Below are 72,089 nucleotides of genomic sequence, written 5' to 3'. Positions count from 1 at the left end.
TACCTATGAGTAGAGGCGGATCTTTCCAAAAGCATTGTGATAGAATTACCATATTTACATTCAAACAAATAGATATGCATTAAACTACTAAATTACCGGCATGCTTAAAGATAAAACAACACAGAGAATAGCAACGTACCAGTTGAAGACTCTCTTCTTGGCAAATCTCGCTCTCTCCACAAACGAGTGCTCTTGCTCTCGCTGGAATAACAAGCTATCGTTTAGCAACACTTCATCGTCTACCACGAATGGACTCCACATGAACAGATGAAGAATAGAGACGACACCACCACTTGGAACCCTTATTATTCTCGGAGTGAGAATCCAAAGAGTGGGCTCTGTTCGGATTTGGTAGAGGGGAGGAGGAAAACAGATCGTATACAACGATCAAGCAAGTGGGAGAAAAAAACATCTATCGTATAGACAAGGTGCTTGATCGTTTAGGTGAGATACACGATTGTGTAGGAAAAGGTAGATGATCGTCTATATGATTGTTTAGTAAAGCTCGGGTGCTAAGCGATCGTTTAGTAGATGCGCGCACGCGTGTAAGCGATTGTCTAGTAAAAATGAGCTATCATATAGGCTCTCAATTCACTAAGCAATGGGCAGCAAACAAACCGTGAGCTATCTATTCGTGTTCTTTGCAAACTGAAAAAAAAATTCATTTTATTCTTCAGTTACGAAAATCGAATAGAACTTCCCACTAATGCATGGTTATGGAGAAAACGACGACCAATTATCCCAAAACTGTCCAATTAATAAATAATAAATATAATCATATCATATTATTAACTTATAATTTAATATCATATATCAACCATAGTGTTTTCTCCTCCACTAGATATAAATCATATTTATATCCAATTTCCTCCAAATTAATGTATCTCATACATAAAGTCAATCATATCAAATATAATTAACTTCCTCTCGTCAATTTGAACATTTCAATCTAACCAAAAAATTGATTCTCAACTTGAATCAAGCTACCAAGGGGACCTTATGGACCTATTGCTCGAAACTCCAACGGTACGTGAATAGCTGACTAAACTCTTTAGCCATGAGATCCACCATCCGTTAATTGCTAGACATTCCAGTAAAGACCAACAGTTGAACTCTTCTTACCAAATATATATTTATGTGTCCATCAGATATAGCCAATCATCAGTACGAAAACTCTTTATAGATGCTCGTAAGTACAGCTGGGCCAATTTACGTTTTGCCTCTATAGTTACATCTTATTCCTTAAGTACCACTGATCCCTCTAATGAACAATGCAACATAGTCCTACTATATGTGAACACCTCTCAGGCTATGAGAAGGTGCGTGGCGCCACATCGTTGAAGCCTCGGGATTAGCTCTTAAGGGAGCAATCTATCTACTTACCCTTGCTTCAGGGAAGGAGTGAATTCCATCTTGTGTAGTTGAGTTCCCAGCTCCCAAATCAGATGAATCCTCAAAGTGGTAGATTTGAATCGATGACCTGGCCACTCGCACCCATGTAAATCAAAGGATCGCCCTTAAAGGCAGAAGTTCCCAACTCACTCAGGATTGAAGTCATGTTACCTATGGTCATCCTAATGAAGTGAAGTCGCTGTCATAAATGGCGTCATATAATGAGACGTTAACACTTCATTGTGGGGTCTTATACAAACTCTTTGTATAGGACACTCTCGCTCGCATGTCCCCACACGAATGATTAAGATCAGACCATCTGTGGCAAGTTACAACACTTGTAACCATTCCACAAAGCGGGCCGCATCCGCAGCATTACCAAGATAAGATTTCCCTCTTATATCCATATACTACAGACCATTTTGGTTATCACTTAAGACATGATCCACTTGTATGTCACCACATACATACTTAAGTTACATAATGACAATGAGGGATTTTAGTTTATCGGTTTATGGTAAAGCAAATAAAACATCTAATGTGCAAAGTCAAGAAGTGAAGTAAATATTATATATTATACATCACAAGTATTTATACAAAATGTGTTTACAAACTACAGGACACAAGACTTTAGGGCATCATCCCCATCACGATAACCTAAGATTTTTCCTTACGGAGGATTGTCTTCCTGTGACAGCGTAAATGCCATTCGAAATGTTCAGAAGTCATATGAGCATTGGGTATAGACAAATGAAAAGGCCGAGCGTACATCTTGACAAGTTTTTCTGAAGTCTTGGCCAAGAAGCATGAGCCCATGCTCACTGCTCATGAGATCATGGAGTCATGGGGGAAATATTCGATAATCGTTTGCTCAGCTCAGGCATGACTGTCACATACCCTCCTAAATTACTCTCTTAATCTAGAAGAGACTGTGATAGCAGCAATTACCAACCCACTTATGCCATCCACTGCCCATCTAGACTTTGATGACCTATTTAAATAACCCTTGCCATACAAACACAACATATAACAAACCAATATTATGTCCATATTAAACTTAGAACATTAAGGGTTCAACACACAAGCATGCATCACATATTTACAATACAAAACTTAGTGGATCCCAACACTTCCTTACTAGTCCCTAACCATGTACATGACATTAACATAGACTTAACCAAGGTAGACACCTAAAACTTCTCTTTTGTCTTTTGAATGGCAGAGCAGCAACACAACTATCCTCTGGGGAGGTGACCACTACCTAGGGAAAAGGAAAACATTTGAAAAGAATGAGCTACTAGCCCAGTGAGTGACTATCTAAAAACACGTCTATAAGAAAAGCCAAGCAAACTCACACTTAAAACTTTTAAACATAAAACTACCGAAAATCATTAAACATTATAATCCTTAGTTGAGAGAGAACCTTTTTGCTCAATCCCTCAACGTCAATCTTTAGTTGATGCGAAGTAATCTCAACATAACTAATGTCAACTCTACCTACGTGCACGTGGTAATAACTGAGTATCGTCATATCTTAGGTACTAGGGCATGGATACCTTCTCAAAGTCCTTTAGTATCACGTTTATCATCAAATCATCATAAAGCTCATTCATGGATTAAAAGCATACTTTCAAAACATAAGTAAGTTATCATAAAATAAGAGATGTTCAACACATGCCTCATAAAACATAAGAATGGAAAAACTTAAGTCATGCTTTCATAGAATCATCATAGTACTTAAGCATGCGTTAAAAAGAACTTTTAAAACTAGTTTGATTGGAAACCTTCCTCTTTATACTAGAAATAAAAACAAGTGTCAAACTAGCATAAAGGAAATCATGCGTTCATCAAAGCATTTGGAAAACACTTGAATTTGTCACTCACTGTCTTAGGCGTTCTTTTTATGGTTGGTAGGCTTGCCCTATTGGCATTTGTCCTGTGGAAAAGACAAATACATTTGGTCAATGCCACTAGCTCCCTAATGGGCCTAACTTATAAGAACAAGCTTAACATCTAACTTAGGGTACCAATCTCTCTTCTCAACGCATACTAACCAACGCATGCCACTATTGGTACCTTAGGTAGAGTTGCTAGGCTTTGCGGTCATATGCACTTATCCCTTACGCTATGCCACACTTGCCATGCCTATGCGGTGTGCGCCTCACCTATGCGCCAATGCTCGCTACACCCGTACAACCGTGCGCTCACTGCCTCGCACACCACAACATGCTTCGTACCTTCACAGCACAACACTTGTGCACAAGCTTGACAAAACGCCTGACGCCCAGTCTTGCCCTTGTGTGGATGTGCACTAGTGCCTCCACCTGGTCGATCGAGGTACTTGCTTACTTAATCGTTGCAGTTGCTTGCTTGTTTAACCAAATTTCTAGATTCAGCTTTAAACTCAAATAACACTTTTTCCAGACATTGTTTTGAAAATTTTCCTTCTACAAACTTGTTTATAAATGTCGTAACTTTCTTACATTAAAATTTGAGCTCCCAATTCTTTCTCATCTACCCAGAAAACTTCAAATTTCACACCTTACTCACGATAATCTGAAAGCTTGAACTACTTGGAAAAAACTTTAGATTTCAACTCGAATTTGTGGGAGATTTCTTCCGAAAGACCAAGGTCTTCATCTACACTCTTCAATCTTCAAATCAACTCAAGAACTTCCATTTTTGCACTAGTGAATTGGGCAAACCGAAGACTCCTTTTAGCCTCAACCTTTTTATAGCTGAAGATGCATGTTTCAATACAAGCTCAAGATGTTAACTAGCCCACAAAGTGGGATTAAATCTCCTAATCACGATAGCTGGCCCACTAAGGTCGGTGCTTAAGTTGAAAACCTTTATTTTTTCACTAACGCAAGTCCCTTACTCATCGCTTGCACGCATGCATAACCTCTACTTGGCTAGCGCATGCTCATTCGTCAGCCTTCGCTCACGACTCATACCTCGCAAGCCTTATATTGCTGCATATGGCCTACTAGCTTCTCCTTCTTAATGCCTTAATATATACTCAAGCTATCGCATAAGCCAACGCTCATCGCATAGCATCCTCCCGACCATTGCTTAGTCATCCCACACCTAAGCCTTACCTTTCGTTAGCGCATGACTAGTGCATCACTTAACCTCCTTGGACGCATACGAATGTTGCATACCTAGGCTTCAACCTTCAACGCATCTTGCCACCAAACTTGGTTTCTAACACTTAGCCAAATTTCTTTCTTTTAACCAAGCACAAATATACTTTATACCTGAGATCTTTAGGTTTCAACACTTAGATTATTTTCTTCTTCCTTTAGCATTCTCAAGCCTCTTCCCTACAATTAAATACAGTCATGGGTTACTTAACACTTTAATTAATCATATTTAAGTAAGGAAAACAAGGCTTGGAATTTACAAAGACGCTCTTAAATACATCTTCAATGCCATATGCAAGAAGGGGCATCTGTTCAAGAGCATATTCTCAACATGATGATCCACTTTAACGTGACAACGATGAATAGGTCTGTCATCGATGAGGCCAGTTAGTTTAGCTTCATCCTGGAAATTGTACCTGAAAGTTTCCTGCAGTACCATAATAATATTGTTATAAACAGAAATGACCACAACCCAACGAACTATAGACTTTCCAGTCCTTGATGAAAGTCAAGGAATAGAAAGGAGAGGAAAATGTTGCCTCATCCTCTAAAAATTTCTTTACAGGTTTGACCTCAAGAACTAAGTTTGTGCCTTCTTCTTTCAGCATCAAAAAGTGGAAGAAGAAGAAAGGTGGAAAGGGGAAAGCTAACCCACCAACTGCTGTGCAGAAGGGCAAGAAGGCCAAGGTTGCAAAGAGATCTATTTCCATTGTAACCAGAAGGGACACTGGATGAGTTAGAATTGTCACTTATTGTTTATGATTCTCATTCTTTTGGCCTCCTCGATTTGTAAATAATTAGCAGAAAAGAAGAAGGCCAAGCAAGGTAAATGTGATTTACTTGTTTTGGAGACATGTTTAGTGGATAATGATGATTCAGCCTGGATAATAGATTCAAGCGTCACTAACCATGTTTGTTCTTCATTCGAGGGAATTAATTCTCGACGGCAACTAGAGATTGGGGAAATGAAGATACATGTTGGAACTGGGCACGTTATCTTAGCTACGGTAGTGGGAGGGATTCAACTCTACTTACAGAAATCTTATATTTTATTAGATAATGTATATGTGGTTTCAGGCTTAAAAAAGAACTTGATTTTTGTAACATGTCTTTTAACACAACAATACTCTTTAAATTTTTATGTAAATAAAGTGTTTGTTTACAAGAATGGAGTACATATTTGTTCTGCTAATCTCGAAGATAATTTATATGTGCTAAGGCTGTTAGCAACTAAAGCTCTTCTAAATACCGAATTGTTTAAAACTGAGATAACTCAAAATAAAAGAAAAAAAAATTCTCCTAAGGAAAATGTCCATCTTTGGCACCTAAGATTATGACACATAAATCTCAATAGGATTGCGAGATTGGTCAATAATGGGCTTCTAAGTGAGTTAGAAGAAAATTCTTTACCTATATATGAGTCATGCCTTGAAGGAAAAATGACTAAAAGATCTTTTACTATAAAAGATCACAGAGCCACAGAACCCTTAGAACTTGTACGTTCAGACCTCTATAGTTCGATGAATGTTAAGGTAAGAGAAATGTTTGAATATTTCATCACTTTTACATGATTATTCTAGATATGAGTATTTTTATTTAATGCAACATAAGTCTGAAGCCCTTGAAAAGTTCAAAAAGTACAATACTATGGTTGAAAATTCATTAAATAAAACGATTAAAACATTTCAATCTGATCAAGGTAGAGAGTATTTGGATCTAAAATTCAAAGACTATTTGATAGAACATGGAATTGTATTCCAACTCTCAGCATCTCGTACATCTCAACAAATAGTGTATCAGAAAGGAGAAATTGAACCTTATTAGACATGATTCGGTCTACGATGAGTTATGCTTCCTTACCTGACTCATTTTAAGGCCTTTTATGTTGAAACTCCATATAATCACCATTTTGAAGAGCAGACTGACCCATGGGTCAGTCCATCAGGACCATATTTGAATTTCCTTGTCGAGTTGGCTTAATAATTTTTTCATTGGGCCAACCGAAATATGATTGAATATATTAAATTTTTTTACTCTATATTTTATATGTTTAGAAATAAATTTTTTATTTAGTTAAAACATAATTTTATAATTTAAATCTCTTAGTTTCTGGTTATTGAAAAATTTGAAAAAGCTACAAATTAATAATATTTTCTTTTTTTTTAAAAAAAAAAAAAATAGTAAATGAAACTTTATAATACTAATAATTAGCTTCTCATGCATCCCCTCCTAACTTATTGTAACATCTCAGACCCATGATTCAAATCAATATTCAGAAATTTGGTATCTGATTGTCTTGACATTCTCCTGCATTCCTTGCAACCTGAAAACGGCATTCTTATTTGTCATTTTAGCATGTTTTGTCCTCACTCACATGCATCCAAGAAAAATTTCCAGGAGGTCGCTCAACCTAAAACTACTCCAAGCTAAGCACGCTTAATTGTGAAGTTCTTTGTTGGTAGGTAGTAACGTTCAATACTTTTAAGTATTTCTTAACCGTGCTTTCATATCCCTAAGATACCTCTCATTTGGATGTGATGTCGGTTCATCCATGTCGTCCTCCTAAATTCGAGACATTACATATACTTTCATATTTTTAGGATTCCTCTCATTTAGATGTGATCTAATTATATTCATGTACCTATTCTGTACTCGTAGGCGTTACAAGGGTACAAAATACATAATAAAATTGATGAATGCATGGATCCATCTCTCTAGATCAATTGAAAGTTTAAAAAAAATGAATTTCATACATTTGACTTTTTTAATTTCTTCAATTAAAATAATAAAATTTAATCCTTTACATTAAATCGTACACATAACAGACTTTACACAGAAAAGAAAAAAGAAACAATTTCTTTTTTTTTTTTTTGATAAGTCAATGACATAAACATTGGTTATACTATTTCCATAATAGCAATCCAACAAAGGATCGAAGTGCAAATGATCAGGAATTTTGAATAAACTAGAAATGAGATATTGTGTGGTGTACGTTTATTAGTGAAGTTGATTTGAAAGAACACAAATGAAGAATAATTATATTGCTCAATTTTATCACTTGGTGACATTAAGGGCATAATTTATTAGGAAAAACCTCCCATTTCTATTGTAAGAATAAGTAGAAAAAAATAACAAAAAAATTAAAGAAAAGCAATAAAACACGAGTATTTACATAGAAAACTCCCTACTCGGAGAAAAACACGGCCCACCAGAAAGAAATCCACTATGTGAAAAATTGTTCCAATCATGTAAAATAATTCTCTCCCCCGATCTCAATTACAAGAGCACTCTCTTAAAATTTTTTATACTAGTTACACATTTTTCCCACTCTCAAACTAGAGAATACATAAAGGAAATTTAACTAGAGTTAGCACACTCAAGCTTAAGGTGTTTCTAATTGGGATGACTTGAAACTAGAGACATAAACTCCTTTTATAGGCTTGGAGCCCATCCCTATTCTTCAATTTAACTGATGTGGGATAAATTATACTTCTAACATTTTGCCAAAACCCCAACAAATTCCACCTTGGCAAGATATTTAAAGAATACACAGCTTCTGCAGCATCCATTATCTTGGCCGACAAGTATAATTCTCATCTCATAGAATTACTTACTACACCATAAAAAGTAGACCACTTGGAATACCACCTCCCAAGATTTTCCTTTCTTATCACATGCTAATAAACCATGCTGATATTTATGATGCAACTTCCACCTATTTTACTCACTTGGGAAGTCCTTCAACCATCAACACAACTTCCACCACACACCTTGCATAACAGCCAAGTTAATACCCATGTGCAAACTTGTGGAATCGCTAACATCACATCCTCTATCATGGTAAAGTGGACATACCACGAGAATGATCTCTGTCTTCTTCAAAGGAATTCACTGTCTCCCCTGACGTAAAAGGCATCGCCAACATCTGATCCAGAGCCTTTTGATGAACCTACTCTATTTTTCATGTGCCCAGACTGTTTGCATGCCCAACAACCTATCTTCTACTTGAAGACTTTCCTTTTATATCGTTGCTGGAATCGCTCCAAAACTGCATCGGAACACCATCACTGCTTAAGTTTCACTTGTGTAACCCATTTTGTATCAACACATTCTTGACTTGCACCTGCCATAAGCCAAAGTTGATTCTTCAATCAAATTGCTCTACATCAAATTTTATTGGACTCATAAAACTTGATACACATCTGCTTCACTCTTAGCAAATCAACAAATAGTGAACAACCCGCATTATTCACAATACTACAGCCTGTTTCAAGAATTCTTTTCTGATGTGGAAGATCGTATAATGCTACAACCACAGAGCATACTTAGAAATTTAAGAAACCATGAACCTGATCCTCTAATACCACTTGTTGGGAAAAACCTCCTATTTCTACCGTAGGAATAAGTAGAAAATATAAAAAAGAAACTAAAGAAAATTAATAAAATTGGAAACATGAGAATTTATGTGGAAAACTCCCAACTCAGGGAAAAATCACGACCCACCAGAAAGAAATCTATGTGAAAAATTGTTACAATGACAGAACAATCATTTCCCCGATCCTAATTACAAGAGCATTCTTTCAAGCTTTTATACTACTCATACCCTTTTCTCACTCTCAAACTAGAGAATACATAAAGTGAATTTAACTAAAGTTAGCACACCCATACTTAAAGTGTTTCTAACTTGGACGACTTGAAACTAAAGACATGTACTCCTTTTATAGGCGTGGAGCTCATCTCTCCATTCTTCAATTTAATTAATGTGGGACAAACTACACTTCTAATATTTTGCCAAAAATTCAGCATAATTGAGTAACCATTGTGCATGTTTTTCAATGTCCCTTGTGAAGTAGGAACTTCTAACATATATTCAAAATTGACAATACCACTCCTTAACGTTAAGATTATAGCATATTTATAACAATTTAGAGCCCGTTTGGATTGACTCGAGGAAAAAAAAATGTTTTTTCAAAAAATTCATTTTTATTTAAACACTTTTGATAAAAACTGATTAAAAATACACTTGGAAAAACTATTTTGAGTGGTTGTCAATCCGTCTAATTTTATTCAAAATAATTTTATTTTTTAAATTAAACACTTGAAAATATATTTTAAATACATCCTTAATCGTGGACAATGTGTTATTCCAACGTGTCTCTTTTAAATCATAAATTTTAAATTATGATGACTATTTATCATAAAAGTATTGAATATTGTACCGAAGTTTAATGATGTCACATATGTATGTGTTTTAAGATTGAATGGTTGCTTTGTTGAGTAAAACTATTAAAATTAATTTGAATATGAAATTATGGGGACAGTGGAATATGACAGTCTAGTTATGAGTTGGGTGTATGTTTTGGTTTTTTCCTAGAAAATGCTGAGGAAGGTTGATTGTGGCTTGAAAACAAAGCATGGGTATGAGAAAACAAAGTATTGTGGAGAATAGACAATGCACAAATGCTTTGAAATGCCATAATGCCTTAATAATGCTAGTGATTTCCATGTAGACTAACCATATATCTCCAAAGTTGAGAATAGGTGATGTAATGAAATAATTATAATCCTTTACTTTGCAACTTGTAATCTTTTTTTTTTTTTTTTTTTTTTTTTTTTTTTTTTTTTTTTTAATGGAGGCATGTGGTTGTCACACTTCCATTTTGGGCATATGGATAATGTTTATGATGGGAGAAAAAAAAATACTTTTTGAATCCATATATATTTTGATTTTTCATACTTCATTTTTTTCTCAAAACAATACCCAAAATATGGAAGAAATTTTGAATTGGAAAAGAAAATTAGAAGTGTATATATATAGAAGAATAGATTTTCTCATGTATATTAAACAAAGGAAATTTTTTATGGATAGAAAAAATGTCAAACTATTTATAGAAAGAGTAGAAAAAAACACTGATAGATACTGATAGACTTCCATCAACATCTATCAGTGATAGTCTTCTATCAGTTTCTATTACTAATAGACGTTGATAAACTTCTAATAGTTTATATCAAAGAAGATTAAAATTTTGTTATTGTATAAATTGTTTTTCTTATTTTTCTATTTTTGAAAATCTTTCTTAAACAAACAACCACATCAATTTAGACATAACTCAACTAATTACATTTTATAAATCTTTCGCTCCACACATGTTCTGAAACTAAAGGAATATAAAGAATAAGAACAATATTATCGAAACAATTTAGTATACTATACTTCTATCGAAACAATTTAGTATACTATACTTTTAAGTACTTTTATTGATTTGATAGATTGATGGTACACAATTGACTTGCTTTTATACTTATGTTTTCTTGAAACGTGTAGAAGTATGTTGATTGATGAGTATGGATGTCTTCTCTTTAGTAGAGATGTGTTATTTTTTACGATGTCTTTGTAAAGTCTTTTCCACATAAAACTTTATGCTTTGATATATTCCTTTCATAACTCATTATCGTTTTAAAGTAGTAAACAAATTGTCGTTTCTAATATATAATAAACACGTTTTAAAGAAACTTAGATGCAATCAAGAGAAAAACAAATTATAAATAGCTATCTTTCAATTATGATACAGAAGTTCAAACTTCTATACCCTAAATTTTAAAATTTAAATCCTAAATTATGTAATTCGAAAATCACAATAACTAAACTTAATCAATTAAACTTTGACTATTAAAAAAAAAAAAAAAAGAAAGAAAGAAACTGGTTGATGATAGTTTTAACAAATTACTTTATTTTATGGCTAAATTATATATATATATATAAAAAATTGAACTTTCCATTTCATATGAAAAATACCATCATATTTTTAAAAGAGTTCAAACATTTTCTTATGGTTAGTTTTGGATGGAAATCATTAGTGTTTTATTAAAAAAATATCCCTAAATTATGAAAATTTTAAAAAAATATCCTTAAACTTTTTTCTTAAAAAATGTTTCGAAAATAACCTCACTGTTAGTATATGAACAAAGAATGCTAATACTTTGTTAACAAAATAACTCTAGAATTTCAACAACAAACAATTTTTTTTAAAAAAAATGCTCCTACATTAGCATTGTGTTCCGTTTGTTTCAAGTTTTCTTTGAGTTAAAAAAAGAACCAATTTAAAAATAAATTATATAGATATTTTAATCATTTTTTTTCGTATAGATACTTTTATTTTTCTCCTATATTTTTTAAGTTCTTACACCAATTTTCTCAACAACTAAAATAAAAGTCAAAACTTTAAGTTTAATGCATAAAACCTCACAAAATCTCATCAAATTCCAAATTTAAAGTCTTCCCTTAAAACATACCAAAACAATAAATAGCTAAATAAAATAAAATGTATTTGGCTACTAATGCATTCTCAACTGCTAAGGTACAATCTTATTAGAACTATGTCCTAAAACTTTGGTACTTTCATTATTCTCTTTTTTTCTTGTTATAGTATATGTACCTTAACTGAACTGGACAATTTTATTTATTTATTAAGATAAACAAATGCCAAACAATTAACAAAAAGGAGAGTACAAGGATATTGAAGAAGAGAGGAGAAAAATGAAAGGTAAAGAAGTAAAAGGATATTAGTTCGGTTTAATTATGTTCATATATTAACCATGTCAATAAAAGCATTTTTTTATTTTTTTTTAGTTTAAGGGTATTTTTAAAATTTTTTAAATTTATAGATATTTTAGATACAAAATACTATCGTTTCCACTAAAAAATAGTGAAACTCATTTTAAAAATTTTAAAGAGATTTTTAAAACTTTTGAAAGTTTAAGGATATTTTTTTTTATACAAATAACATATAAATTAGCCTTATTTTATTATATTGTATATCATTTATGACGGAAGTTTTATAAATCTTCAATATTGATATTTATCAAATAATAAGAGTCAGAAAAAAAGGCATAGATTTTTTTTTTTCAATTTCAATTGATTCATATAGGACACTGATTTTATTTTTCTATTTTTCTTTTATTAACATCAAATAACTCTAACATCAGATTTTATTAGTTTTTTTTTTTTTTTCTAAAAGGCAACATCAGATATTATTAATTAATTGACAAAAATCAAATGTTTTTTAAAAAATATTTCTCGTCCCTAAACCTTCATTTACTAACGTTTATATTTACTACTATTTAAAAACTAGAAATATAATATGTTTGATAATTATTATTACTTTTCGTTTCTTAAAAAATAAAAAAAATAATAAATAAACTGAAACTAAAACCTTTTTTTATAACTTATTTCTGGTTTTTTTTTTCTTTTCTTTTTCTTTATTTTTTTTTATATTATATATTTTTTTTTTGATAATATGTGAATGAGAGAATTAAACCTCTAAAAAGTATTATTCCAATTTGAATCAAACATCCATTTTCCAACGGAATGTCATAATTTGTTATCACATCAGTCTAAATATATTGAAGGTCTCCCATTTGAATACGGCCAACGCACATAATTTTATTACAAAAAAAAAAAAAAAAAACTTAGAAAATTAATCATAAAAGAATAAAAATGAAAGATTAAAGTGTAACCGTCTGTATTCATGCATGAACTAAACTGTTTCTTTTACACAAATTTAGAGGCAACAAAAGATGTTATTTATACCGAACACCGAACAAAATAAAGCAAAATGATACATCATACCTAATTAGGATTTAGAAGGGGAACGTATAAAAAAGTATTGAAATTATGAAATAACAAAACAGTCTGAGATTTACAGACTATATGGTTAATTTGATTCACATATAATCAAAATCTACAACCCTATTATTTGTCCAAAAGAGAGAGAGAAAAAAACAAAAGATAAAGATAAAAGATTAGATGGAAAAAAAAAAAAAAAAAGTAAAAAATCCTTCCTTTCCCTCCCACTCTTCAAAGGTCATTTCCAACTTTTTATTTCTCTCTTTTTCTTTCTTTTCAAAAGATTTTTAATTTTTTCTAATTTTTTTTAAAAAATGAAATCAAACTTTTGGTGGTGCTTCAACCATAGGTATAACAACAATAATGGGTAGTGGAGGAGGACAAAGCAAATTTGTAACATTATTATTATTATTGTCGACATTTGATGTTGTGTCGTTCCTTTGCGTTTCAATGTCGTTTGATGATGTTGATGTCGTTTCTTCTTCTTGTTGTTCTTCAATGATTGTTGCTAATTTCTTCTTCTTCTTCTGCTCAACTAATTTGCCTTCACTTATTAAAAGCTTCACTGGTTCAACAATGGTGCTGATCTCTTCTATTATTGCTTCTTTTTCTTTGTAATCTTTGTATTTTCCCCATAACACTGAGTACAGCCCCACCACCATTACAACTCCTCCAACAACACTGAAAAAGAAAACAAATGTTTAGTTAGGACTATAGTTGAAAGGATATGGATAAAAGATTAAATTTACGGTAAATTACGAGTTTAAACTTTTGAATTGGATGTTGGATTTAACCTGGTAAGAGAGTAAAAGATTCTGTGTTTGAACTTTAATAATGAATCTCGTAAAAATTTGGTGATATGTACACATTGCAATTTGATAATTTAGTCATTTATTAGACCTTGTGTTACTTTCCAAATTCAAAAGGATAGACGGAGTGGAAAAAGAAACAAGATCATCTTTGATGAAAAATGAGAATCACATATCTAAAAGTTAAGATTTCTTTTTTTTTTTAAAAAAAAAAAAAAAAAAATCTACACTTCACCCATCTTAAATCTTTGATTTATATCTTATATTATTCTTGTACTCTCATAGTTACTCTATTTTGGTCCTTGAATTTTTAACTGTTTCATTTTGATCTCTAAATTTATTATAAAATATATATTTTAGTCTTCAAACTTTTAAAAAACAAATATCTCTCTATTCATACTTTTAGTTTAATTTTCATAAATTAATGATGTAGTTTTAAGGATGTGTGCTAGCATGTTAATAAAGAGGGCAAGGTGTAAATAAAACTTCAAAATTTCAAAGAAGATAGACATGTATATTCAAAACTTTAGAGTGTCAAATAGATACAATTAATAGAAAAAAATTGTGAATTTTCCACAATTTTATAAACTTGAATGTTTTGTTTGTTCAATAATTGAATTTAAACCTAATGAGGTTGTATGTTCAAAACTCCTCGTAATAACAACATTCCCATCTCAATTGGCGTTTTAGCAATCAATTTGTTGTATATGGCATTAAATTCTAAATTGGTCACAAATAAGGAAGTATGTTAAGAATATATAATTAAAAAAATTATCGTAACTAATCAGCTTAAGCATTTAGGTTAAGTGTTCACACTAACCGTCCGATATAGATCTTCTCAGCAAGCATGAAAGAGCCCATTATAGCAACAATGATCATGATCATAGGGGTAAAGGCTGTGACAAATACAGGTCCTCTCTTTTGCATAATCATCCCTTGGACATAATAAGCTATGCTTGATGAAACTATTCCCTGAAATTTTATTATTCATATTAAATTATTATAACTCTTTTTTTTATATATTAATATATAGAAAATAAAGAGAGGTAGAAAGTCTTACAGCATAAACAGAAGCAAGAAGATTCATGTCCCATCCAATGTTCCAAACAGAAGCTTTGTTTTCCATTACAAAGGTGACAGCCATGGATTGCAAAGTCCCAAAGAAACAAACAAGGGTTGTAAGTGAGAGATGAGCTGTGTAATTCCTCAATGTCATTGCCTGAAAATGTAGTAAACATCCCAAATTAATTTACAACTTTTTTTTTTCCTTGAAACCACATACATATTATAATATGACCTAATTCCATCCGATCCCGACCAACTTACTGTTTATGTTATCACGGTCAAATTATAAGTCACTTCCTTGAACTTTCAAAATTATATATATATACGTTGTTCAAAACTTTTAGTATTATGTCTAATAGGTCCCTAAATTTTAAAAATGTCTCAGTGTTATGTTTCATAATCTTTCAATTTTGTATATAATCTATCAGTAACATAAATTACATGATGAAAATTTTAAAAACTTAAATGACCACTATTTTATATAAAATTGAATTTTATATCATATAAGACTCTAAACTTTTTATTTTGTTTCTAGTAACTCAGTGAATTTAAAAGAGAGTATTAAATAATAGATTAATGACCTATTAAATTTAAAATTTAAAGGTTTACTAGAGATAAAAATCGAAAGTTTAAGGACTAATCTAACTTTTTTTTTCTAGTTTAGAAATCAGATAGATATAAGTCTGAAAGTTTGGAAGTCTATTAAACATTTTTTTCTAAAGTTCAAAAACCATATAAAAACAAACTCAAAAACATTTTGTTTTTCAGTTCGTTAAGCTATGATTGAAATTACAATTTCATATTATTATTGGACAAAAATATCTTGATGTGACATTACACATATTTGTGTATAACCAAACTCTTATGTCTTCTACACTATGCTATAAAAATGAGTTTATATAATTTAATTAGTATAAAATTTGTATAATCAACTTCGAGATCAGAAATACGATTCTTCCACTGTGAAAAATACTTTTTTACCCCAGATTTGAAAAAAAAGGAGAAAGGGTTAAAATAGAACAAATATGAAGGTTCAAGTACTTAACCCTAGAATAACGTGAGTATATATTTGTACCTGAATGATGAAGAACAAAGCCCAAGCAAGATTGGCAAAAAGGAGAAGAATGGAACCCTTGACCCAATCTTGATAAGTGCTTTCAAAAGAGTAGTAATTGGAAGAAGTAGAAGAGTGAAGATAATTATGGTGAGACCAAAAGAAGCTTATGACATTCCCTTTGTATAAAGTCATCAAAATGGCTCCACCCACTGTCACCAATGTTCCCACCACCTTGGCTTGGCACCTCACTTTCTTCATCTCCAATTTCTCCATCCTTTTTATTTTATTTTCCATATAAACAAACAAATTTTATCAATCAACTCCAAATAATTTTACTTTATATATATATATATATTTTTTTTCTCTCTCTCTCTCATTCCTAAGTATTTCATTATTAGCAACAAGAAAGTTTTGCTTTTTATCTTCAGCTTTTTAAAAGGGTTTGATGAGGTATGTATATAATTTATTAACTCGAATTTGTAAAAGTCGATTAACAGTGCAAATACGTATACAACAAGTTTGATTTCTTATACGGAACTTTAAGTAGAGTTCAAAAGCAATTTTATAATGGATCTTAGAGTGTATTTGGAAGTGATTTGAAAGAGATATAAAATCACTTTTGTAGACCAAGTTCAAAGTAAAATTTAAACAGGTTTTAGTACGCAAATTTAAAAATAACCTTTTACGAGTTTCATTTCAAAGTGGATAATATCATACCTACAAAGAAGAGCCAAGATGAATGTCATTGCAGGAAGCATATTACTCATGGCACATGAAAAGGTAGGAGAAGTGAGCTTCAACCCAGCATAATAAAAGTTTTGATCAATCACTGGCCTGACCAAAAAGAAAAAAGAAAACAATTTCAACCAAAAAACTCAAAAAATGAATTGATAAAAAAACTGAACATTTCTTTTTTTTCCAAAAAAAAAAAAAAAAACCAAAAATTTGCACTAACCCTAATAAACCCAGAAGGAAAATCTGCATCAACATAGGGAAACTAATCTTGGGTCTCACTTTCCTGGCAAAAAAACATCTATATTAGTATTAAAGAGTACTTAAAAAAAACTAAGATAAAACAGCGAGTACTTAAAAAAGACTAAGATAACTTATTTCAAAAGCACTTCCAAACATACGAAAAGAGGTCTTAGAAAGAACAACCTTTCAAGGAAGAACGCAAACGGAGCGAGGGCAATAGTGGCAAAGGCTTGTCGATAGGTGACGAGAACGTAATGGCTCATTCCACGGTTGAGAGCTACCTTGGTGATGATGTTCATCCCAGCATAGCCAAATTGGAGAGAGATCATAGCAATGTAAGGCTGTGCTCCCTCAACAAAATTGGCAATTCCATTTCCCTTTCCTTCCATTTTTATTATTATTTATTTAATATTATTATTATTTGAAGAGGCTTGGGGAAGAAAAGGAAGAAAAAATAAAAAGAAAAATAAAAAGAAAGAAAGAAATGTTTATGGAGGAGGAAGAAGAACACTTCAAGAAGCTAAGGCTAATTTGTTGTCTCTCCTAAATTGAAAAATTGGAACTTGGTTTCATATTTATAGCCTGTTTTTATGATGAAATAATTGGTCTTTTGGCTATGTTTTTTTTTTGAAAATGATGATGATATGATCTGCTGTGTGGTTATCCATTCAAGGCTTGATGTGGGTTCCACGTGGCAACATCATGGAGGTGCTTTATATTATTTTAGATTATTATCCTGTGGTAGTTCCCATTTTTTTTCTTTTTCCCTTTCCCAATATCATATATTATTGTGTAAAAAGCTTTCATGATATTGTTTTAGTGCTTCAAGCTGCCATATGGATCCATGGTCAAAAGGTTTCAATTTTCTAAAATGATTAAAAGCTCATAAATTGTATTTGAATTGATGAATAAAAACTCTTTTTTTTTTTCATTTTATTGTTGCAACTTTTTTTTCACAACAATAAAGTAGTAGATCAAACCTTCAACCTTTAGAAACGAATGTTATGCCAATATCACTAAATCAAGCATGTTTTAACCATTTTATTGTTGCAAAACTACCTTTATATATTTGTTATTAGAAAACTTCAGCTGGTTAAATTATATTGAAATTAAATTAAGCACACTCATGTTTTTAAAAGTTAAATGACAAGTGAGAAGGACGATTTTAGCCAAAATTATAATGTGTGCTTAAATTTATTTCTATTTTAATATTAACATTTTCAATGTTAATGAATAACATTTTTACAATATTTGTCAAAATAATATCATCCACTTCGTTATGAATATTAAATTATTGAAATATCGACATATGTACGTATGTGTGTATATATATATACATATAGTCGGGACTCGCCTCTAGTCAATATATTTTTTTGAATACAACTAGGAAATGTACTCTACAATTCGCAACACAGAAAAGAGAGAGTCTCAATGAAACCTTCACTTGTTGGGCATACTTCTTCTATATGTATCTTCTTGCATGGGAGCCAGAACAACTAAAAAATATTTGGCCAAGTTACCTTGATTTTTAAAAACGAACTCAAGTGTGAGCTATATATTTAAGAGAGAATGGAAAGAGAACTGACTTCATCAACGTTCATGATTTGGTTTGAGTTTTTCGATCTTCCTTTTTAACACACACGAGAATGATAATAGTAATATTCAAAATTTAACAATTTCTTTCTCCTCTCCTTCAACCAGAAATCAACCAGATGTATAGACAATATGCATACAATCAATTAGTCGCTTTAATCGGATCTTTTATTCTAGTCGGAGGAGAAATTATCAAATTTCTGATATTCCCTCAATCTTTCTTCTTAGCACACATACAAGAATGATAATAGTAATATGTTTTAATCTAAAATTTAAATACAATAGTCATGATATTTCTTTTTCAAGCAAACCATTCGAGTAAATAATAGATTCTCATCGTAATAAACCTAATATCAAATTTTTTTATTTTTTGTACTATAACAAATGTGGGCTACTAGTTAATTTTCAATTTATTACATCTTTTAAACAATCTAAATTTAAAAGTTGACATCATGAAGAATAATGTAACTATGACCATTCATTGCCATCTAACTATGACCATTCCTTGCCATCTAGTATAGTTTATAAATTCATGCATGAAGAGAAGAGACATATTACACAAAAAAAAATGTTGCATTTTCCAATCAAAGCAATTTTTCCATTAGGCGTTATCTAGTTTGTTGAAAAGTTTGTCATTATTAAACTTTATTTGTCATATTTAGTGTGACTTTTGGATTTTGTAACTTTTTATTTTTTTTGTAATCAATAGTGATTTTTAAGTTATAGGAGTTATGTGAGTTATGAGCATTTGATGACATTTTTAAGTTATAGGAGTTATGTGAGTTATGAGATTTTTGTAACCATTGGCATTCCTATGGTTATGTTTGTAAGCCTATATAAAGACATGCATAGTTGAATGGAATATATATCTCTCATTTTTCATATTTGTCCTCCACTTTTTTTTCTAACATAGTGGTATCAGAGCTAGTAGAAAATATTGAGAGAAAAATGGCCAACGGTGGGATAGGTTCACTTCAACTACCAATACTTACCAAGCTTAACTATGAAAATTGGAGCATCAAGATAAAAGCGTTACTAGGAGCACAAGACGTGTGAGAGATCGTAGAGAACGGTTTTCAAGAGGTAGAAGCTGGAGCCAATCAAGCGCAAAGAGATACATTAAAGGAGACAAGAAAGAAGGACAAGAAGGCCCTTTATATTTTGTATCAATTGGTGGACGAAGATACATTTGAGACCATCGCCAATGCGTAGACGTCAAAGGCGGCATGGGACAAGCTCCAATCGACTCTTAGAGGAGCCGATCGTGTGAAAAAGGTCTGGGTGCAAACCTTACATGGTGAGTTTGAATCTTTACAAATGAAGGAAACGGAGGTGATAGAGGAATATCACACAAAAGTAATGGCTGTCATCAACCAATTGAGATGGAATGGTGAAGAAATCACCGATGTTCGTGTCATTGAGAAGGTTCTACAAAGCCTAAATACAAAGTTCCAGATTATCGCCACGACGATCGAAGAGACACAGGATTTCGAGAACATGACAATTGAACAATTTATAGGCTCGTTACAAGCCTATGAGGAGAAAAAGAAAAGGAGGATGGAGCAAACAGAGACCATTGAATAACTTCTCCAACTCAAAATCAAGGAGGAGAATAGTCATGAACGTGGAAGAGGTCGTGGTGGTTGAGGCCATGGTGGAAGAGGTGAAGCCAACACTGATTTTTCTCAAAACTCGTATGAATCCTCAAGTGGAAGAGGAGGTCGAGGTCATGGAAGATGTGGTGGAAGGTCCGGGAGAGATAAATCTCAGGTAAAATGTTATAATTGTAACAAATATGGACATTATGCAAATGAGTGTTACTCATCTCAAACAGAGTCGATTGATCAAAATCATCAGGACCGATCAACCGCTAGCACATCAAAAGCCCATCAAAGGCAATCTAATTATGCAGAGGAGAATGGAACCTTATTTATGGTTTCAAAGGGAGAAGAAGAGAGTCAAGATAGTATGTGGTATCTTGACATAAGAGCCTCGAATCACATGTGTGGAAAACGCGAGATGTTTGTGGAGTTGAACGAGATGGAGAAAGTTAATATTGCATTTGGAGACAATTCTTTGGCTACCATCAAAGGAATAGGTAAAATTCTCATTCGATTAAAAAATGGAGAAAATCAATATATCACAAATATTTATTACATTCCCAATGTCAAAAATAATATATTGAGTGTGGACAATTATTAGAAAAAGATTTTGAAGTTCAAATGAAAAATAATTGTTTGTATTTGAGGGATAATCATGAGAGACTTATTGCTAATGTCTCCATGACTAAAAACCAAATGTTTCCTTTGAATATATGTAATGATGTTCCAAAATGCTTGAAGACGTGTTATGAAGATCTCTCTTGGCTATGGCATCTATGGTTGGGGTACCTCAATTTTGAAAGTCTACAAGATTTGTCGAAGAAGAAGATGGTGCGAGGTTTACCACACATTCACAAGCTAAACCAAGTATGTGTGTGAAGGGCGTTTGCTTGGCAAACATCATCGAAGTAGTTTTCCAAAGGAATCTATCACAAGAGCAAAGAAGCCTGTAGAACTCATCCATGCCGATGTGTATGGAATGATCAAACTAGAGTCTCATGGTAAAAGTAAATATTTCCTTCTCTTTATTGATGATTTTTCTAAAAAAACATGGGTGTACTTTTTGAAGGAAAAATCATAAGTATTTGAAATCTTCAAGAGATTTAAAGCACGTGTGGAGACTGAAAGCAACCTTACAATCAAGGCCACGAGAACCGGTTGAGGTGGTGAATTTACATCAAATGAGTTCATACAATTTTGTGATGAAAAAGGCATCCGACGCCTGTTAACAGTCCCAAGGACACTGCAACAAAATGGCGTGATGGAGAGGAAGAATTGGACAATCTTGAATATGACAAGAAACATGCTAAAGACAAAGAAGATGCCGAGGGAATTTTGGGCGGAGGTCGTAGCTTGTGCGGTTTATTTGACAAATCGAGCACCAACCAAAAGTTTGCTTGACAAGACGCCTCAAGAAGCATGGAACGGAAGAAAGCCTGAACTTTGTCACTTCAAGGTGTTTGGGAGTATTCATATGCTCATGTGTCGGAAGAAAAAAGGACCAAGCTCGATGATTGAAGCGAGAAACTCATCTTCATCGGCTATGATGCAAGTTCAAAGGGTTATCATCTTTACAATCCTTTGAATGGGAAGGTAATGATTAGTCGTGATGTTGTTTTTTATGAGGAAGCCTATTGGGATTGGAATATACAAGAGGAGGAGTATGATTTCCTTCCATATTTTGAAGAAGACGATGAAAATGAGCTGACCAAGGATGAAATGGGTGAAGGTTTGCCCATTCCAGTGCCATCTCATTCGACCGATCGACCATTATCTGAAGGTTCATCTAGTGATTCGGAGAACGAAATTGGCCCAAGAGGAACTCGAAGTCTTCGGAAACTTAATGAGGTAAATGAAAATCAAAATGACATAATTCTCTATTGTCTTTTTGGTGATTGTGAGCCTATTAGTTTCCAATAAGCCATTGCAAGCAAGAAATAGAAGGATGTAATGGATGAAGAAATTCGAGCGATAGAGAAAAATGACATATGGGAGTTGACCAAGCTTCCAAAAGGGCACAAACCGATTGAAGTGAAATGGGTATACAAGACAGAGAAAAATCAATGGCGATGTTGAGAAACACAAGGCGAGACTAGTGGTGAAAGGGTATAGCCAACGACATGGCATCGACTATGATGAGGTATTTGCCTCTGTTGTTCGTCTTGAAACTATTCATTTGATTATTGCTTTGGCAGCCCATACTCATTGGAAGATACAACAAATGGATGTCAAATCGGAATTCTTGAACATAATTCTTGAGGAAGAGGTCTATGTGGAACAACTATTGGGTTATGAAGTCAAGGGTGAAGAAGATAAAGTGCTTCGATTGAAGAAGGCACTTCATGGTTTAAAGCAAGCACCAAGAGTATGGAATTCGAAGATTGACAAGTACTTTCAAGAGAAGAAGTATATGAAGTGTCCTTATGAGCATGCCCTCTACATCAAAATGCAAGGTGAAAGCATACTAATCATTTATTTATATGTTGATGATTTAGTATTTACCGGAAACATTCCTAGCATGTTTGATGAGTTCAAAAGAGAGATGGAAAAGGAGTTTGAAATGACGGACATTGGTCTCATGAGTTACTATCTTAGGATCGAGGTCAAACAAGGTGAAGATGAGATTTTTATATCCTAAGAGGGCTATGCTAAAGAAGTGTTCAAGAAGTTCAATATGAATGATGTTAATCCAGCTGGAACATCGATGGAATGTGGAGTCAAAATCACAAAGCAAGATAGAGGAGAGAAGGTAAATTCTACATATTTCAAAAGCTTGGTTGGAAGTTTGAGATTGTTGACATGTACAAGACCGAATATTCTTTATTCAATTGGAATTATTAGTCGATTTATGGAGGAACCGATAGCAACACATTGCAAAATGGCAAAAAGGATACTTCGCTACATCAAAGGGACGATTGGGTATGGTCTTTCCTATGTCTCTTCTAGAAATTTTGATATTGTTGGTTATTGTGATAGTGATTGGAGTAGTGATTTGGATGATCGAAAGAGCACTCCGAGGTTTGTGTTTTTTATTGTTGAAACGACGTTCACATGGATGTCAAAAAAGCAACCCATAGTCACATTATCAACATGCGAGGCAGAGTACGTCGCAACAACTTCATGTGTATGTCATGCAATCTGGCTAAGAAACTTAGTGAAGGAGTTGAAGTTTCAAAAGGAAGGTCCAATGGAGATTTTTGTTGACAACAAATCGGCCATTGCCTTAGCCAAAAATCCGGTATTTTATGGGAGGAGCAAGCACATTGATACCCGATTTCACTACATTCGGGATTGCATTACGAAGAAAGAAGTGGAACTCAAATATATCAAGTTACAAGACCAAGTGGCAGACATTTTCACAAAGCCCCTCAAGTTAGAGACTTTTATCAAAATGAGGAGTTTACTTGGTGTAACAAATCAAGTTTAAGGGAGGTGTTGAAAAGTTTGTCATTATTAAACTTTATTTGTGACATTTAGTGTGACTTTTGGGTTTTGTAACTTTTAATTTTTTGTAACTAATAGTGATTTTTAAGTTATAGGAGTTATGTGAGTTATGAGCATTTGATGACATTTTTAAGTTGTAGGAGTTATGTGAGTTATGAGATTTTTGTAACCATTGGCATTCCTATGGTTATGTTTGTATATATAAAGGCATGCTTAGTTGAATGGAATATACATCTCTCATTTTTCATATTTGTCATCCACCTTTTTTTTTCTAACATAGTTGTAGAGCAAACATTTGTTTTTATGAGTACAAAATTAATTAAATAAAGGAGTGAGACAACATGCTAGATAATGAGTAGGGTACCCTTTCACAAAAGGTACTTATATCGGTGATTGTCCTACAATTTGAAATGGTGCAAGTAACTTTGTTTTCTTTATTTATTTATTTATTTTTATTATTTTTTTTTCTTTGAGAGGATGGTGCAAGGAACTTTGATTTTGATTTTAGGCTACCAAACAAAAATAACATATTCATATTTAATAAAGAGAATCTTTTTTAATCACATCGAATCCTTCCTACTTTACTGCTGTATTAGAATTTTTGTTTTCTTTTTTAAAAAATAGACGTGGAATCTTAAATGGATGAAATTGAAAAAGAATTAAAAGTCAAAATCTAAAGTTGTGGGTCAAACGAAAAATATTAAAAAAATATATTTTTTAAAGTACCAAAATTGTAAACATGTTTTCTGTTTGTTTTCCTTTTATTATTCATTGCAATAAAGTCATATAAAAGTTTGAGTTGGCAAAGTTTTTGGAAATTGAATCTAAGATCTTCAAGCTAATTATGGTTAACAACTCATTGTTTTAAAAGTATTGGTAATTATATTGATGAGAAGTTTTGAATGAATTATTTAGTTTAAATCTCACCTTATTATTATTTTGTAAGAAGAGGGGAAATACAATTTTATATGAAGAAAGCTATCTAAACCAATGATTAAAATATTCATGTTGATGGAATATTTGATTTAACAATATTGAAAATATTGTGCCAAAATTTGGACAAGAAAAATGTATCACTGACCGTCACACGTGACATCAACAATACACTTGTTTGAGGGGAAAAATGTGGTGTTGAAATTTTTGCCATAAAGCTTCATAATTAATGTGTTATTTAATAAATATTTAACATTTTATTCGAGATATTATATTATGCATTATATTTAAAATTCAAAGTTATTATTGTAGTCTTGAACAATATATAGTTGACATACTTAACTTGATCTTTTTCAATTAGTTTGTATATCGATAAAGTTGGATGTCTCATCTTGTAATGCGTTTGTATAAGATTGTTGTGCCAAAATACTTAACTTGATCTCTTTGTAAACCTGTTAATTTGTGAAGATTAATATTTCACAAGATGTTCATATGCGACTCGATCTTAATCTTAAGTGAGTTATGAAATCCTACCTATGAAGACTCATTCTGTGATTTGTATGAGTAAGAATGGTCATAGTAGAGCCAATTCAACAAGACTACTATATTAAGGACTTGATCAAATCGGGAGTAGGGAACATAATGATTAGTTTCCTTAAATATTGATTTTGAAACTTGAACAATGGGACCCTACCCTCTCATTGATCTCTTTACAAAAGACGGCAAAATAAATACTAAATAGGAAAAATGGGTCGTAGCACCGCGGTGCCACATGAAAGTTGCACAATGTATTGGGATTTATGTCCTAAATCTCATAGTCTGTAAATTGTAAACAAATTATTTAATAAATAAAGTATTTTTTATTTTCAAATAACTAAAGTGTCATTTTTTATTTGCATAACTCAAATCCAATAAACTAAGATCGAAGATATTTGCTGGAACTTGAATAGTATGTGGATACAAGTCAATTATGTTCAAGTAATAACCTAAAAAGTCTATTGTATATGGATAAGGTTGGGTATTTTATCCTGATAACACTATGGATATGGTCCACTTTGTAAGTGTTACAAATGATTTGATTCGTGTATCTCGCTTTTTAGGCCCTGGACAAAGCTTTCAGTCCTCTTAACCATTGTGGCAACCAATTCCAAGGCAAAACCAGACAACCTGTCAAACTCCTGATCATAATCTTTGATCGACATCCGCCCCTATTTCAAATCCAAAAACTCCTACTCTTTCACATTCCTCAGGCTGGCGGAGAATTACTTTAGATAAAACCATTCTCCGAAATGCTCCCAGGTTATCAATCCAACTTCGACTTTCTGCAGGCTGCCACCAAATCGTGACATTATCGGTTAGTAGACAATAGCACACTGCACCTTTTGCTCGTCCAAGCACTTCATGTATGAAAAATCGTCTCAATGGAAGACAACCACAACTCTACCTTGGTAGAGTCCTTCAGTCACCCATTAAACGTGTGAGGATTATACTTCTGAAAATCCCTCAAATGCTTAGCCTCAATGGACAGATCCTACAAATTCTATTGTAGAGTAGGGTCTTGAGGAGCATGAACCTCCTGAGGCATTTCTCGTTGAGCTAATGCCTCATCCACTATCTTATTAAATCTTTCCTCTAGTTGAACCGACATTAGAGCAAGGTCCGCTTGGGTAATGGGTGCATCAGAAGGTGGGTGTACCGATATTTGTTCCTCATTATCTGTAACATTTTCAATGGGTGGGTTATATCCACCCCTCCTACCACTCGTCCTTCCTCCTTAACCGCCCCTACGTGCACTTCGACGTGGCGGCATTTCCTATCATTCAGAGTCAATCTTCAGTTAACTTCCCAGTCAAAGTAAATAGTCTAGTACCAACCTCAAAGAAAAAAGGCAATGTCATGCATATACAAGTTCTAGAACACCATAACTAGAAACAGACCTAGCGAGGACGAGAGATCTATAGTTAGCCATAAGGAACACAAAATCAAGACTTACATCGTAAGTCAGTCTACAGAACCTAAAACATAACTCCAATGCCAACTGTAATGATCTGACCTTTCGAGCACTCTGACAAGGGCCATTACTCATAATACACATTTAAAACCCAAATCTTTTGACCATAAAATTCATTAAAACAATAAAGACAATTTTCTAAATTAAACTAGAAAATAAATAAATAACAAATAAGTAATCCTTTAATTGAGGTCCCCTAAAAAAATTAAAAAATATTCTGTCTAACAATAAATTTTAAATTTTCAAAACATTTAAATGACTAAAGACATGGACTGAGCGGAAGTGATTTCCTTTGACCCCATATGGCTCTTTCACGAGCCCCGTCCATCACTCGTCGACCTGTTTCTATCATTACCTGAGAAACATAAAGTAAAAAGGTTAGTATAAAAATACTCAGTAAGTAACCCCACTATTGGGGTCAAGTTACGCATTTATATCCTATAAATACAAACATGTAGGTGGAACACACACGTAATGATGAACCACCTACATGTGGTCATCTAGTGTACGATTTAACCTGGCCTAACACGGAGCTATAGCTTGGTTGTGAACCTATCGAACCACGGAGCTATAACATAGTTGTGAACTCATTAGTTCATGGAGCTGTTATATAGTTGTGAATTTTTCAGTTCATGGAACTGTCATATAGTTGTGAACTCGTTAGTTCACGGAGCTTCATGTGGTTGTGAACTCAATAGTTCATGAAGCTTCATGTGGTTGTGAACTTGTTAGTTCACGAAGCTATCATGTGGTTGTGAACCATTGGCTCATGAAGCTATGATATCATAGTGTTAGGAAAGCAGCCGACACTATCATCACATGATATCTATCACAACATCAATAACTTCTCAATATAACTCATGGTACAAGTCGTAGGGTCCCACACATAAAATATAGCAATAAGCTCATACATTCTCATACATGTCAATTAAGATTTAGATCATGCTCATACATTCCTATAAACTATCTTATAAAATAAGATCATGCTCCAACTTACAACATACTTAAAATTATACAACCACATGCTCATATACCCTCACTAATCATGCATTACGTTCCATATATACTTAGATCTGACAAATTATCCTTAAATTTTATGCTCGACACAAAGGCAGTTCTAGTAGTATGATTACTTACCTCAAATTCAGTCCCAATAATATGTTCAAGCAAAAATAATCTTCTTTATCCAAAGATTTCTGAATTCTCCCCTAAACATAAATTAAAATTAACTTAGATACTTTGAGCTTAGGTCAAACACGAAGCTCATCCTAAAATTCTCCAAAATTTACCCAATTAGTAGCTTGCTCCAAAATTGCTTCCAAACTTAGCACGGTGATACCAATCTACATATAATCCATAATTATTAAGTGTTTAAAATAAATCTTCAACATTAATACTCACCAACTCTATACCAAAAATTCCCAAAATCAATCTTTAATCATGCTTGTAGACCTTAAGAAAGATATCACAATCGGCGCTTTTAGAGTAGGGTTTCAGTTGACCAAATTTGTTCTGTTACATATCTTCAGATGATGCATTATAATATGACCAGTTTCTCCACCGCATGTATGAAGATTTCTCTGTGACAATATGGTAGGCTCAAATATATGTTTTTAGTAGATAAGACTTTCTTAAGCTCACGATAGTTTTCACAGTTCTCAATGTGAATATGTTAAGGTGTTGTTGATTTTTAGCATCTTAAGTTTCATAGTTATATATGGAAGGGGTTGTCACACCTCTTTTGGTACTAGTTTCAGTTATGTCAAACAACGAGTCACATTTTACATCCATTTTTGGAAGAGTCTCCCAGAAGGTGTTAGATACCCAGTCAAAATTTATTACAGCTTTTCACCCACAGACTGATGGTCAAACAGAGCATTTGAATCAAAAATTGGATAATATGTCATGGGCTTGTGGGTGGGAGTTTTCGAGGAGTTGGGACTCTCATTGCATCTCATAAAGTTTACTTATATTAACAGTCACTAGACTAGTATTGGCATGTCGCCATTTGAGGCCCTATATGGGAAGAGTTATAGGTCTTCTGTATATTGGGATAAGGTTGGTGAACGAAAGTTGCTAGGACTTGAGTTAGTGTAGATGACAAATAAGGCAATACAGAATATTTGAGCATGTATGCAAACAGTTTAGAGTAGACAGAAAAGTTACACCAATGTTAGGCGTAAAGACCAAGACTGTTGATAAGGTATTTTTGAAGTAGCACATATGAAAGGCGTTTTGAGGTTTGATAGAAAGGGAAAAATAAATCCACAATTTATTGGGTCGTTCGAGGTATTGAAGCATATTGGTCCTGTAGTTTATTGGTTGGCGTTGCCACCATCTCTCTCCACAATTAACAATGTTCTTCATGTCTCGATATTGAGGAAGTATTTTTGGGATTGGTCTCCTAATTCTCCTGGATTCTTGTAGTTTGTAAACATTGTACACGTTTTTATTAATAAAATAAGAATTATTTTATTTGCATTTACTCATGTCCAATAAACAAATATCAGTGGTTATTGTATGTAAACTTAAACATGTATATGAGATATACAAGTGCATCATGCATTAAGTAATAACCTAAAAGGTCTGTAGTATAAGGATAAATGAGGGATACCTTATCCTGGTGACGCTATGGATACGACCCGCTTTGTAGAGGTTTACAAGTGTTGTGAACTACTACAGATGGTCTGATCCTTACGATTTATGTGGAGACATGCGAGCGGGGGTGTCCTATACAAAGAGTTTGTATAAGACCGGACCACAAGATGATTAGTCTCTTTATATAACGTCGTTGATAATTGAGATTTACATCTCACTTAAATGACCATAGGTGACATGACCTTAATCCTAAGTGATTTGGGAACTTGTACCTTTGAAGGCGGTTCTTTGATTAGTATGGGTGAGAGTGGCCAGATTGCCAATTCAACAAGCCTATCTTTTTGCAGATTTGTCTGATTGGGGAGTTAAAAACTCAGTTACACAAGATGGAATTCACTCCTTCCCCGAAGTAGGGGAAAGTAGATAGATTGCTCCTTTAAGGACTGATTCCATGTCTTGAACATAGTGGCCACATCCTCTCTTTGGAAGAGAGGACCCAGTCATAGTAGGACTATGACTTATTGTTCATTAGAGGAATCAGTGGTACTAAAGAAGTTAGATGTAACTATAGGGGCAAAACGGTAAACTGACCCAACTATACTTATGAGCGATCTGTGAAGGGTTATCGCGCTGTTGATTGGTTGATATGGACATAGAAATATATCTGTAGTGAGAAGAGTGCAGTTGTCAGTCTTTAGTAGAATGCCCGAAAATTAACGGATGGTAGATCTCGTGACTAAAGAGTTTAGTCAGGTATTCACGTGCCGTTGGAGCTTCAAGCTACAGGTCCATAAGGTTCACTTGGTAGCTCAATGGGTTCAAGTTGAGAATCAGTTCTTGGGGTTAGTTTGAAGTGTTCAAATTAACAAGAGGAAATTCAATTATATATGATATAATTGGTGTGATGTATGAGATACATCAAGTGAAGAAATTAATGTAAATATGATTTACATTAAATACCATAAAATAGAAAAAGAACTATGGTTTATATGTTTCATGAGATGAAATATTAAAACTATAGGCAACTTATCATATTATATTTAGAATATATTAGTTATATGATAGTTACTTCTTTTTCTCTAATAACCGATTGAGTGGGAGGTTATTGGTGGTTTTATGGTAATCGTGAGATAAAAAGAAAATTGTTTTCCTAAATTTAGAGTTTACTCAATTCAGAAAGACTTACAGATAAGCTATCAAGTGAAAGAGTTTCATTAAGCGATAGTTGACATAGACTAAAGGATCGTGCAGCTTTGACTATACGATAGCCATTCAGCTGATCGTAGCTATACAATCGAGTGGCATAGTCTATATGATAGGTTGCCCTTCACTACACGATCGAGCATATCGTATATACGATAGATAGCTTCCTATCTCTTACTTGCTCGATCGTCTACTCGATCGTAGTCCTCCAGTCTCTTCCTCAAGCCAAGACCATACAAAGCCCACAACTCCTGGATTCTAATACCAAGAATACCAAGATAACCATTGTGGTGGTGTCCTCACTTAGTTCGTGAATCGAGTGTGACTCGATTGGTTTAGAGGAGCTGTTGGTCGTTGATAACGAGCAGAAATGCACGTTATAAAACAATGAAGGATTGTGATGGTAAAAATATATAAAATTACGTCAAAAGCATTAAGTTTATAACATTACGTTCGCATGCGTCCATCGTATTAAAAACAATTAACTTATGTATTTTGTGTAGAAAATGCGTTGGCGTAAGGCGGAATTGCGATCCAAAGAAATTAACGTCTGAGCGCATTAAGAGATTGCGACCGCAAGGCCATGCGATCGTTTGCGTTCGTGAAAATCTGCTCAAGAAGGTGGCCGTATAGAGCCGACACATCTAGGCGAAAGCTATTAAATCACGATGGGACAAAAAATTGATGACGGTAGATTTCGAATTAAGTTGACAAACCGTTAACGACACATTGTAGCAAGTACACTTAACTTTTTGGTCACAATTATTCGGTGCATCAAACAGAGAATTAATGACATCTCATCAGTGCAATCATGTTAGAGAAAAAACTCTTCACCTTGAAGCTCTATAAATACTGAAGGCCACCTTCATTGAAGGAGTTTGGTTTTTCATTCCAGCTGAGCCATATAGAAGATAGTTAGCCTTTATTCATAGTTTTCTTATACTTAGAAGGCGGAAGCGAGAAAAGGGAGAAGGGCGGAAGATCGTCCTGGTCAGCTCAAGAGAGTGCCAGGGAGCGTGGAAAACAGAAAGAAAGGGCCGACTCTTGCGAGAGCAAGAATATCTTTTGAGCAGAGTAGAGAAGAACAGTGTAAAAGCCTTGGGAAGCAAGAAATTGCTACCAGGCTCTTTATCTTTACTTCACATTGGCATTCTGTACTTCAATTTCATATATAGAATGGAACTTGCATTTCTACATCTGTTCACTCTCTTTATAATACGCATGAGTAACTAAACTTTCGAATGGGTTGAGAAGTACTTAGCTAACATGACCTAGGATCTTCATTGCATGCGATCATTGATGACGGAAAATTAGATGTCAATTACTTAATAACTAAAATTTTGTGGACGTAATATGCGATGCATGTTCTTGAAGTATGCGTTGATTGTCATGCATCGATGGTCATACGTTAGAATGACTATGCATTAACAAATGTATGTGATGACCATGCATTCTGTCACAAGTTTTTTTACGCTCATGCCAAGTATAACGCGAACGCAAGTTTCTTGGGTGATCCAAGGTCGAACTCAGAGACTTGTAGCTAGGCGAATGCGGTAATGTGCATGCGATAGTGGAATAAAAGAATAGATGGGAAGTTTCTATGCTAACACTACTCCTACTCCTAAGTAACAGACAATGCAATGAGAATATGAAAGAGAGGTAGATACACGACAACTCTTGACATGAAACAAATGAATGGAAAAATAGATAAAATGTGGAGATGTCTTCATTGCAAAACTTAAGAGTGACTGCAAGGGCAACCTTAGTCAACGCAAGCCATGCAATCATGCTACACACACTTAAGCCTAACTCTAGGACGTATGCGGTGTATCTGCGATATTGTCGGGAAGCCTATGCCTGCCTAAACCTCCATAACCCACTCACGTGCTCTCGCCGCATGAGCGTGCTAGCCGCATACCACCGTATCCTACTTCTTGGATGGATGCAATTTCCTATCCTAGGGTGCATACGCTATGTGAAAGCAAATGGAGCTTATCTCTAAGTTCCCCATTCTTGCCTATATGTTCCAATCCACTCTCTCGAGTCTTAGATTTGGGTTTTAAATTACTCTCTCAAGTATGCCTATATGATGAATGATGCACTCATAAGACAAGGAAACCGCAAGTACTTTGCTGACATAAGATTATTCCTATCTCTAGTGAACAATAACTTACATTGCTTAATGCGACCAACCACTTACCCTCTTGGGCAGTTAGTTGTTGCTGATTTTACTCATAGACAAGCGTTGTGTCCGCCTATAGATAGGCATTGCTATAGCTTTACACTAAGAAAATAAGATTTTCTCACACACTCACGCAACGCACACCTCTCGGTGGTTTGCTAAATGCTTCATCCCTAATCCACATGACTAAGTATGCGATACTCTAGCAATCTCACTAAGTGATGCAATGAAAGTTAAAGATGCTAAGTAAGAAGATGGAGATGGAGTCGAAGGAAACACAGAAATGCATTGAACACATCATGTATTAATTCCTTAATCACAAAATGTAATACAATACAATATAAGAAAAGAAGAGAAAATGAAATGACCGGCTGGAAGCAATGACTTGCTTCCAGTGGATGTGCGTCAAGGTTGCCAGTGGTGCCATGGATGGGCGGTGGAGCTGACTCTCTCGAGATCTAGCTCCGGTCGAAGGCTCCGATCGTCACTCAGAATGGATGAAGAAGGTGAAGAACTCTCAAGCTTCTTCTCACGCATTTGTCTGGATCACAGGGATAAACCCTGGGTTGCAGGGATAATCTCCAGACAAGTTGAAATTCTGCTCATCGGCTTCTTTATATAGAGCTTGGATTGTTGACAACATTAATGGACTACTCTGATTCTGACATTCGCGACACGTTAGTCCTTTCTGAATCTTTGTTGCTAACGGCGTGGTAGGTGAAATATCAACATCAGCTTTTGATTCTCCTGAGATGTATGTTGATGCGTTCATTTCACCAACCTTGCGTTGATCCCTCTATTATGCGTTATCATGTAGCTGCAATCGTTCAGTGACCGCATTCGCTTAATACCGCAACTTCAACACGATGACCGCAATCACTTGACGAGCGCAACTCCCATGCGATGGACGCATGCGGCTTATTACCGCAACACCCATGCGTTGATCGAACACGTTCGCCTTTGCAATGCAGAGTTTTCTCTGCATGCGGTCGTCTATGCAGTAGTCCAGTTTCCATGTTTGCATTCACTTCCTGTGTTAGCTACAAAAATAGACAATTGAATGCATAATAACGCATAATAATGGGTTAGCCGAGATTCTTAATACTGAACGCCGTAAGCTCAATTTCTCATGAATTCCTAACATAATTGCCGCATATTATGCTTAACAGCCCTTATAATTCTAAATAAAAGGCCTAAGATGACATGCATTTCTGCATGTCATCAATCATCTTGTCTTATGTTGAGTCCATCACCCCTTTAGAGCTACTCGAGAGAGAGTCTAAAGAAAGAACCTAAGACTTGAGAGAGCTAGGTTAGAATCTAGACTTGAGAAAGCAAGATTATATCTGTATAAGCAAGAGATAGAGACTTAAAGATAAGCTCTGTTTGTCAACATGCCTCGCATGCACCCTAGAGATAGGTTATGGTAGTATGCGGTCATCTTGTGTATGTGTGTGTCATTCATGATCGCATAGACAAGAATAAAGGCTTAGATGTAAGTCCTATAGACATCACCGCATACACCACATGCCTTCTAAAACTAGAAGCTATAGCATTTGCATTGAGAGATGACTTGTTGTTGTATGTATGTAGCATTATCACATAACATGAACGCATTCTTAGGAAGTGTTAGCTAAATCCCTTCTCAACCCATTCCTCTGCATACTCATCGCATTTTTCGTATTATTAACTCTTTTCTCAACTCCACCGCATAAACTTTATACTTCAAACAACATACCAACCAATGCATTGATTTATTTGTTACTACAAAGTAATAAAAAAAATTACCATTGCATACTATTTCCTTAGTCCCTGTGTTCGACCCTGGGCTTACCAGGCAACTTAATAGGATTTATACTTGGATCTCGCTGAGAAAACTTGCATGCACAACGCATATTCCACCATCGCATTCTACATCATTATTTCATCGCATTAGCAATAAGCATCAGTCGTTCTTTGTGTTCGTGTTGTGTTCTGTTCATTGCGTTCGATTGTTGTCTTGGACGGAGATTTATTGATGGATTTGTGAAGAATGTTTCTTCAAATGTATGCATCTTTTATCCCTTGTATCATCTTATAGCATGCTGTAATTTCTAGTTATGCATGACCTCTTAGTTTCTGTTTTAAGACTGTGATTATTTAAGTTCAACTCAAATGGAATTTGGAACATTCCCTCCGCTACTCATGGAAATCCTCATGTTTGTTTTCCTTCAAGTATGTGACAGATCCATCCCATGTGGTGGACTTCAAACCATTGCAATCGAATTAGAACCTCAATTATGAGGAGAAGCCTGTTCAAATTCTCGCCAGGGAGGTGAAGATTTTAAGAAATAGGGAGGTAGCACTAATGACAATTTTATGGCAGAATCACCAGTTTAAGGAGGCAATATGAGAACAAGAGATTGATGTGAGAGCCCAATACCCAGAGCTTATCCAGGAATGAACTTTCGAGGACGAAAGTTTCTTAAGGAGAGAAGAATGTAACATCCCGAATTTTTCAAATAATTTGCATTAAATTATCTTGATATATTTGGGTGTTATTTTGATAAATTGGGGCTAAAAATTTAATTTGGGAGGCAAGATAATTAATTTAAAAGATATCTATAAAGAATTAGAATTTTAATTCAATTTAAGAGAAAATTGGATTAATTTATTTTGGGGAAAGTGTGTTTTTAAATTGATTAAGTATTTTGAAGGATGTAATTTATCTCAACTATTGGATTGTATGTTCCCTTTAAATTTAGTATCGAACCAAATTAAGTTAATTTGAGAACCTGTATTCCGAAGGAATCAGTTTCCCTCTCCGAGGACTCACTGGATGGGTCGGATTAATTGGGTTGAGATTAATTTGATCAGAGATTTGGATTTTTTGGATTATTTTGGATAAAGATTTGAAAATAAAGAACAAGAAAAAATTAGGATTTTGGAAATTAAAAAGAATTTGAAATTTAAGAAGGAAAGAGGAAATTGTGGTTCTAAATTTTGTCCTCTTTAATTTTGGAGTTTGGATCCAAATTAGGGAAGATAATAAATTTAAATTGAGTTGATAAGAGAAATTTACATTTAATTTAAATTAATTAGATGATGGATTGTGTAATTAATTAAAATATGGATTTCTTAATTACGGGAAATGTCTTATTCAAAAAAGAAAATTTAATCTATCTACTACTTCAAGTTATGGAATCCCAAATAATTTAGGATTAGGATTACTATTCCTCTATAAATACAAGCATCCACTTCATCCCAAATCATTCACTTTATTCCAAAGGGAGGTCAATTAAAGAGAAAAATTCTTGTTACTTTCATTTTTTTAGTCGTTTGCCATTGTGCGTTTGCCCGTCACCGCCGCTCACCGGATTTTTATTTGATTTGAAGCATCGATTCAAGTTTTTTAAAGTCGTTAATATACTATTCAACAAGTTCCGGAGCTTTGGAGTGCATAATCGGTGAGTATTAAGACTATGGAACTTTTGGGATTAGATATAAATATTGGAAATTGGATTTTAAATCCTAAATTATGGTTTATGTATAGATTTGAATCTTTGAGCCATGTTTGGAATAAATTTGGAGTAAACAAAGCATTTGAGACATTAATTCAAGTTTTTGTTAGAGGTTGTTTTCTTGGATTAATTTTGGAATTTCAATTCGAGGTTTGGAACCACCTATGTGTCAGACGATAAATTTAAGATTAATTTTGAGGATTCTAATACTGCTTACATCGAGATGCATACGGATAAATAAGTTGACCTTGGTTACGTTTTGAAGCGTGGTATGAGTAGAGATGTCCAAAAAATTCACGGGGTTAGGACCCGCGCGCCCCGAACGGGGCGGGGAATGAGGTGAAGGAGAGGGGAATTTTTTCCCATTTACAATTTGGGGTAGGGGACGGGGAATATATTCCTCGTCCCCGGCCCCAACCCATTTCCGCGCCCCACTCCGATTTTGTATATAAATTATAAATTTTTAATATATATATATATATAATATATATATATATTAATATTATTAGATTTTATTAAGATAATTATGGATGTTTAAATTATTTAAGTTTAAGATTTTTATTACTGTAATTCTTTTGATGTTGTATATTTAAGAAAGAATGCTCTAAATGTTCAATTTTAATTTTTACAAATTATGAAAATTTAGCATTTTAATTATATTTTTTAAGTTGCATGTGTATTATTGTTTTAGTTAGTAAATTTGATAATACTTTGTTTAAATGAAAATTCCATCGAAAATGTTTAAAGAATTGTAAAAAAAATATATATTTTTGATTGAAATTTAAAAAAATGTTAGAGGAAAATAAAGGCAAGGAATTTCAAGGAATGGAATAGGGGGGTGGGGGCGGGGACGAGGAAGCTAGTTATGAGTGCTAGTATGAACTAAGTTAATTTTTTATTATGATTTGCTAGATGAACATTGAGCTTGATGATACATATTTGCATGTTGTGGGACTAAGTTTTATGATGCATATTATATTTATGATAGTGGTAGTTACCCTTACTCGTAATTAGACATCTATTAGAGGTGGTGATCTTCTTCAAGATTTCACAAAAGGTTTTTGTTTCCTTGAGGATTCACCAAAGATGGTGATCTCCTTCAGAATTTCACTAGAAGTTTTGTGTTTCCTTCAGGATTCATCAGAGGTTTCGTGTTTCTTTTGGGATTCACCAGAGTTTTGTGTTTCCTTCGGGATTCACCAGAGATGGTGATCTCCTTTGAGATTTCACCAAAGGTTTATGTTTCCTTCAGAATTCGCTAGAAGTTTGTGGGTACACCTAATCTATAGTAGAGTGGGTTCAACTATACACTACTTAGCCATCCCATGGAAAGTAGAGGTTTATGAACGTCCCACTAGAGAGTGGCATTTAGAGGACATAGATGCTTAGCCCGACCCCAATAGTGGGGTTACTTACTAAGTATTTTATACTTATCCTTTTTTTTATGTTATGTTTTCCAGGTAAGTGTAAGGACGTACTAGTGAATGGCAGAAGGAATTTGTGATCGAACCATTGGGATCAAAGAGATGCTTTCACTTATGTTTTCATGTGTTAGTGTTTTAAATTTAGTCTTGATGTTTGAACTTAGAGTTCCATTGTTGAAATTTTTATTTATAAAACTTCAAGAAATTTATTTTGAACTTATATTTTAGGGGGACCTCGATCAGAGATTTTCAGTTATTTAGATTTTACAAAAGTTATTTATTTAATAAAATTCGTTTGATTTAGTTAAAATTTGTGAGAGGATTGTTTTGAGATTTATGCATGCATGTAGTAACGACCTAGTATAAGTCCTAGAAAGTGAGGTCGTTACAAATATAATTAAATGAGTGATTAGAGTTGATGTGATAGGAGAGAATGATAAAAATATCTATAGTTATATGAAGTGGAAAAGGAATTGATATATATGTATGTATATATTTGTTAGTAGCCTTGGGTTACGTGAAAAAAAAAAAAGAAAATAAATCGATATTCCCCTTCAACTTTTGTTTTTAGCCACTCGTCAGGGTCAAGCTGACACTTGAACCTCACGCCACCGATTCAGGCTCACAATCCTCAACCGCTCTTGCTTGTGAGCCACCAACGTCGTCCGAGTGTTAGTTCACGTGCCGGTTTGAGATTTCGCTAGCTTCAATCAATTGTTTCTTCAATTCATAAATCCAATTTCGCCTCCAACGTGCAGGTGTGCTGCCATTCGTTGACATCTGCTATACTGCCGCTTGAGTTCCGGCGTCCTCGTCTCAGCCATGTTGTTTGCTTTCGTTGTCACCGCTAACTTTCACACCCAGATTCTGACGCCACTGTTCATGTTGCTCTGCTAGACGCATTCAGTCATCACTCTCTTCTCCCAACTGGCTGGATTCTGTTAGCTACTCACTATCGAACGTCTACAACCTCAGTTCGTCATTTAGCAACTATTCCCTCGCTTGTAAGTTTGGTTTTGGATAAGATTTTGGTGGGTTTCATGAATTTTCTTGAATGGATCCTGAATGGCCATTGAGTTTGGGTTCATTTAATAGATGCCCGTTATGTTTGGAAGGTTCGAAGAGAGTTGTGAAGGCGAAAACGTATTGTCAGGCATTACTAAAGATTGATTTTGGAGATTTTGGTAAGTGTTTGTGAATTTTTCTGAAAAAGATTGTGGATTCCCATTAAACTTGGATTAAACTCATGTTACCATGTTTTCTTGGGCTTAAATTGAAGGTTCGGAGGAATTTTTTAATCGAACGCAAGCTGTCCAATAAATTTTAAAGTCGATTTTGAGGCAATTTTATATTGAGGATGAATTTGGGTAAAGTGTTATGGTTCTTTGGAGTAAATCTGAAATTTAGATTTTTTTTTTTTTTTTGAGAGGAACAAACTTATTATAAATTGTGTTTTAAGATTGACGCCAAGAAGTTTGTAAGTTGAGAGGGTTCGGTTAAGTTAAGTAAGTGATTTTCTATTGGAACACCTTTGAGTTGGACGCTCAAATTAAAAAATAACAAATGTTATAAAAATGTTAATTAGATGGTACCATAAAAGCATGTTATTGATTGATGGAATGATTTGCTAAGATATGTAATTTTAAGAGCACTATGAGTATATTGGGAAGCCATGGACTATGATATTATGTTTAAGTCTCTTTGACTGTTGTGTACATGCTAGGCTAAGGGGTGACTGTTAACTCTTCTATCGGACTATGTATACTTTATGATTGTGAACCACTAGGTTCACCATTTATAATTGATTTGTGTTTCTACGGGATCACTACCTATGTCATGTTTTCTGATCCTTTGGGACCACTACTTATGCTATGTTTATGAACCTTCGAGTTCACTATTTTATAATTATTATGCCTATTGGGGTATGTACATTATGCCTATTGGGGTCATGTTTTCTGATCCTTTGGGACCACTACTTATGCTATGTTTATGAACCTTCGAGTTCACTATTTTATAATTATTATGCCTATTATGATATGTACATTATGCCTATTGGGGTTGATGTCCTAAATTTCGTGGTCTTGTGGTTGGCACAAGGATATGTTTTAGGTGCAAGTATGAAAATGAGCCCAATTGATTAGGGGGGGTGCAAAACTAATCAACACTAAGTTGAAGTAGGAGATGGTTGTTTTGGTTTTGTGACTTTTGAGGCATTGCTGGTATAAAGAGGAAATATGCATGGGCCATGAAAATGGAGGAGCTACTCTATCGTGATCGATGAAGGTAGTGGAGTGAAAGGACAAGATAAGGATGTAGTATGCGGAGATTTGTTTTGATTTAGAACTGTTAAGGATGAAACTTTCTTAAGGAGGGAAGAAGGTAACATCTTGAATTTTTCAAGTAATTTTCATTAAATTATATCATAATATTTGGGCGCTATATTGATAAATTAGGGCTAAAATTGAATTTGTGACATAAGATAATTGTCTTAAGTAATCTCTGTAAAGATTTGGTAATTTGAATTTAATTTAAAGAAAGTAGGATCGATTAATTTTGAGATTTGGAGTTTTTGATGGAATTAAATTTTGAATTTTGGATTTTGGATTTGTTTTAATGGTGGATTTATTGGAATTTGGAAAAGGAAAAATGTACATAGATTGAATGAGTGATTTGAGTTTATGTGAAAGGAGAGAATGCAAAATATATATATAATTATAGGAAGATGAAAAGGAATATATATATATATAAATGTATATATTTGTTAGTAGTCTTGGGTTGCATTAAAAAAAAAAAAAACAGAGAGAGAGAGAGAAGAAATCGATCTTCCTCTTCCACCTTCCTTTTCAGCCGCTCGCCAGTGTCAAGCCGCTGCTTGAACCTCACACCACCGATTCAGGCTCACGACCCTTAGCTGCTCTCGCCTGTGAGTCGCCGACGTCGTTCAAGCGTCAGTTTGCACGTTGGTTTGACAGTTCACCGACTTCAACTGGTTGTTTCTTCAGTTTTTGCTTCCAGTTTTGCCTCCAATGTGTAGGTGTGTCACTGCTCATTGACATCTACTACGCTGCCGCCTGAGTTCTAGTGTCGTCATCTCAGCCACAGCATTCACTTTTGCCTTGGGTCAGCGCCATTTGTCTTGTCATCGCCACTGACTATCACGCTCAGATTTTGACACCGCTGTTCATATTGCTCCGCTAGACGCGTTCAGCCGCCGCTTCCTTCTCCCAGTCGGCCGGATTCTGGAAGGTTCGAACAAGGTTGTGATGTAAGAACCCGGCCTTTCAAGTACTTTGACAAGGGTCGTTACTTATAACGACAAACATTTACATTCAAAATATTTTGACTACCGAAGTAAAATTCATTAAAACAATAAAGATATTTTTTCAAAATAAACTAGAAAGTTAAATAAATGACAAATAAGTAAAACCTTTGTTCGGTACCCCTATAACAATTAAAGAAAATAACACTTAAACAGTTAAAATCTTTTACCAACAGCGAGTTACAAATCAAACTTTTAAATGGCATGAAAACGTAAACTAAGCGGAAGCAATTGACATGTCCCATATGGCACATTCACAGGTCCCTCTCGTCACTGGTCAGTCCGTTCCTATCCTTACCTGAAAAATATAAATTAAGAAAGGATTAGTATAAACATACTCAGTACGTGACCCCATACTGTGGCAATTTGGGTGAACTGTTAAACCCAACCTAACATTGGCATAATATACAAAACATAGCATAGCATAATATAGCATGACATGGCATGGCATAGGTAGCGCTCCTATAGGAACATCAAATCAGTACTGACCATGAAATTGATTTCCTTGAATCAATATCGATAAGGAAGTTAGAATTAGTGTAACGAGTAAGGATCAGATCCTTAACACCATATACGTGAAGGAAATCGGATTTGAGGATTTCCATGAGAAGCAGAATGATCGTTTCAAATTTCATTTGTATATGAACATTAACAATTACAATAAACAAACGAAAACAAACAGGCTATGCACAAAACAAATTTCAGCATGCTTTTCTAAACAATCAAGGGAAATAATTAATATACCTTTGAAGATTCATCTTCAACACCCTTGATCATGAATGCTCGTTTATAGCAAGACGATGATCACGAACGCTCGAACACTACGACCACTACACTGCACGATCACAGCGACCACAAACTCAGCGATCTCCATGATCACGAACAATCGGCAAGCACCAGACAAACACCACAAACTCAACAAACATCCTCCAATAAACTTCGACAATGTTGAGTTGAGTACGATACCACCACAATGACTACCTTGGTATTCTCGGTGTGAGAATCCAGAAATGTGGGCTCTATGTGGACTTGGTTAGAGGAAGAAACCGGAGGAATAATCGTGTAAACGATCGAGCAAGTGGGAGATGACAAGATCTATCATATAGACGATGCTCAATCATTTAATAAAAGCTATGCGATTGTTTAGCAAAAGCTCCACAATCGTTTATCTAATCGGCCAGCTGAGTGACTATTGTATAGAAACACTCCACAATCGTCTAGTCTCTCTTCTGCTGTCGTTTATTAAATCTCATTTACTTGACAGCCACCGTGAGAACTTCCAAGAATAGAAACCCTCAATCATCAACTTTAACAAATCTGACTAAATTTAGGAAAACATTTTTCCATTTATCTCACGGTTACCATGAAACTACCAATAACCTCCCACTCAATTCGTTATTAGAGAAAAAGAGATAATTATTCAATAATTAATATAATTATAAATATACATGATAACCAACTTACCATACTATATTTATAATCTATAGTTTTAATATTTCATTTCATGAAACATATAAACCATAGCTCTTTTTCTATTCCATGGTACTTAATGTAAATCTCATTTACATTAATCCTCCACTTGATGTATCTCATACATCATATCGATCATATCATATATAATCGAATTAACTCTTGTCAATTTGAGCATTTCAAATCAATACCAAGAATTGATCCTCAATTTTAATCCATTGAGCTACCAAGGGAACCTTATGGACCTGTAGCTCGAAGCTCCAACGGTATGTGAATAACTGACTAAACTCTTTAGTCACGGGATCCACCATCCATTAACTGCCAGACACTACACTAAAGATAGATATCTGAACTCTCTTTACTACAGATATATTACGTGTCCATATCAACTAATCAACTGTGCGATAACCCTTCACAGATCGCTCGTATGTACAGCTGGGCCAATAACCGTTATGCCCTTATAGTTACATCTAACTCCTTAACTACCACTGATCCCTCTAATGAACATAAGTCATAGTCCTACTATGACTGAGTCCTCTCTTCCAAAGTGAAGTTGTGGCCACTATGTTCAAGCCCTGGAATCAGCCCTTAAGGGAGCAATTTATCTACTTGTCCCTGCTTCAGGGAAGGAGTGAATTTCATCTTGTGTAACTGAGTTTCCAGCTCCTAAATCAGACAAAGGTAGGCATGCTGAGTTGGCAATCTGGTCACTCTCACCCATACTAATCAAAGCACCACTCTCAAAGACAGAAGTTCCCAAAACACTCAGGATTGAGGTCATGTCACCTATGGTCGTTTAGATGAGATATAAGTCTCTAGTATCAATAGCGTTATATACAGAGACGAATCATCTCGTGGTCCGGTCTTATACAAACTCCTTGTATAAGACACCCTCGCTCACATGTCTCCACATTAATAGTCAAAATTTACCATCTGTAGTAGTTCACAACACTTGCAAACCGCTAAAAAGTGGGTAGTATCCATAGTGTCATCAGGATCAGAAATCCCTCCTTAATTCTTATACTACAGACCTATTTAGGTTATCACTTAAGGCATGATCCACTTGTATATCTCATATACATGCTTAAGTTTACATACGATAATCGTGGAGATTTGTTTATTGGATATGAGTAAATGCCAGACAAAATAATTCTTATTTTATTCATAACAATATGTATATATTACAAATTACGAGACTCCTGGAGAATTAGGACACCAATCCCAACAATACAAGCATATAATTCCTCGTTCTCCAAAGATACTTGAGGGTGTTCTTAACTGCAGTCCAATGATCATATCTAGGATTGGACTGAAATCTGCTGACAATTCCATCTACATAGCATATGTCAGGATGAGTACACTGTTAGGATTTATGTCCTAATTCTCCCGGAGTCTCGTAATTTGTAAACATTGTACACATTGTTATGAATAAAATAAAAGTTATTTTATTTTGTATTTACTCATATCCAATAAACAAGGCTCCATGGTTATTGTATGTAAACTTAAGCATGTATATGAGATATACAAGTGAATCATGCCTTAAGTGATAACCTAAAAAGGTCTGTAGTATAAGGATTAAGGAGGGATACTTGATCCTGATGACACTACGGATACGGCTCGCTTTGTAGAGGTTTACAAGTATTGTGAACTACTACAGATGGTTGATCCTGACCATTCATATGGAGATATGCAAGTGGGGGTGTCCTATACAAAGAGTTTGTATAAGACCGGACCACGAGATGACTAGTCTCTTTATATAATGTCTTTGATACTTGAGACTTACATCTCACCTAAACGACCATAGGTGACATGACCTTAATCCTGAGTGTTTTTAGAATTCCTGCCTTTAAAGGTGGTCCTTTATTAGTATGGGTGAGAGTGGCCAGATTGCCAACACAACAAGCCTAACTTTTTAGGAATTTGTCTGATTTGGGAGCTAGGAACTCAGTTACACAAGATGGAATTCACTCCTTCCCCGAAGTAGGGGTAAGTAGATAGATTGCTCGCTTAAGGGTTGATTCTGGGGCTCGAACATAGTGGCCACAACTTCTCTTTGGAAGTGAGGACTCAGTCATAGTAGGACTATGACTTATGTTCATTAGAGAAATCAGTGGTACTTAAGGAGTTAGATGTAAATACAGGGGCATACTGATAAATTGGCCCAACTGTACTTATGAGCGATCTGTGAAGAGTTATCGCACTGTTGATTAGTTGATATAGACACAAAATATATTTGTAATAAAGAGAGTGCAGTTTTCGGTCTTTAGTTGAGTGCTCGATAATTAATGGATGGTGGATCCCGTGACTAAAGAGTTTAGTCAGTTATTCACGTACCGTTGGATCTTCAAGCTATAGGTCCATAAGGTCCCCTTGGTAGCTCAATGAATTCAAGTTGAGAATTAGTTCTTGGGGTTGATTTGAAATTTTCAAATTGACAAGAGAAAATTCGATTATATATGATATAAACAGTGTGGTGTATGAGATACATCAAGTGGAGGATTAATGTAAATATGATGTACATTAAGTACCATAAAATAGAAAAAGAACTATGGTTTGTATGTTTCATGAGATGAAATAGTAAAACTATAAGTTATAAATATAATATGATAAATTGGTTATCATATTTATTTATAATAATATTAATTATTTGATCATTATCTCTTTTTCTCTAATAATCAATTGAGTTGGAGGTTATTGGTGGTTTTATGGTAACCATGAAATAAAAGAAAAAATGTTTTTCTAAACTTAAAGAGTTGTTACTTTCGGAAAGAAACTCACGGTCAAGGCTATCAAGTGAAAGTGTTTCATTAAGCGATAGCGAGCAAATAAACTAAACGATCGTGGATATCAACTATACGATAGCTCATCAGTTGGTCGTAGATAAATGATCACTTGGCATTGTCTATATGATAGGTTGCCTTCTTCTACACGATTGAGCACATCGTCTATACGACAAACTGTGTCATCTTCCACTTGCTCAATCATCTACACGTTTTTTGTTCCTCGAGTCTCTTCCTCTAACCAAGTCCATACAAAACCTATAATTCCTAGATTCTCACACCGAGAATACCAAGGTAACCATTATGGTGGTGTACGGACTCAACTCGATTGATATTGAGGTTTTTGAGGCCGTTCGTTGGGTTCGTGATCGTTGTGTTCATTGTGCTCGTGTTGTACCGGTCGTTATGTTCGAGCGTTCGTGTGTTGCTGTCTTGGAGACTGATCAAGCGTTCGTGTGTTGCTGCCTTGGAGACTGATCAAGCGTTCGTGATTGAGGGAGTTTGAAGAATGAGTCTTCAAAGGTATGTATATTCTATCCCTTGATTATCTTGTCAGCATCCTGTAATTTCTAGTTGTTGTATGACATGTTAGTTTCCATTATTGACTGTAATTATTAGTATTCAATTTCGAATAAAATTTGGAACAATCCTTCTGCTGTTCGAAAATCCTCATGTTTGATTTCCTTCAATACTAAATCCTTGGTAAGAGGAACTGACGTGGTTAGTAGCACCCGAATCAAGGATCCAGGTAGAATCATCATTCTCTACCAAACACGTCTCCAAGACCAATAAATCATATTTACTGTCTTTAGTCTTCCTCCTCTTTTGGAGAGTAGTGGGATCAATATCAGAACCTAAATAAGCTCCAAGTTCCATGTCAGAGAACATTTCTCATCGATGAACTTTAATAGAAGCAACAACACTTGCTTTCTCTTCCTGAAGTTTAATTTAGGAACTAACACTACTAGTATTGTCATCCATCCCTTTGTGCTCAGAAAATAAGAATTGACGTTCAACCAACTCTTGCAACGAGTCCATGATCTCACGTGCAATGACCATGTTCTCAACCTTTTTGGCCAAAGCATCAGGTATGCTAGCCAATATGTGAAGTCGGGCAAATGAATTTGCCTTCATCCACACCTCATATGCATTACGACTAATAAGATGCATATGGAATACATTAAGCTCCCTACTACTAATGCATATGGAATTCGTTTCATAACCTCAACTTCTTGAGGTATCTGAGGACTTTGTTCCTTAGCCAGATGAATTCCATGTCTGAAAGGCAATAATCATTTCTTACAATTTTGCATTTTATATCGAAACAACATATTGTCTATATAAGATGCATGAGATAATGCTAAAATTTTGTTTGTTCGGTTCCAAACTATTTGGATCCCAAGAACATATTGTGCTTCATCCAAATCTTTCATTTGGAATTGCGTAGCAAACCATCTCTTGACGTCAACCAGAAAATTTACTTCATTTTCTATGAGTAGAATATCATCAACATACAGACCCAGAAAAGCGACAGTTTTGTTAATGATTTTCTTGTCAACACAAGGTTCGTCAACAATTTGTTTAAAGCCATAAGCTTTGATCGCAGTGTCAAATCTTATATTCCAGGATTGAAACACTTGTTTCAATCCATAAATGGATTGATTAAGCTTGCAAACCGTTTGCCTTGACCCCATTCAATAAATCCTTCTAATTGAGACATATAGATACTCTCCTCAAGATAGCCATTTAAGAAGGCTGTCTTGACATCCATTTGCCAGATTTCATAATCATAAAATGCAGCTATGGACAAGAGTATTCTAATAGACTTTATCATGGCAACCGGAGAGAAGGTTTCTTCATAGTCCATCCCCTCTCTTTAGGTAAACCCTTTTGCCATAAGCCTATCTTTGTAGGTCTATACCTTTCCAGCTTGGTCTTGTTTTCTCTTGAAGATCTACTTACAATCAATGGAGGTTTTACCCCTTCTGGTTGATCTACAAGATCCCAGACTGAATTGAAGTACATTGACTCCATTTCAAGGTCTATGGCTTTAATCCACTGGTTCTTATACACATCTTCCATTGCTTGTTTAAAAGTTAATGGATCCTCTAAGCCATCATTGGGTATGATGACTTGAGTTTCAGTTAAACCCATGTACCAGTCAGGCCGTTGCACAACCCTCCCACTATGTCAAGGCATTCTCAACTCCTGAGAAGGACGTGAAGTACCAATTCCATCAACAACTCTTGTTGATGGACCTGCTCGATCAACAATTCTTGGCAATGCATTTATGGTTTCTCTGGTCATTTCATCTATTACTAGCCTACTGCGAGGTTGGTGATTTTTGATGTGGTCTTCCTTTAGGAAAGTTGCATTTGTCGATACAAATACCTTATCTTTCGGAGGATCATAAAAGAAACCACCTTTTGTCTCTTTAGGGTAACCTATAAATAGGCATACCTTTAAACAACGTTCCAACTTCTTAGGATTTTGCACCAACACATGTGTTGGGCATACCTAGATTTTGAAGTGACATAAACTACCTTTACGTCCTCTCCATAGCTCGTAAGGTGTTTCAAAAACACTTTTCGAAGTAACCATGTTCAAAATATATACTGTAGTCTGAACTGCATAACCCCAAAAAGAACTTGATAACTAAGCATAATTCATCATAGAACGAACCATTATATTCTATTTCTCCTTTCTTCCATACCATTTGCTTAGGTGTGCTAGGTGCTGTGAGTTGCGACTGGATTCCGTGTTCTATCGAATAGTCCTAGAATTTCAAGTCCATTTACTCACCACCTCGATCTTATCAAAATGTTTCGAGTCTTTTCCCTAATTGGTTCTCAACCTCAGCATTATATTCCTTGAACTTTTCAAGTGTATCAGACTTATGATGTATTAGGTAAACGTAGCCATACTTTGAATAATCATCGATGAAGCTGATGAAATATCCATACTCTTCTCTAGTTTTAACATTCATCGGACCACTAAGATCTGAATGTACCAGCTCCAAGGGTTCTTTGGCTCTAAGACCTTTTCCTAGAAAAAGATCTTTTAGTTATTTTATCCTCAAGACAAGATTCGCACGATGGTGATGAACTTTTTTCTAACTGATTTAGATGATCGTTCTTAACCAATCTCTCAATCTTTTTAAGATAGATGTGACCAAGTCTCAATTTCCAAAGATAGGCATTTGGAGAAATTTTCTTTTTTTTTTTTATTTTGAGTCTCAACTGTTTTAAACATCTCTATGTTCAAAATGACTTTTACCTCAATCGGTTTTAACATGTATAAGTTATTTTCTAATTTTGCGGAACAAATATTAATATCTTTCTAAGCAAAGAACACTTCATTAATTTCAAAAGAAATTTTGTAATTTTGTTCCAGCAAACATGAGATAGATATTAAATTTCTTTTCATAAAATGAATGTAATAAACGTTTTCAAGTAAAATGTACCTATTTCTTATAAATAACTTCATATCTCTCACTGCTTTAGCTGAAAACAACCTCTCCGGTCCATACCTTAAAGGTAGCTTCACCTTCTGTAAGTTGTCTCCAAGAATTAGTTTCCTAAGAGAAAATACAAATATGATCAGCGATACCTGAATCTATTATCTAGGTCTTTTTATTGTTTTCCACTAAGCATGTTTCAATGACTAGTAAATCGCATTTACTCTGTCATTCGAATTTTGCATTTTCATCTATATTGTTCAAAACTTTAGATGAATTGGGAAATAGAGGACAATCTTCTGTACTTGTTTTGAATCATCATTTACTAGTAATTTGTATGTTGAATTATTATTATCGTTAATTAAAGCGGAAGCGAGTATTTTAGAAGAATTTGACATGCTAAAATTTTTAAACATATTTTTATTAGTAATTTGCAACTAAATCCAAATCAAGTTTTAGCAAAAAGTAATGTGTACCCAGAACCATTATTTATTTGCAACGATACTATAGTGAGTCAGAATAAGTGCTACCTGAGGCAGTCAAATACTCTTTCGCAAGACATTCTTGACTAAATACTATCTCTAGAATAACTCATATTTCGATAGTCATTTAACTACCGTTTTCGGTCAAGAACTTACTAACGATTAGTAACTCTTGTGAATGTGACCTGCCATTTTCAGATCTTATAGAATGGTATGAACATACCCCGAATTGGAAGACAATGTTCAAGACGAAACTATACGACCTTATTCATTTCTGAAGCTTGGGTTGTTTCGAATCCTATGTCACAACCCTCTATAGGGATCACCGCGGTTAACGACTAGCTAGTGCCACCTAAAGACGACAACAAACGCAACATAGGAATCTCACGATTCAAACTAATGGAGGAGACCGTAGGATATATTGATACATTTCCTTCACACACTTACTATGAACTACTTCCCCCATTCACCTTGTTATTGACCCATGCAAATACTTTCCGTATGGAGCAAACGCGATAAAAGCGACAAGAAGCCGAGCATGGATCTCGCAGTGTGAACTTTTGAGGATGTAAGAGCTGAAAATGATATATCAAATATAATGTTAATCTCCCACTAAAGTGTTCTAAATGTTTGGGTATTCTTTTATTCAAGTTTGTACGGCCTAATTAAACAACCTAAGTCTAGATATTTATCCAAGTATAACGTTTATATTTAGATTTAACCTACGATGTATAGGTGATAAACCAATTTTGAAACCTCACATCGCTACGTATTGCTTATAAAACTAATTAACAACGCTCAATTATTCAGCCATAATCCCCAGGTAGGAGATATTTCGTAGACCGTCAACTTAAATACCCCCAGCCTTAGACAGGATTATATACCAGTTGAGTTTGTTACCCAAGTTTTATAAGATAACGACCTATTTTAACTATTAAAATAAGTGGTTAACCTACGTGAGTATGCAACTTATCTTTATTATGAATTTTAATGTCTAATCCAATTTTATAACTTATAAAACTTTAGACATGTTTTTGCATCCATAACATACATCAGATACCTCATGATTTAATACAACACTTATATTAAAACAATTGAAACCCTCAATATGCATATTATATATTATAACATCTTATAACATACTTTCAATGTATGTAACATGCTTCCTATGGTGAGATTTTAATTCTACATAGCATACTATATGTACATCCAAGATTTATTTAATTATAACATACATCACATGCATAAATAACTAAACACAAACTGATATGGTTTAGTTTTGGCATTCTCAAGCAAACAAAGGTCTAATTATTACAATAATAACCAAAACTGGCTCCAAAACACTTATGGACAGCTCGAACCGTCTTGAACCCAACCCGAACCTCTCGAACCGAACCTCCAAAGCTCAAAATTGGACTGAACTGTGCAAAAAACCATCGAGTACCATCAAGCATCGAGTATGCCATCGTGTACCATCAAGCATCGAGTATTTCACTAAATACCATCGAGTATGAGCATCAAGTATGCCATCGTGCATCGAGTATGACATCGAGTACCATCAAGCATCGAGCATTTCACTAAATACTATTGTGTATGAGACATTCGCCATCGAGTAAGGCATCGTGCATCGAGTATTCGAGTAATTAAGTATCATCGAGTATGGCATCGTGCATCGAGTATTTATCAAAATACCATCGAGTATGCCATTGAGTACCATCGAGTATGGCATTGTGCATCGAGTATTTGGCATTGTGCATCGAATATTGGTCAGTGGTTGAAAAAACAGTTTCTGCTGGTTGACCTTCTTCATTTCTTTCTTCAATTACAACCTAATTGCAACTCTAATGACTCCAATCGAATTACAAACACTTAATCACACATTAAGGCCTATCAATCAAGAGCCAATTACAAGAATTACAACATAATTGAAGAGAAACCAATGCTAAAACAAAGAAAAACCATATCAGTTCACCATTTTCATAAAACTTATGAAAAACACCCCCAAGCCAAAATTAACTCAAATTGAATGCTTAAATGATGCTCTGATACCAATTTTTGGAATACAAAAACAAACATGATCATTAAGCATTCTAATTCCTTAATTTTGACATCAAAATAAGCATGTTCATAAGTAATTAAGAAGGTTTCAACACATACCTTTGAAGATCCTCTTCAAACACGTATTTGAGTTGCAAACTTCTCCAATAGAAGTCGTAAACCACCAAGAGATCTTCTCTACTATTCTCAGCCTTGAATTTGAGTGGTGAAACTCAAGATTATTGAAGTGAATTTGTGAAGGGAATAGAATGGGTTTTCAGGTGAAGAGGAAATTTTTAGTTGAAACAATTTTTCAGCAACTTCAACCCCTCCCTCTATCAGAAAAATTGGAAAGTTTTTATTCTTCTTCTTCATATAGGCATCATTGAATTCAGTCAAAGACACCTCTAACTTGAAGAGTGGGTGGAATAGATGTGTGAATTGTCGAGTTCCACCTACTTAGTTGGTGAAACATTGGATTTTTCTACTAAGTGGAAAATTCCAATTTTCAAATATAAATTGAAAGTTAATTTCAATTAATTCAAAATTAATTTAAATTAAAATTTCATAATCATTTTCTCAAATTGAATTAAATTTTAAAATTAATTTGGTTTTAATTAATTAAATAATAATTTAATATCAAATATTAAATTAATCACACAATTAATTTTAAACATGAATCCTATTATTTAAATATTATAAACTTTCCAATTTTGATAAATTAAACGTTAATTAATTATATCAAATATAATTATACAAACCATAATTTGGATTTGTAATATTCAAATTCAAACCCTAAATTCAATTTGAATATTTCAAATTGATATTCAATTTGAACACTTCAAACTGATTTATTCCAAATTCATTCAATTTACTAATTCAAGGTGTTCATATTTTATGAGTTAGTAGAGGGACCTTATGGACCTACAGATCATGAGCTCTAATGATTTGAGATTAATTGGCTAAAACTCTTTAGACCAAATTAATCAATATTCGTTAACTATCGAGTCACACTACTATAGCTCGATAGTTGCACTCTCCTCACTGTAGATATATTTGTGTCAACTTAATTTAACCATAATCAGTAAGTTAACCCTTCATAGGTTGTTTGTAATAACGGCTGGGTCAAATGTTATTTTACCCCCGAAATTACATCTTACTCCTTAAGTTCTACTGATCCTCTAATGAACAACTGGTTTGTAATCTAATTACTAAACCGGATCCCTATTGAGCCAATGAGAGGGGTGGGGCCCCTTGTTCAAAACCTGGATTCAACACTTAAGAGAACAACCTTCCTTCTATCCCTAAATCGGGTAGGCGTGAATTCCATCTTGCAGAACTATGTCCCAGCTATCTATCCAATCTTATCCCCAAAATTGGAGGCTTATTGAGTAGTGATATTGGACTACTCTCACCTATGCAGATCAAAGGATAATCCTATATAAACAAGAGTTTATAATTAGCTCAGGATTAAGATCGAGTTGTCTAGGTCATCTAAGCGAAATAGTCAGTCTTAAAAGTAAACAACATTATAAAGTAAGAATGACTTATTTCTTGGCCCGATCTTACGCAAACTCATTGCATAGGGACGTTCCCACTCCTCATGTCAATACATGAACGAATCAGGATCACTTACTTTGTAGCATCTTACAACAAATTATAACAACTACAGAGTGGGTCGCATCTGATAGTGTTATCAGAATAAGGCACCCAACCTTACTTGTATATTATGGATCATTTTGACTATTTATTCGAATCTGATCTACTTTTATGTCTCCACATAAAGTTCAAGTATTCATATTATAGCCATGGATCTTAGTTTATTGGATTTAGTCTTTACAAGTGCAATTTACAAATTCAATAACAACTTTATTGAAGAAAAGTTAAATAACATCTTTATTGATAATAGAAAATATTTAACTCTACAAATTGTGAGTTTTAGGACATAACCCAATATTGTCAAGCGTTACCAAAGACTGGTTTTGGAGATTTTGGTAAGTATTTGTGGTTTTTTCTTGAAAAGATTGTGGATTCTCATTAAGCTTGGATTAAACTCATGTTATCCATGTTGTCTTGGATTTAAATTGAAGGTTTGGGGGAATTTTTTAATCAAAAGCATGCTGCCCAATAAATTTTAAGATTGATTCTGGGAGAGTTTTATATTGAAGATTAATTTGGATGAAGTGTTATGGTTCTTTGGAGTAAATCTTAAATTTGGGTATTTTTCTTTAAAATGTTAAAACTTATTATAAATTATGTTCTAGGATTTACGCCAAGAAGTTTTCAAGCTGAGAGGGTTGGGTTAAGTCATTGTGTTAAGATAAGTGATTTTCTACTAGAATACCCCAGAGTTGGACACTTAAATTAAATAAGAATGTTATGAAAATGTTAATTAGATGGTACCAAAAAAGCATGCTAATGACTGATGGAATGATCTACTAAGCTATGTAATTTCAAGAGCACTATGAGTGTATTGGGAAGCCATGGATTATGATATTATGTTTAAGTCTCTTTGACTGTTGTGTACATGCTAGGCTAAGGGGTGAATGTTAACTCTCCTATCGGACTATGTACACCTTATGATTGTGAACCACTAAGTTCATCATTTATGACTGATTTGTGTTCTTACGGGATCACTATCTATGCCATATTTTGTGATCCTTTAGGACCACTACTTATGCTATGTTTATGGACATTCGGGTTCACTATTTTATACTTATGTCATGCTATGATATGATATGTACATTATGCCAATGTTGGGTTGGGTTTAACATATCACCCAATTGGGTATTTTCATACTCAACCTTTCTTATTTTATGTTTTTCAATTTAGAATAGGAAAATACCAGTGAGTGACGAGAGGGATCTATGATCGTGTCATATGGGATATGAAATCGCTTTCGCTTAGTTTATGTTTTCAAGTCATTTAAAAGTTTTGATTTAGAACTCGATGTTGGTAAAAAAATGTTATCTATTTGAATGTTAATTTTTTTAGTTGTTTTAGGGGTCCCGAACAAAAGTTTTAATTATTTGTTTATTCATTAAGTTTATAGATTGTTTTGGAAATTGTATTGTTTTAATAAATTTTATTTTCCTCAATGGTCAAAATACTTGGGTTTTAAATGTGCATTTATGAGTAATGGCACTTGTTAGAGATCTCGAAATGTTGAGTCATTACATAGTTTCTATAGGTTTATTTTAAAAAAAACAAAAAATCAAAAATCAAATGGTTATCAAATCGGGCTTAAATTATTTAATTCAAATGAGATTCAAATTAAAGAGATAATGGGATAACTAATATATTTGAATACAATTCAAATATGAGATATTAAAATGAGTAATTATAATTTTAATTTTAATATGAGATATTAAAATGAGATAATTATAATTAAATAGATTATCCTAATAGAATTAGGATTATAGTAGAGTCCTATATAAAAGGTTACAAGCACAACAACATAATCTCTGCAATCATTTTGCAGAGATCTTTTAGAAAAACTTCTTCCCAACTTAGAGAAAGGTTCTCTAAAATTCTTTTCCCTTCCCTTCACATATTTCAATAGAGGTTCCCACAGATTGGATCCTTGCCAGAGTCAAAGCAAAGAAGATCTCATAGAAAAAGAATATCTTGAGGAGAAGAACAATGATTCAAGAGAAATTTTTGTTGAAATTACATATCGGCTAAAGTATGGTGCTTCCTCTTTATGTTATATGTACTTTTAGATCTTTCAAGAAATCAAATAATATGATTCCATCACTTCCATTGCGGGATCGAAGCATTTGATCCCTTATTTTCATCATTTTACATCTTATTTACCTTTTTTCGATCCAAATGCTCGATGATTTCTACAAAATAAGCAAATAAAGCATTAAAGAACACATTTAAGTAATAAAACCTATGAAGCACAAATACAGATACGGATACGATTGGATACGGCGATTCGTCAATTTCTAAAAAATTAAGATACGGATACGTCTAAGGATGCGTCATTTTTTATATTTTTTAATATATATATTTCTAAAAAATGAGGATACTGATACGTTGAAGATACATTCTTTTTCTTTAAAAAAAATCTAGGATATAGATAAATTTACCATACAAGTTAATAACAATAGCACAAAATAGAATACAAATACTGAAATACAATACAAAAAAAGCAACATCTAAGATGTTGAAGTACAATAGTTAATAAAATGTAACAGAAAAGTGACTCATATTGCAAAGAAGAAGAAGAAAATTAGAGAGAAGTATGAAGATAAACGAAAAACTTATTGTTGAAGATATCCAAATGGTTTATATTTTGGTGGACTTTGTGGGGACTCAAATGTGAAGATGGAGATTAGATAATTCTAGTTTAGGGTTTGGTCCGTTATTTATTTATTTTTTCTTTTGTTTTAGACTCGAGTAGTGAGCTTTTTAAATAGGTTGCCTAATTTTAGATTGGGAAAGATTAGATGAGTTACTTAGCTTTTTTCTTAAAAAAAAAAAGTATGCATAAAAATAGATACGTCAAATCACGTGTCAGATACGTATCTAGAAAGTATCTGAAAGTATAGATACGTCAAATCGCGTGTCAGATACGTATCTGGGAAGTATTTGAAAATATCGGTATCTGATACGTATCTAATACTGATTCTTTGCCTCACATGAAGTATCTGTGCTTCATGTATCTGTACTTCATGCAGAATATCTTCTAAGAGTTGACATTTATGAAACATACCCTTAAACAAACCAGGCATTTGGTCATAGGGAGTTTATCTCAATTGTAATTGACACAACTTTCTTTCCTAGACGTTGAATATACGATTCTCCATTCTCATCATTCTTGTACTAAAAAAAACCCATCTATAATAGCTTGCGTGAAAAAGAAATCTAGCATGAGAAGAAAAAAAAAACAACCTAATGCATCCACTTGACATCAATTTCTAACAAACTAACTAAAAGGCCTAATATCTAGGCCATTTTACATAGTTTCCTAGAACCTATACAAATAGGCCACCTTTTGATCTACTCAGCACCTATCTTGGGTATTATAAAGAATACCAAGCAAGACAAAATTGCTAGGTACCCACCCACCTAGCCCACTATCATGTGTATCTTCCTTTCACTCTCATGTATATATAGGGCTTGCTTTTTTAAAAGGGACAAAGGAGGGGTAACCACAAAGAAGAAAAATTGCAAAGGAGGAAACCACATCTAGGAATCATGATTGTGTTTTTAGGCATGCTATTTAATGTTTTGAATCTTTTCTTTCTTGTCTATCTTTTGTATATCCAATATTTTTGTTATTCTTTTTAGTTAAATTATGTTTCATCTCTTAATTATAAGGTATTGTAATGTAACTCTCTTCTATTTTTTTGGGTCATTAGTTGTATTGTAGTCATTTTATACTTGTGGAAATTTTATTATAATTTTAGAACATTACTTTCAAGGTTGATTATGCAATATATGCATTTCTTACTTTTTTTTTTTTTTTTTTTTTTTTTTTTTTTTTTTTTTTTTTTTTTAGAATAGGGTGTGAAATTCAAACTACAGACCTAGTAAATGTTGACACATATCACATGTCATAGGGATAAGCATGATAGATTGAAAAACTGAATCAATCGACCAAAATTGACTGAACCAAAGGTGGTCGATCAGAGATAAAAAGGGGTTCGATCGACGTCGGTTTAGAAAAATATCCAAACTGACATTTTTTTAAAACAATTAAAGAATAAAACTGACCAAAACTGATCAATCAACGACCAGTTTACACTGTTTGACGATCAAGGTCAGTTTGGACATCTATTAAATCGACCATAGTCGATCCAAAGACGATTTGCTCGAAAAATTAATTCTGACCAACCACTGTATACTCCTAACATGCCAGTTAAGTTATTTTTATTTTAGTGCATTTTCTACTACTAACAAGTAAGATTAGAACAGGTATTTATTATTTTTATTGGAAAATAAAATCTCGCTTCTCCCTCCCTATCTTATCTAATAGTGTCAATTTTTTCTTGTGGACAAACTTGTGGAGATTCCTAGTCGTCGGAGAAGTGAAAAATGGATAAATTTAATATACATAAATTAAATTAATTGTTACATCTAATTAAACAATTCAAATTAGGTCATGTTTGACATATGTTTAAACTTTTATTTTATTTTATTTCTTGAAATCAGTTGTTGAGTTTCCACATCTCACTCCATTTTGAAAAATCTTATCTTCTTTCTTTTTTTTTTTTCTTTAGATATATCTTGAGTTGAATTAAATATCGACGAGTTCTGAAAATTTCAAGTAGTTTGATATTATTATTTTATCATAATTAATTATTATGTTCTATTGAGACAATCATTAGTTTACTTATAATCCTTATAGAACGAATAATAATCTTCAAGATAATGTTTTGTAAGTTTATTTCAAACTACATACTAATTTTTCTATATGAGGTTTATTCATTTTTCTTCCCTATCTAATTAATTTTACTCCCCCACCCAATACTAAATGAAATCCCAAATATGTATTTGAACTTTTCACATTGTCCTAAAAAAAGGAAAGAAAAAAAAAGTAAATGGTAAACTCAACTAGAACAAATATTTCTACACAATTCTCTTTCTCAATCTCCACAAAATTTAACAGAGAATTTAACCAAGAATGATTTTTTAACCACATTTAATTCGATATTATATTTCTTTAAAAAAAATGGTGATTTTATCATAATAGGTTTTTCTTTTGTGAAAAATTGGTAGTATAATCTAAGCCAAATATTTATTTAATTTTCAAATATCGTCCAATTAATCCAAATTCAATTGATTTAAGGTATTAATTAACTTTTTTTTAGATTGAATATTTGAAAAGTCACCATACATTTGTAATTTATATTATAAAAAAATGGAAGAATACTCTAAAATATAGAAAAAGAGGCATATCTTTTCTTTATTATTATTCTTATTCTTATTCTTATTATTATTATATTCATAAATTGAATTTAAGACAAGAAGATTGGGTAGAGTAGGATTCCACTAGAGAACACATGTGAGATTCAAATATTAATAGTGGTGCCTACCAATATATATGTATAGTTCCCTCAAAATTTTAATTCATTTTCAAATTATTATTATAGGTGAGGTTGAAACCTACCACTTATAAGAGTAATTAAGGGTATATCCATTTAAAATTTATGTGGCTGATATTCTATTTATGACATAATTTTTATGGTGTTGTTTCTAATCAAACATTAGTTACTTTTTATTTTACATTTACCATAAATCTTAGCCCACTTGTTCTTAAACTATGTACCAAATTCGATATATTTAATTAAAATTGATAGGAAGACATGTACGTCACATGTGGCTTAACATTCTTTTAACATAAATTTTTATAACAAATTTTAAATCGTCATTTAATTGTTTCTCAACATGTAATTTTTATTTAATATTTATTAAATTTAATTAGTAAATATTTAACATGAAATAAATTAATTTCATAATAGTGTCTAAAATTATATATTTCTTGGTTTCAAGTTAATTTACGATGTATATGAGATATTTTTTAATGTTGTAGAAAATATTTTAGACAGTTTTTAAAGGGATATAAAAATATTTGAATAGATATACTTATAATTGAATTTAAAATTTAAATAGTTAGATATGAAATTAAAAATTTTAAAAATATATATATAAAAAAAATAGATGGAGGAGAAAAACAAATAAAAGCCAAATTTTTATATATATTTTTTTTATTTAGTCTTCTTGTTTTTGGGTAATAAAAAGTTTGAGAAATTTTTATAGAAAATTTAAAAAATATTTACATTTTATAGTAAAAATACCAAAAATGCTTTGTACTCTTGAAACTTTTTGCTATAAAAGATAAATATTTTTAAAACTTTTTATATTTAAAAAGGTCCCATAAAAGTTTTTAGAAACTTATATAATAAAATGAAAAATTAAAGAAAGTATCAAAACAATCATTGAAACATAATGAAGTTTTTTTTTAAAAAAAAAAACGAACGGTAAACATGGAAACCTAAAATAAAAAATTAAATAAATTTTGGCCTTATATATCTTCAATAATCATTAGCTTAAATTAATTAAAAATGATTTCTTTAAATGACATACTCTCCTTTTTAAAAAGAATAAACAAAGAAGTCAGTATAAAAAAACTTAAATACATAAAAATATAAAAGATAAATATTGATAAAAATATCTTAATTCAGCAGATCAAACTATATTATATTCAGTTTCGATTTATATTTATTTTACTTCTTTGTTCTAAAATTTTTATTTTAACGCATGTATACTCCTAAGATATTTGTTTTCTTTTTTATAAAAAAAATATTGTTAATCAAATGAATCTCATCTATTTAAGAATTAACAACAAAATCTCTTATTCACATGTTTGCTTTTGATGGCTAAAATTAAAAAAATAATAATAATTTGATATAAATTAAAGATTTAACAAAAAAAAAACCAATTCTAAATCTAAAAAAAGTAAATAAAATGTGTACAGATTCAGAGTTGAAATAATAACATTATCTCTACATAAAAGAAATATTTTTACCTTTTGACTTTCGATAATCAAATGAAACTCCATCTAATTAAGAGAGAACAAACCAAAACCTCTCATTTACGTTTTTAATTTCAATGGCTAGAAATCTACCAAATTTAATTTTTTTAAAAAAATCAATGGCTAGAAATCTTTAAAATTTAATTTAAAAAAATGACACAAATAAAAGATTTAACTAAAAAATCTAATTGTAAATCTAAAGAAATAAAACAAAAAATGCGTAAGGATTCAGAGTGAAATAATAATATTACCTCTTTGAGAAATATATTGATGATTTGAGTATTTTGGGTTGAAATAGCAACATTATCAAAAGTAATCCAAAAAGAAAAAAATAGAAAATAAAAATGGAAAATGGCAAAAGGTAAAAATAGTATACAAAAATATGCAAATATTTAGGGTTGAAATAGCAACATTATCTCTACATGGAAAAATAAATTAATGTCTTTCGACATGATTGAATATTGACATGAAAATTAATCCAAACACATAAAAAAAAAAGTAAAATATCAAAAGTAAATGAAAAATACCACGAAAGAAAAAAGAAAGATAAAAGTTTAGATAGCAATTGAGTATAACATAGAACATGGATGAGATAAAAAGTGAGGAGAGTAACAATAAAGTTTAGGAGGAGGACATGAGAGACGAACGGAGAACTCGTGGAAAGGAGTGATAGGCAAGTCTTAAAGACGAAGAAAGAACGTTACATATATTAAATCTAAAATTACAAAAATGTGAGATTTCAATCATTAACTAACCATTCACGAAAGGGTGAGTATCTAATATATAACTAACTACTAAATCTATTTCCGTAAAAAAAATCATTAAATTCAATGTTATATTAAACATATGTTTATTGTTTAAGAATGAGGGTCAAAATGGATTGGTAAAAATTCTCCCAATGATGATTTCTATTAAGTATACTATGAAAATTTAACAGTAGTTAAAGGGGGAAAAAGATGTTTTTAGAATTTTTGTTTTTTTGCAGCCAAGAAACAATTATCATCAATCAGATAAGCAATCATGGCTGCTACAAGATATCAATGAAGAAGGAAAATTAGAACACCAAGAGAACGAAGATCTCGAAAAACCCCGGCAAACCAACCGATGAGCCGACTTGTTCCATTAACAATTCAAAAATCTAAACTGTACATATAGAAAAGAATGAATCATCAGGCAAATATCCGTGAGAAATGAGAAACGTCCCTAGCTAGCCAAACAGAGATAAGAAACACAAGGTTGAATGAAAGCTATCATATGAACCAGAACGGAACCAAAAAACACACCTGATCAAATAATCAAGTCACACCGAAACCCCACCAAAGGTCTCGACCATGGTGAAACACCTTATTCTGATCACCCCAAATGGTCCAATCCCCCACAAGCGTGAGAGAAAAAACATGATTTTTCATGATATGATTAGAGATGAAAACAAAATGAAAAAATTAAATAGATGGTATCACGTGATATACATTTTATAAGCCTCAAAATATTTAATTTTCAGCTTCAAAAGATACACTAGTGTTTTTTTAGTACAAGATAAGAAAGACAATTAAGGACGAATCAAGTCAGAACAAAAGGCTGAATTCGCCCATGGAGGACGGTATTTGATCTAGATCGGTGAATTTCGAATTCATGGGAACTCTCATAGATACTAGTGTTTCTTTGACGGTTGACCTAAAGAAAACTGTGAAAGGATCCATGATAGTAAATATCACGAATGGAATCAAAGAACACTTGAACTTCATTTGCGTATCTATTTCTCCCAACCAAAATATTCCGTATGATTTGTGAATTAGTTTTAGTCTAAATAGGGGAAATACATGCCTCAGTAGCTCTAAAAAGACTTTCAAACGTAGCAGTAAACTCAACAAGTTCCACCAACCCTGTCAAAGAAAAGTGTCTCTCCATAGCAAGCATAATATCTCCCTTAGAGTCATGAACAATGGCTCTGATCCCCATTTCATCGTTAAGGATAGCCGCATCAAAATTAACCTTGAAGGAACCATGGGGAAGGGCAAACCACTGGTAGGCCTCCATAAGAGTCAAAGGAGAACTAAGGACCTAATGAAGGGCAACTTGACGATTAAGAGATTCAACTAAATTCAACGCCCACCGAATATGGTTGATATAAGATGGGATGTATTGATCGAACACAAGAAGGTTATGTCAATGCCAATTGGAGTAAGCAATGATTGAGGAGATCCGGGTTTCTACCTAGGACGAATCCTCATAGACCCTGCAAAAGAGTAATGGGACATCAAAGTAATGTTGATACGTGCAAGCACACATGTCGATTTATAATATAGTAAAATGATCAAGAGACCAAGTATCCTCTTCTGGAAAATTGGTTTTCAATTCTTTTAACTACTTAGAGACTCTTCTAATTTTAGTTAGGGAACCAGATTGTGATGATACTTGTCTAATCTAATCTAATCATAGAAAGCAATTACAAATACACCAGGTCGAAACTAGATGAAGACACATCATCGGATAATGACTTCGTTAAATGGATTACCAAATTAAATGTCTAAACCTCATATTGATTTTATGCTAATTATAAACCTAGAGGTCTTACATCTAGTTATCGAGCTCAACCCATTCTAATACCTAACAATTAATTCAATTTCATGCAATTAATTGATTAGCTACAACATTAATTTTTTCCATCATTGATCTCAATTAGTCTTCTATCACCATCGTGCATATTCGAATAACAATTTAACATGCTAGATTTAACCTAATGTCCTCTCTTGCAAGCAAGACATTAAGTAAAAGGCATTCAAACAATGGTCAATTGCTCTAACTCATGAAGATCAAACATGCTAAAATAAATTATGCATAGATCGAATCCAAGAACAATTAATAAGGTTTTAAGCAATCCATAAAACTAAATTAAAAATCTAAAAACACAAATTAGATGCTCATGGCTACGATATGAATAAAGATAATTCATAACGTTCCAAATATAGAAAAATTAAGGATACTCGGGTTCACCCTCTAACGATCTCCTCGATAATTAACTTTTCTGAAGCTCCAAGATGTCACCTCTGCCCATGAATCGATTTCCGGTGGAGGCCTTAGACAAACTCTAATAAAAATCGTTGAAAGAATCTTTACAAATTCGACAACCTAACATTCTATTCATAAAAATTTGTCGTAACATATCCTGGAATACTCTCAAATATGTGTACAAACAATACAACAGATGTCTAACAAACTAGTGACGTTTGGCAGCTCAGCGGACATTAGGTGAAGGAACTCGTTTTAAAGAGATCCTTGAGCAGAAGCGGATTGTCTAAATTCCATTTTGATTGAAAAACAAATTTACAGTGAACATTCAACATATGCTTTTGTAAAGAAAAAGAGTTCAAGAGATTATACCTTTGAAGAACGTTTCTTCGTGTAAAACCCCTGAACAGTCACGAACTCAAAAAACAGCAAAAAGCTTGAAGACCCTCTTCAAGAAAATCACGAACAAAAACCAAGAAGACACAACCACTAGGATCCTTCAGTATACTCAGGGTGAGAGTCTAAAAGTTGTGGGCTCTAACTATTTTGGTTAGGAGGGTGAGTTTTAGTTTGAAGGAGGAAGAAGATTGAAGAAAACACATAACATTTCTGCTCTTTATCGTATAGAAAACTTCAATCGTGTAGTGTTTCTTGGGGTCGTGTGGAATAAAAGAAAATTATTTTTCATTTATTCCAATTTTCCATAAAACTACTTAACCACCCACTAATGTGGTTGGAGAGAAAAGAGGAATAATTATCTAAAATAATAAAAATAAATATGATAACCAACTTATCCTATCTTATTTATATTAAACTATATGTTATATCAAATATAATACACAATCTATACTTTTAATATTGTATCAATATAAACCATAGTTTCTTTTCTCTATTTTATGGCATTTAATATAAATCATATTTATATTAAATTTTAATAACTATTTGAATCTCATTCAAATATTTATTTCCTCCAATCAAATAATAATATATCAAATACATTATGACAATTATATCATATATAACTGAATCAATTTAATTATATCATATATAATTAAATTCCCTCTTATTAATTTGAACAATTTAAATTAACCCAAAAACTGATTCTCAACTAAATCCTTTTGAGCTATCAAAGGGACCTTATGGACTTGTAGCTTGAAGCTCTAATGGTACGTGAATAATTAATTAAACTCTTTAATTACATTATCTATCATCCGTTAACTACGAGCACTTCACTAAAGACTGACAACTGCATTCTTCGCACTACAGATATATTTATGTGTCCATTGAATATAATCAATCAACAGTACAATGACCTTTCACAAATTGCTCGAAAGTACAACTGGGCCAAATTACCGTTTTGCCCATGTAGTTACATCTAACTTCTTAAGTACCACTGATCCCTCTAATGGACAATAGATCATAGTCCTACTATGACTAAACCCATCTCCACATACATGTTTAAGTTACAACAATAACCTTGGATGTTAGTTTATTAGTTTGTGGTTAATGAAACTAAAATATCACATATTTTATAGACTGAGTGAATAAAAATATCATATATTATTAATCACATAAGAGTTTGTTCATACAAGGTTTACAAACTATAGGACCTTATGAGATTTAGAGCATCAATCCCAACAATCTCCAACTTATCCTAAAGCTACTGGAGTGTACAAGATAATAAAAATACAACTACACAAAGCAATAAACTAGGGCATAATACGCCTAGTACAAGATCTTCCACTTGCCCTAGTCCAGCCGTGGTCTGTTTCATAGACCCATACTCTGCAGGTGACCCTCAAACACTGTAACCATGAGGGCCTTCGTAAATGGATCAGCAACATTGTGCTCCAAAGCTATCTTCATGACAATCAAGTCCCCTCGATGCACAATCGCTCGGATGAGATGATACTTCTGCTCTATGTGTTTGTTATGCTTATGACTCCTGGGCTCACATGAATTAGTCACAGCACCATTATTATCACAATAAAGTGTGATGGGCTTTGACATGTCTGGAAAAACTTCCAAATCAGTTAAGAATTTCCTAAGCCAAACGACCTCCTTAGCAGCTTCACAAGCTACCACATACTCACCCTCCATGGTGGAGTCTGCACTGCACCCCTGCTTGGTGCTTCACCATACTACGGCCCATCTGTTATGAATGAACACCGATCATGATGTGGATTTTCGAAAATCTCTATCAGTCTGAAAATTAGAGTTTATTTAACTCGTAAGGATCAAATCCTTAGAACCATATATAAGCATGTAGTCCCTCGTTCTCCGTAGATACTTAAGGATGTTCTTAACAACTGTCTAGTGATCTAATCCTGGATTAGACTAATATCTATTGACTATCCCCATTGCATAGCAGATATCAAGTCTAGTACATAACAACGCATACATCAAACTGCCCATGGTAGATGCATAGGGAACCCGTCTCATATCCTCAACCTTTTGAGGTGTCTTAAGACATTGTTCCTTAAATAATGTAACTCCGTGCCTGAAAGGCAATAGGCCTCTGTTGGAGTTCTGCATTGAATACTTGGCAAGCATCTTGTCAATATACGATGTTTGAGACAGTGCTAACATTTTGTTCTTTCGATCTTGAAAGATTTGTATACCAAGAACAAACTGAGCCTCTCCTAAATATTTTATTTGGAATTGGGTCGCTAGCTAGTTCTTAACTGTAGTCAGTAAGCCTACATCTTTCCCAATGAGTAGGATATCATCTACATACAACACTAGAGAAACTACTGAACTATTGATGATCTTCTTGTAAACACAAGGCTCATCAACATTCTGATCAAAGCCATAAGATTTGATCGCAGTATCAAACCTTATATTCCAAGATCGAGATGCATGTTTTAGTCCATTAATAGATCGATTAAGCTTGCAAACCTTTTGCTCTTGACCTTAGATTATGAATCCCTCGGGATGCACCATATAAATGGTCTTCTCAAGATTGTCATTCAGAAAAGCAGTCTTAACATCCATTTTCCATATCTCATAGTCATAATATGAGGCAATGGATAGGAGGATCCGGATAGATTTCAACATGGCAACAGGCAAGAAAGTCTCTTCATAGTCGACTTCCTCTATTTGGGTATAATACTTTACCTAGTCTAGCTTTGAAGGTTTGTACCTTCCCATCAGCACTCTATTTTCCTCTTGAAAATCCATTTACAACCTGTAGGTTTAACCCCATCAAGTTGATCTATAAGATCCCATACTGGATTGAAGTACATAGACTCTATTTCGAGATCTATGGCTTTGATCCATTCATCTCTGTCAACATCCTTCATTGCCTTCTTGTAAGACAATGGATCCTCAACCTCACCATCAGCTACCATAGCGAGGATTTCAGTTAAACCCATATAGTGAATAGGTGGGTTTGCAACCCTCCCACTACGTTAAGGTTCCTTCTGAATGAACTTTTATCAAAGAGTACCTCTAAGTGGAAGCAAGATCGTTCCAAACTCATTGTGATAGAATTACCGCATTCACAATCAAATAGAATAGATAGGCATTTGACAACAAATTACAGGCATGCTTTGAAAATTAAACAACACAGAGAACAAAATATGTACCAGTTGAAGAACCCTTCTTCGCCTCAAATCTCGTTCTCACCAAGGACTGTTCCTCTCGTTCTCGCTGAGACCGTCCAAGGAATCGTCCACCAAATCACGGTCGTCTATCAACAAATGGACTCCTCACGAACAAGTAACAAGGCAGACACCACCACTTAGAACCCTCGGTATTCTCGGTGTGAGAATCCAGGAGATGTGGGTTCTGTTGGATTTGGTAGAGGGAAGAAGGAAGAAAAGATCGTATACCACGAACAAGCAAGTGGGAGAAGTCAGGTGTCTATCGTGTAGACGATGCTTGATCGTTTAGGTAGAGGTACACGATCGTTTAGTAAAAGGGTCGCGAACATATAGACGATTTTTTGTAAATCCTATGCGATCATTTAGTAAACTGCGTGCGTGTATACGATCGTTCATATACCACGACCAAGTAAGTGGAAAAAGTCAGCTGTCTATCGTATAGACGATGCTTGATCACGAATAGAGGTTCCTTCCTCCATTTTAGAGTTGAAGATGCATTTAAGAGCCTCATGCTTGAGCTGTCCAGACGGTTGTCTAAACATCCCCTGCAGAGACTCCATGATCTCACGCGCTGAGACCATGGACTCATGCTTCTTGGAAAAAAACGTCATTGAGACTGGCCAAGATATATGCGTGGGCCTTCTCATTCAACCGTGTCCAATGCTTGTAGGCCTCCCGAACATTTCGAGTGACGTTAGAAGGTGGAATAGGAGGACGCTCCTCCGTAAGGACGAACGTGAGATTCTCAATGATAAGTATCATCGTGATCATGTGTTTCCAACTAGCGTAATTTTCGCCAGTTAGTTTGTCGGCGCTAAGTAGAGCTATTATGGCTGTAGCCATTATTACGTTGGTGAAAACAAAACAAACTTAATAACTACATGCTTTAACCATATTTTAACACCAATTTTAGTTTTAGCAAAATAGTTTCCAAGTACCCTAAGTGAAAAAGACTTCTATTTCGCAATGATGCCCCAACGAGGTAGGACAAATGTCACCTGTAGGGTGATCAGATGCCCCTTCACTGGGATGAGACACTATTAACCATTAGGCAGAACCAACTCTTGGAACTACACCTAACAATCACCATTTGTTCAGTCCAAAATTGTTAACCCTTAACAATTCCGCACAACTGTAACCCCTTGTTTTCGACCCCAGAGTCTCGCCCTAATGCGTCTACCATAGGGGAAAAGCATATTAAGATAAGAGACTAAGTGACCTTATCCTATACAAGAGATCAGATAAAGAAACGTGCAAAATTGCCATCCTATAGGGGGACACTCTCAGGGTGACTCGAGGCGATGCACATAAACTTTATCCAACCTAACGAGAGAGACCGTGGGATATGTTGCCGCACGTCCTGCTCCCTCTTACTATGAACATTCTCTCCATCAACCTTTGATATTGACCTACCCAAACACCATCCTTTAGGGGGACACTCCCAGGGTGCGATAAGACCGAGGATATATCTCACGGTGTGGACAATAAAGGGAGAAGCACAAGAGGTTTAGACGAAGCATTATATACCCCATGTACCTCCCACCGAATGTCCTACCTAGGGATTCATTAACTTAGACCATCCGACTACTGATTTTAATCTAAGTCAGTTTAATCTGCTAAAAAACAACTCTTATCTTTGAAATTAAACAAGTTCAAGTAATCACATTAAACTCTTTAATGAACTATCCTCAAATTTGCATGCATGCATCAAATCTATCTAATTCACCTTTCCAGATAGGTTTCCATGTTGGGGTGTTCCGTTTCCGTCACCTTAAATACTCCAGCCTAGACAGAACCTGCCTGAGACAAAAGGTCCCTTATAGATAGATTTGCTACACTTTAACCTTTTATTAGTCAATTAATCCTATTAAATTGATTAAAAGATTAAAGCCTAAGTTACTAATCTCGTTAAAACCATGATCTTAGGTCTATCTCTACCAAGTTTTACAACACTTTTAAAACCATGATTCAAACCTAAGTTCGCGTGCGTGTCTTTCATATTGATTTTAGTTCTAATTTCCTTATAACCTTTATAAAAGAAAAAAACTAAAACCATACACATTGCCACACAACTAGGTATTTATAACACTTATAAATTTAACGTATGTGTCATGCTTTATGCAATGTCCGTTCATTACTATACATAACTTTTATATACCAGTAACGAACCAAGCAAACATGCTTCCATACACCCTTATACTATAACACTTATAATATAAAGATGATGCATGTCTATGCTTTATGTGCATTAATATCACTCTTACATTATATGATGCATGAGCATGCTCTTACGTAATTTAAATCATGCTTCTCTAAATCATAACACTTATAATAAAGAGATGATGCATGACTAATGCATAACCTAAGGTGAGATTTCTTCTATATGTCATACCATATGACATATAAATAAACATACATCCTATGTACATTCACAAAGATTAATGGACCGGGATGAACCACCTCAAAATCAAAAATAAAAAATCTATTTATTACATTTTCCATCGAACAAACCGTTCACCGGCGAACCGGGTCTTGAACCGCTCAGGCAAAGCTCTCATCGGTTAGTAAACGCAGCCAGGTATACGATCGTTTAGCTACAATCGAGTACCAATAACTATGTGATGAAGTATGAAGTACCTGATCGTTTAGCACACAAGACAAAACATGCAAGTCCTATACGATCGTTTAGACGATGACCTTGCCTCAAAGCTTCTTCACGAACAACTCACAGACTCAAATACTTTGAAACTACAGACTCGATAGCAAGTTAATATGCCCTAAACACAGGGGCCCTTACAATTAACTTCAAATGTAAAAGAATTTAAACAACCAGAGGCTTCATCCCAGAAACTCCATTAATCCACATCCACATAACTATTTAACGATTAAATAGAGAGCAGACATGCTTTTACCCACCAGGAAAGTAAATGCTATTTTATCAATAAATTTGGAATATCAGAACAACCTAGCTCTGATACCAATTAAAGGAACTCTTACGAAAGAGAACTGATAACGGGCAGAAATGCACATTATTACATTGTTAAGTTATTAAACAATGAGGTTTTGCATTGATGAAATATGTTAAATTGCGTCCAAAAAGCATTAAGTTTATAACATTGCGGTCTAAAAAACATTAACGTTCATTGCATAGAAACAGTTGATTTTTTTATTTTATTCAGAATATGCGTTGAAGTAAGGCGAAAAGAGCGATCACAAAAAATCAATGGACAAGCGCAGCATTACTGCAAGACTTTGCAGTGATTTGTGTTCGCAAACATCTGCTCAAGAAGGATTGCCGCATAGAGCTGACGCAACTTGGCTGGCACAACTTGGTGGGCGCATCTGGGTGAAAGGCATAATTAATCACAACGGGACAGAAAGCTGATGGCGGTCAAATCCGATTAAGTTGACAGCTGCTAACGATAACAAGTACACTCAGCTTTTCGGTGAAAAATATTCGGCGCATCAGTCAGAGAATTAAAACCATCCCATCTATGCAATCATAAGTGGAAAACCGCCTTTCACCCCAGAAGCTCTATAAATACCGAAGGCAACCTTCAGAAAAGGAGTTCAGAGAGTTAGAGAATTTTTCCTTAGATAGTTTAGCCTTCTTCTTAGATTTTCTTTTGTTTTAAGGCAGAAGCGAGAGAAGGATGTTGTGTCGATGGATCGTTCCGGTAAGCTTAAGAGAGCGCCAGAAGCTTCAAGATCAGAGAGAGGGCCAGCTTCTGCGGAAGCAAGAATATCTTTTGAACCAAATAGATATTGCCAGTGTAAAAGCCTCAATCAGCAAGGGATTGCTACCAGGATCTCTACCTTTGCCTTCCATTATTATTTTGTATTCAAACTCATTTATAGAAATGGAATTTACTTCTCTATATTTGTTCACTCTCTGTTTATCAAGCATGAGTAGCTAAATCTGTTGAATGGGTTGAGAAGCATTTAACTAGCACAACTGGGGATCGTCATTCTATATGTTTATCTTGTATTATGTATGCTTCATTCGTCCGTTAGAGATACTTGGGAGGGTAGTCTAAGGACAGGATCTAGGTTTGGGAAAGGCAAATTAGAATCTAGGCTCGAGAGAGCCAGATTAGAACACATAATCAAGAGATAGGAGCTTAGGAATAAGCATTGTTTGTTATTACCGGTCTCTTTGTCTTTACGCACATCTTGCATCATCGCATAGGAAAAGAGTAAAGACTTAGGGATAAGCTCTATGGACACTTTTACATACAACACATGCGTCCTAGACTTAGGAGTATCGCATTTGCATTGGAAAATGACTTGCTATGCATGGGTGTAGCATGAACGCATAGTCTGACACATTCTCAGGAAACGCTAGTTAAAGACTTTCTTAACCCGTTTATTCGTATACTCAGTGCATCTATCACATAATCAAACTTTCCTCAAATCTGCTACATTAGTTTATTTTTCATTACGGAAATCAACAAAACTAAACAACTATTTGAGTTACCGGTTACTACAAAGTCTTCTAAGAAATTACCACCACATACTGTTTTCCAAGTCCCTGAGTTCGACCCTAAACTTACTAGGAAACTCAGTGGGGTTTAACTTGGATTCCACTGAGAAAACTTGATTGCTCAACGCAATTCCATCACCTTATTTCATCCATAATTCCACATCATAAAATAACACATCAAGTACCTCTAAGTGGAAGTGAGATCGTTCCAAACTCATTGTGATAGAATTATTGCATTCACAATCAAACAGAATAGATATGCATTTAACAACAAATTACCGGCGTGCTTTGAAACTTAAACAACACAGAGAACGAAGTATGTACCAGTTGAAGAACACTTCTTCACTTCAAATCTCGTTCTCGCCAAGGACTGCTCTTCTCGCTCTCGCTAAGACGTCCAAGCAATCATCCACCAAATCGCGATCGTCTACCAATGAACGAACTCCTCACGAACACAACAGCAAAGCAGACATTACCACTTAGAACCCTCGGTATTCTCGATGTAAGAATCCAGGAGGTGTGGGCTCTGTTCGATTTGGTAGAGGAAAGAAGGAAAAGAAGATTTTATACCACGACCAAGCAAGTGGGAGAAGTCAGGTGTCTATCGTATAGACGATGGTTGATCGTTTAGGTAGAGGTATAGATCATTTATTAAAAGGGCCGCGAACGTATAGACGATCGTTTAGTAAATGTTGGGGCGTGCGATCATTTAGGAAAAAGCTAGACGATCGTTTAACAAATCCTATGCGATCATTTAGTAAACTGCGTGCGTGTATACGATCGTTTAGAAACGTTGAGTTATCGTGTAGGCTCTCGATTTGCTATGCGATAGGCAGTATACACCACTTATGAGCGAATTGCTGATCCTTTTGCAAAATAAAAACGATTTTCATTTTATCCTACAGTTACGAAAACTGAATGTAACCTCCCACTATCATCCGGTTACGGAGAAAAAACTGGCACAATTATCAAAAATTAAATAATAAATATAATAATATTATATTCATTAACCTATGGTTTAATATCACATCAAATACAATATATGAACCNGAAAAAACTGGCACAATTATCAAAAATTAAATAATAAATATAATCATATTATATTCATTAACCTATGGTTTAATATCACATCAAATACAATATATGAACCATAGTCTTTTCTCCTCAACTAGATATAAATCATATTTATATCATTTTCCTCCAAATAATGTATCTCATACATAACGTCAATCATATCATATATAATCGAACACCCTCTTGTCAATTTGAGCACTCAAACTGACCCAAAAACTTATTCTTAATTTGAATCAATTGAGCTACCAATAGAACCTTATGGACCTATT

At 33.9% G+C, this 72,089-nt stretch overlaps 1 protein-coding gene and 1 long non-coding RNA gene across 2 annotated transcripts; one reads left to right on the top strand and one right to left on the bottom strand.

The window, feature by feature from the left end:
- Positions 1-13,072: 13,072 nt before the first annotated feature.
- LOC120072872 (WAT1-related protein At5g07050-like) lies at positions 13,073-17,628 on the bottom strand. Its single transcript, XM_039025398.1, has 7 exons — positions 17,254-17,628; positions 17,051-17,113; positions 16,813-16,929; positions 16,114-16,369; positions 15,034-15,192; positions 14,794-14,945; positions 13,073-13,845 (listed from the first exon to the last, which is right to left on the bottom strand). Exons 1-7 carry the CDS (start codon positions 17,457-17,459, stop codon positions 13,485-13,487), a joined length of 1,314 nt encoding a protein of 437 aa, XP_038881326.1. The 5' UTR covers positions 17,460-17,628; the 3' UTR covers positions 13,073-13,484.
- Positions 17,629-38,075: 20,447 nt separating this feature from the next.
- On the top strand, positions 38,076-38,954 carry LOC120072866. The gene is made up of 2 exons (XR_005480612.1): positions 38,076-38,230; positions 38,318-38,954. It is a non-coding gene; the product is annotated as an uncharacterized LOC120072866 (long non-coding RNA).
- Positions 38,955-72,089: the final 33,135 nt, after the last annotated feature.

Source organism: Benincasa hispida, chromosome 3, assembly GCF_009727055.1.
Source record: "Benincasa hispida cultivar B227 chromosome 3, ASM972705v1, whole genome shotgun sequence".
NCBI classification, from domain to species: domain Eukaryota; kingdom Viridiplantae; phylum Streptophyta; class Magnoliopsida; order Cucurbitales; family Cucurbitaceae; genus Benincasa; species Benincasa hispida.
Note: the sequence above shows the minus strand (reverse complement) of the source record. Positions and strands in the feature narration are given on the sequence as shown.

Excerpts from the sequence above, each read along its gene's own strand:
- LOC120072872 (XM_039025398.1), bottom strand. The coding sequence starts at position 17,459 with ATGGAAGGAAAGGGAAATGGAATTGCCAATTTTGTTGAGGGAGCACAG. Across the intron at positions 16,370-16,812 it reads ATCTTGGCTCTTCTTTGTAG|GATGGAGAAATTGGAGATGA; the intron begins GTATGATATTAT and ends TAAAATAAAAAG. Across the intron at positions 14,946-15,033 it reads TTCTTGCTTCTGTTTATGCT|GGAATAGTTTCATCAAGCAT; the intron begins GTAAGACTTTCT and ends ATAAAATTTCAG.